Here is a 72,089-nt window from a genome sequence, read left to right as displayed (position 1 = left end):
TTCAACATCCTTGTCCATTTCATTAAGGGTATTTTGGGTATTTTCAATGCCCCAATCTTCTTAAATAAGGATTTAATCCCAAAATACATTCACTTCTATCAAATTCTCTCAAGAACTCTCCCTAGGGTTTCAAACAACATTCCCAAATAAATCAAGATTCAATCATGGGTTTTAAAACAAATTGGAGATTTGGAATCCCCAAGCCGTGGGCATCAAGAATCATCCATTATTTTCCGAAATAGAGGTACGTGGGGTTTATTCTAAAAACTACATGGGCTTAAAACCATTAGAGCATGATTTTAAGGTTTTGATGCATGTATTTTATGGGGGTTTTGAAAACTATATTATTGATTATGTATTTTGAAAGTTTCAATGTTACTATTGTTTTGACCTTGCGGTCCTATCCCCTAAATCGATTTACATGTATACGTGTATGTATGGAATTTGAGATTTAAGATTGTTTGAGAGCATAAATTATGAACTCCCTCTCGTATATCGAATTAAATATTATGGTTTTGGGAGATGTTTTTCGTAATATTGTGGCATTTGATCATGATTTGAAATTGTTGAGAGGGTTGTTCTTGATATAAGTGTGTTCTTGTGTTTAAAAGAAAGAATTTCATGTGAATTGAGAACTTTGACATGGTCACCTTGTACTGCACTATTGAAATGCTTGACAACGCAAGTTTGCAGACACCCAGGGACCATGAACTATGCTCTGACACCAAGTTTTTCACGACCCAAACTGAGGCCCTGGACGCAATGAGCATCCAGAACTATGAAGGCCCGGGCGTTCTTTTCTATCTGGCAATCATGTACACCATCTAATTCAAAATATGTAATTCTTCTCTTTAAATGCAAAGAGTATAGTTATGGTAAGAAAATTCCCTCTTATCACATCATAAACTATGCCAAACACCATGATGTTAAGGAACTTACTTTCAAACCTTAGTTCATGTATTCAAAATCACTCACAGTACAAATAGACACTATGTTTCATAACAAGAGAGGGAATTTGTTGTTCATGCTCTTAATTAAACTTCTCAAAATTGCAAACATATAAACATAAGGGACTATGATTCAATTTCCATGAAAAAAAGTTCAATACAATATATATATATATATATATAAATATATACTTTCATCAAAATGATTTCATGACATTCTTTTTGAATCAATATTCAAACCCTTAGTTTGCAACATGATTATAAACCCTTACACTTGATAAAACGATAAAATTCATGCCCATGGAGTTTAAGGATAGTCCCACATACCTTATGTTGTTTAGTTTGTAGATCAGAACCCTAATCTTAACTCTTTTCTTAAAATCTTGAGCTTAGAGATTGAATTCTTGATCTTTGGGGAATAGTTAGGGTTTAGTTCTTGAGAGAAATTAAGTAATTTTGGGCATATCGAGTTAATCTACTGTTATCACGATTTGGGGCTATGAAAAAAAGACGAGACTGCCCTTCGAAATTTAAATTCACAACTGAAACTCATTTTGGAACCTCACCACGATGGGCCAAGTGGCTCATCGCTATTGGCACCACGACGCGGTGAAATCGTGGTGACCCACTATTTTTGAAATCCAAACACGTCCCAAACTTCATCCAAAAAATTTGAAACTTTTTTTAGACATCCTTTTTACACCTATGAACATGAATCAACTCAAAAATATACGTCTTGGGTTGGGAAGATCAATTTAAAAATCATTGAATTTAAGGGTTCAAAATATGACTAAGTCTTTTATCACTTAGAAAATTTCAGGTTGTAAGTTCTCTATGAATACTACTAAGAGTGGTATTAAGTCTAGAATGCTACGGGCTGTTACTAAATGCTGAGAAGGATGTTGAACTAGTAACAGCTTGGGCTGCTCATGAGGCTGAGAGAGCAATCTTTTTTGCCAAAATCGATTCTTTTCAGGATAATCTTGCTTGCGAATGCGCTAAAGATGTTAAAACTGTTCCCAGGTTGACCCAGTTGCTTCCTTCTGTTCCTTCCACCTCCACCAAATTTTAGAACCCTAGGATTATTTCTTTATAGCTATTTCATCTTGGTGTTTTTGAAAAGATTACATGTTATCATGTGTTGTAGTTTTATGAAATGGCTTCTTTTGCTCGTTAACCTTAATATTTGTACACTTTTATGCATTATTTGTCTTTTTTCATGTTCTACTTGTCTTAGTGATAGACCCAGTTGCCATGGATTATTAGACGTTTATTTATAGCCTTAGATTATCTTGAACTAACTTTACAATGATGTTAAGAGGGGGGAAGGTGAGTTGTGCAAATGTTTATAACCTAATGACTAATTTGTTTCTTTCTAGTGCCTTCGCTTGACTAAGTGTTTCAGGGTGGTTGCATCAAGACAGTGGTTTGTCATCATAAAAAAAGAGAATTTATTAGATCAATGATGTTTTAATGATTGACATATGAATGAAATATGTTACTCAAGATGGTCCAATAACATGAAGACAGGGTTCAGATCTCACTAGTAGGTACACACATGATCGCTTGAAGTAAGAAATGGATTAGCTTTTCTGATATACTCACAATATTAATCACGGGTGACAAAGAGTTTAAGGACAAGTAAAACTCTACACTTGACTTTGATTTGTTGAAGGAGTTCTACCTAGTCAAACAAATTGACTTGAAGAAGGACTTTGAATAAACAACAAACACTGATGAGTGGAAGAGTCAAATGGAATATAGAAGACTGACGATATGAAGGACTATTTAGAGAGTGGTTGTTAACAGTCACTCACATACTTACAAAGACAACAACACATTAGCAAATTTTGTGCTGTTCACCATCTTGAAGAAGTCACAGTTAGAAATGTTCCTATTATTTAGAGTTCAGGTGTCTTAGACTTTATGTATTATGATTAGTTTTGAGTTATATTGTTATTTTAATTCTAGTCTCAGTGGAGTATAAATTGAGGTAGGATTATTGTCTTTATGTTGGGAAACTCGAAGACTTGGGAACACTTACCTTGGGAAGGTTGATATGTTTTGTATAAATAGGAGTTAAAGTTTAATTCTTAGTTTACAAGAGCCTTGTAGTTTGTTGATTGTTGAAGCTCAAGTGTTCTAGTGAAGTTGGGGTTAAATCCTATAGAGGTACACGTCATGGTTTTTTTCACCTCTTTGAGCCGGGTGTTTACCATGTGAAAATCACTGTGTTATTTACTTACTGTCTTAGTTGGATTGAAACACGTTAGACTACCTGTTTTATTGATAAGCAACTATTAGTATAAAAGAAGTAAACCAGTAAGGCGTACTCTAACACTCTCCTTGTGGATAGATTGAATAGTAGTGCATTTCAGCCCAAAATCTGAAAATAATGATTCTATTCGACTAGTAACTTCATGGAAGAATCTCAATATAGCAAGTGTCCTAAATGATGCAATGACAAATATCTTAACGCTATACAAATCTGCACCAGCTTGCAATGTTACATGATCACCCCATTCGCCATACTTGATCATTTTCTTTACGTATTCATCATACACCACTGGAACATAACCTTCATACAACTTGAGTTGTTTAACTACTTATTCCCTCATAAATTCATGATGCTCACTACTGCCATATAGTTGGTTTGATAGTACTCGAAAGTGACAGTTTCCATCTCCAGAACCATTACGTTCGACTACATCATATAGATGATGTAAATATTTTGTATCATCCTCAGTTTTATCAAGAGAAAAATTGCAATTCCTTCATGACGCTTTGGATTTTGATCCTATCGATTCCTCGAGTGGAAGTCTTGATAGTTCCTATTGAAGAGCATGGACAATTACCTCATCATTCTTGATGTTAACATGTGTAGGATGATCAAAATATATTTTCTCACGTACCCAACCTGAGAAAAATCCTTGTAATACTGAGTAACACTTCTGAGAGAGTCACCATTAATTATACCACAAAACAGTCCTTATTATGATCAATATAAATTCCTTTGAATTAAAGAAAGTAGAATTAAAAAACTTCAAACTTGGGAGAGAAATCTTAATGAAAATATTTTTTTCATAAACTCGAACAGTTCTCCCCAACTTTTCACCTTTTATCACAATATGAAAATAGTTATAGCATACTTATTTATAATCATGCAAAACTAATTAGGACCAAAAAAGCCTATTCTTATATTATTCCTAATCCTATTTAGTTAGTGAAGAGTTGCAGTGGGTTGCTCCACAACTTAGGGGTCTGTTCCCAGATGAACTCACACAGCGAGTACTAGAAAGATGGAACAATGAAAGTGCACAAAAAGATAAATAGCAGACAAAAGATTTTTTATGTGGAAATTCCTTGTTCAAGGGAGAAAAAATCACGACCTGCCTTTAGGATTTCAAAGTTCCACTATATCCAAGAAAATTCTTGAATAAAGACTCCAAGGATTAACCCTCTAATCCTTTGTTTCTAGCAATAATTCTATTACAAGGAAACACAAGCAGTAACTTTACTTCTTCAACCTCTTGTTAACTCTAACTGGACATACCAAGCTAACTCTAGCCTGAATAATCACCTACCTCTAGATGATTACAACAGAAAGGTTTTCACCTCAACACCTACGACAAATCATAAGAAAATATAGGCAAACATTTAAGAACAATAAACAAAGACTCAACTACAATAAGAAAGTAAAAATATAACTCGATGAACAATCAGTTCTCTATTGCAAAGTGTAGTCTTTGATTCACAGCTTCAGAAAGATATTTTATTGTGAGAATATGAAAGCATTGATTTTCTTATTGAGAAGGATGAGAAATATGTAGTATGACACAAGAAAATCTAGGAGAGATCCCATTGATTGAGGCAAAAAGGCGTTAGGTTAGAACTTGAAAGGGCGTCATGTGGAAGCTTATAGTTTGCAAACCAAGATGGTAATAATTCAGATGACAAGTAAAAATATACAAAAAAGACATATTATTAATATAATTTGGTCAAACGACCTACATATGAAAAACTAATAATGAAAAACATAAAAACTTTTGGAAGAAAATCTCCCCTAAACAAAACTCTTTAAACGACTATATTGTGGATGGTATTGTGTTATGATATGAGAAAAGGGGTCTTCTATTTGTAGAGTTTCAAAACCTTTAGCCAAGTATGAAAAAATTTTATATTTTCCTTTCAAGAAAAGTAAAAGTAATTATGGTTACTTTTATTTTCTTTACAAGAAAAAGTAAACTTAATTTTGGTAAGAAAATCAGGGCAAAAACCCTAACAAATCTCTCTTTTTTGGCTTGATTTTCTACCAAAAGATTCTTGATCCTCCTTCTTCACATGATCTTCCTATATCACTGCTACTTACCATGATTAAAAATTGATATGGGTTAAAATTGGAGTCTTATGCATTAAAAATAAAATTACGGGTTGATATTATTGGAGCCCTGTGCTATAAGTAAACAAGGTTGAAAGTGGAAGTGAGCACAGGTTAAAAGTAGAGCTCATGCGTTAAAAGTAAATACATGAGTTGAAAGGAGCCCAAGCGTTAAAGCAAGTATGGGTTGAAAATTGGAGCCCATAAACATGGGTTGAAAATTGATATTGATTTTAAAGATGGATTAGCAGCAGGATCATTGAAATTTTGTTTGAAATTTTTTTCTCCACTTATCGCTTTTTTGGACATATATCTTTATTATCATCAAATTGGTTGCAATTGTTTTTGAGCTGCCTTGAATTTGTCTTCAACCTCGTTTTACCAAACCACTAGATCTTTGAACCATAGGCTCTGATACCACTTGTTGGGTTCGAATTTGAGAGGACATCATGCAGAAGCTTATAATTTGCAAACCAAGACGGTAATAATTCAGATGACAAGTAAAAATATACTAAAAAGACATATTATTAATATAATTCGGTCAAATGACCTACATATGAAAAACTAATAATGGAAAATATAAAAACTATTGGGAGAAAATCTCCTCCTAAACAAAACTCTTTACACGACTACATTGTGGATGTTGTTGTGTTATGATATGAGAAGAAGGGTCTTCTATTTATAGAGTTTCAAAACCTTTCCTCCAAGAAAGAGGTTAGCCAAATATGAAAAAGTTTTACATTTTCATTTCAAGAAAAGTAAAAGTAACTATGCTTACTTTTATTATTTTTACAAGAAAAAGTAAAACTTATTGTGTCAGTTATGACAGTTGACCGTGATAGTAACAGGTGAGCCCAACCTGTTTCCTAAGTGGTAGCAGTTTTGTCATCATAAAATCTTCAGGAAACAGGTCCCAACATCGAATTTACATACGATTTGTCAATCATCAAAATTAAGGACTTAACATTCTGGACTAGAAAACTTATTCCTAATTTAGTTTGTATACGCGGTGGTGGAATAGTTGAATATGAAAGATTATATCACAAACATTATTTGAATAGCAAAAGGGCCTAATTCCTGCGTGACCGCCTGAAGAGGAAATTATGCATAGTGTCCCAAAGTGTTAGTTCTTGAATTATTTTTCCCACTTAACAAAAATTTTTAAAATTGACATTAACTTAAAAAAATGCTTGGAAATTAAAATAACAATTTATGAATCATGGGAAATAATTTACAAAGTAACTATGATACACTTTATGACTCTTTGCTTTAGATGCAAAATTTAGCTGAAAGATTTTACAAAACCTAACTTATGCCCTGTGGGTAATAATTTACAGTCCGAATATTTTAGAGTTAGTTTTTGTGTTATTCCAAAACTTCTCCAAATATTTTAGAGTTAATGATTAAAAACACACTTACACTATGATTTTTTTGCGAATTTCATACGTTAACTATGCGTGATAATTTGGATGTTTCACTAGAGTTTTCGAATTTAAGTTTGAAAGTGTCTAATCTTTCTAATGACTTCAGTTGTTGCGAATTTAAATTAATCGGATCGTATAATTTTTGAAAAGCCATATACATAGAGGCACAACCACCGTTTTAGTTTTGATTCAGACTTCAAACCTTTTATTTGTGTTAAAATTCTTATTTAATGTGCATAAATAATTCATCTTATACTCGGTAAGTAAAAATGATTATTAGTCCAAATCAATAAACTTAAGGACTCGTTTGGATATACAAATTTTCTGCTTTTTTGGTTGTATTCAATTTCTTTCACTTAAACTTGAAATCCAGTTTTTCAAGTAAATCTCACAAATTTCCAAAAAAAAAAATAAGAAAATTCAAATAAAATGTATATCTATACACAATTTCAATCTCAGTATCTTTTCTCAACTTAACTTGAAGCTAGAGTTTGGCCATGAAACTTTAAAAATATTTTTAAGTTTCCAAAGATGGGCACAGGCCAGTTTTTGTGCTTCTGGAAATTCCACTCACCAAATTTTAAATTTTTTTCAAGTAAAAGACATGTTCAAACACACAACTTCAAATTCTAGAAATGACTACTTCAAAAACTTAATATTTCAAATTTCAACTTCAAAATCTATAACCAAACAGGAGAGAAATATTATTTTTGGATAATCAAATTCAAAGTCCAAACGCCTTGTATAAATCCTGGATCTTACGATGCATATACAGTGGAAAAGATTAGTTAGTAGATAAGTAGAATTATTATTACATGAACAAATTAAATAGGCCTAGGGTGTAGAAGAATATCAATATAGCAATCCACCACCATTTTGTACTCTTTCTTGTTTCTCCAACAAGATGATCTGCTTGTGAATAGATTGAATTGTAGTGCACTTAGCCTGAAAACTCAACAAAATGGTTTTGTTCGACTTGTAACTTCCTGGAAGAATCTCAATGTATCATGTGTCCTTCAACGATGTAATGACAAATATCTTAACACCATATAAATCTGCAGCAGCTTGCAATGTTACATGATCACTCCATTCGCCACACTTGATCATCTTCTTCACGTATTTATCGTAGTCCATTGGAACAAAACCTTCATACAACTCTTTATGTGACTCAAGTTGTTTGACAACTTGTTCCTCATAAGTTCGTGATGCTCACTACTGCCATATATTTGGTCTGAAAATGCCCTGAATTGACAGTTGCCATATCCAGAGACTTTTCGCTAGATTACATCATATACTTTCAACCTCTCCATCAGCCTTCTATGCTCCGATTGAACGATGATGTAACTGTATTTGTATCATCCTCATTGTCATCAAGAGCAAAACTGCAATTCTTCCATGACGCTTTGGATTTTGATCCTATCGATTCCTGGAGTGAAAGCCGTGATAGTTTCTCCTGAAGAGCGCAGGCTATTACCTCATCATTCTCTATGTTAACACATGTATGCTGATCCGAATAACAATCTCTCACGTACGCAACCTGAGAAAAATCCTTGTAATACTGAGTAACACTTCTGAGAGAACCACTATTGTTTATACCACAAATAGACTTCATTATGATCAGCACAAGTTGAGAGAAAAATCTTAACGAAATTATTTTATTCATAAACTCGAATTGTTGTCCATAAGACCACAACTTGTCACACGTTCTCACAACATGGAAATTGCTCGAATCCCTATTTATAATCGGGCAAAACCTAATGTAGTTAGGACTGGCAAACCTAGAAAAAGATTGTATCAAACATTTGTTAGGGCTTTTGTGTATAAAGAAAATAAAAGTAATAGCATAATTGCTTTTATGTTTCACGAAAATATTAAATTTTTCATATTTGGCAAACCTCTTTTCAATACGAAAGATTTTGGATTGGAAAGATCTTGGAACTCTGTAAATAGAAGACCCCTCCTTCTCATATAATAACACAGTAGTATCCACAATGTAGTCATTTACGAGTCTAGTTTAGGGGGAAGATTTTCTCTCAATAGTTTTATGTATTTTATTTTTTAGTTATGTAGGCCAATTGGTCAAATTATATAATAATATTAAGTTTTAGCCATCATGAGTAAGTTGTTGTTAGCAGAAATATGAAAGAAAGAACAAGATATAAAGAACTTGATGACGTTATTTCATTTCATTGAGTTACTTATAGTTATTTATATTTGGAAATGAAAAATAGATTTGAAAAAAAATATTTTTCTTAAAAAAAATCATCAATTTTAAATACTCAATTATGAAAAAGAGAGGCTTTCTACTTTAATATTTCAAACCGAAATAAAAATTCGAAATAACCGAACAGAATTTGAAGAAATCGAACCAAACTGATTTTCTTTCGGTTTGGTTAGGGTTGTCATTTTTATCAATTCGAAAACCGATAAATCGAACCGATATTAAACAATCAGACCGAACGCCCACCCCTAGCTAAAACTAATTAGCTCAGACTTTCCAAAAACTAACTTATGCTCTATAAACTACAGGCAATGATTTACACTCAGAATATGTTGGAGTTATTTTTATGTATTCTAAAACATCTTCAAATATTTTAAATTTAATGATCAAAAATATATTTAACTTATTATTTTATTGCGAATTTCATGCCACAACTGTACGTAATGATTTGGATTTCTCACTAGAGTATAACCATTTGATTAAAAAGGTGTCTAAGCTTTTTAATGAGTGCAAATTCAAATTAATTGGATCAAACAATTTTGTGATAAAAATTTGAGATGCCATATAAATAGAGACACAACCACTGTTTAAGTTTTAGGTTCAATAAAACACATAATTCTTATTCACACTTCAAATTTTGTATTTGTTTTAAAATTCTCACTTAATATAAATAAATAATTTATTTGGAACTTAGCAAATAAAAATGATTTTGACACAAAATCCAGAACCTAAAGACTCATTTGGACGTACAATTTGCCTGCTTTTTTCAAGAAAAGGTTGTTTTCTTATATTCGATTTTTTCACTTCAACTTGAAATTGAGCTTTTCAAGTAAATCTCATAAATTTCAGTATTTTTTAAATGCATATTTAAACACAATTTCAATTTCAATATCTTGTTTTAAATTGAGCTGGTGTTTGGCCATCATTATCTCCTGTTTTAAATTGAGCTGGGGTTTGGCCATCATTATCTCCATTTGTTATGGTTATTTACTTCAATATTAAAAAGAAATAAGATCACTTCAGGATCATGAGATATCAATTTCTATCCGATAAAAAGGATTATAGCACAAAATTTACTTATATTAGATTTTGGAGTATATTTGAAAAATAAAAAGGATTATAGCACAAAATTTACTTATATTAGATTTTGGAGTATATTTGAAAATTTAATTTTTCAGATCTCTTTGACCATGAAATATTAAGTATTCTCAAGTTTCCAATGATGAACTTAGGCTAGTTTTTGTATTTTTGGACTTCCACTTATAAAATTTTAATTTTTTTCAAGTAAAATGCAAGTTTAAACACAATTTCGTTTCAGAAGTTACTACATCATAAACTTAATTTTTCAAATTTGAGCTTCAAAATTTATAGTTAAACACGAGGAAAATATTATCTTTTGAAAAAGAAATCAGCAAATTCATATCCAAACACCTACCATAAATTCTGAATCTTACATTGCGTATGTAGTGGAAAAGATTGGTTATTAGATAGTCTAGTATAATTAATATTAAGGAAACAATGTCAAGGCGGTCTTTTCACAAAGACTATTATTATCTTAAATTAGCGTACTTGACCGTGCTTCATACGGTTATATTAATAATAAAAAAAATTTAATATTAAAATATTAAAAATAATGCTATTGCTATAGTAACATTATTCCAAAAATATACTTTTAATCTTTTTTTTTTTTTTACTTTAAAAATTCTACGCATTTCTAACTAAAAGGGTTTAAATTCTATGCATTTCTACTTAAAAAGAAATAGTTGTAAACTCCAAACTTTAATCTTCCTTTTATAATTATTTTCTTAAGATTTTTATAGTAAATATTTTTAAGAACTTTAGTTTCAAAATATTAATAATATAACAAAAAAGTATTTTCTGACCATCATATTTTCATTACTTTTTTTCCTTAAAAAATCCCCTTATATTCTAAAGAAGGAATCCCTCTTTTCTCTTCTTCCTTTTTTTTTCTTTTTCTTGCTTATCTACCATTTTATAACTTTTTTCATGTCTATTTATCATGGCTTATACTTTTAGTTTTTTTTCGTACTCATACTCTTCTATTCCTCCAGAAATTAGAAACCATCATTACTTCATTGAGTTACCTAAGTTAATTACTCCTTTCTCCTATCATTGCAATACACATCATCACTTTTTCTTTACTTTTCAAGAAAAAAGTTAAAAACAAAGTATGAAATCCACATATTCAAAGCCAAAAGGAGAATCATATACAATTTGAAGATATTGTAGTGATTGGCTTTTTAAAATAAGACATTTTTAACTCATGAAAAAGTAAATTGTTGCATTCTAATTCACACTATAACTACGTACACACTTTGAAACTAACTAAAGTAGTGTGTGTGTGTATATATATATAAAATTATTTCTCTAATAATAGCGTACTCATCAAGGTTAAATTCAATGAATACTCCTCACAAATAAAGTCATATACCATGGTCTTCCACAATTTGGAAAAATCATAGAGAATGCCTCTTAAAAGTAAGGCATTTTTAACTTGCGTTGTTACATTTCTAATTCACACTATAAGCTTTAGCTACATACAAATTTTCAACAAACTAAAATAATAAAAACTAATAATTATGTATCTAATTATATCACACTCATCAAGCTTAAATTCGATGAATACTTCTACTGAAAATAAGGGCATATGCGATGGTCTTTCACTTACAAACCTATAAAAATTATACACCAAAATTGCATACTAAATTTGTAATTAGATAAAAAAAAAAATATCATAGGAAGAAACAAGCAACAAAAAGGAAGGCGAATTAAAAGAAAGAGTTTCAAACGAAATTAAAAAGAGAGAAATGATAACAAAACAACTAAGAATATAAGTGAAGAAAATCATGTCATAAAAAGGGAGAAAGTTATGCAATGAAAAAGATGTGTCTTAGTATTTATTATAGTAATCAAAATAATAAATAACATAACATGTATGATAAAAAAATCAATGTACATTGGAATAATTATAATTGAATGAGCATTAAATGTGTTAATTGTAGTAGAAGTTATTTAGACGAACAATTCAAGAAAAAAGTACAATTTTTTAAAAAATGAAGATTAATAGTATCACCAATTTTATAATCATGAAAAAAAAAGATAAATTAGAAGGGGAAAGGAGTAATTTAAAGAAACTTATTAAAACCTAACAGAAGGAAAAGAAAAAAAGAAGGGATTAAGAAAAATTAATTAATAGTATTATCAAAATGTCATTAAAAAGATGAAAAATTATTGAGAAAATACATAAAGACCCCTCTGATGTTGGCCGATTTTTTCAAAAAGACATCTAAACTTTACTTTCGACTTATTACCCCACGAATTTTATTTAAATAATTGCAAATACACTATTTTGATCCGCTGCGTGTATACACGCGCAAGTTGTGCGTGAAAGTCTCAAAATTGACTTTTATTGACCAATTAAAAGCTGTCACGTATAAATAATTTGGTATATAATTATTTTCTTTTAAAAAAAATAATATTTATTTACTTTTTAAAATTATCTCATACCCCCACTCCCTTGTCTTCTTCCCCATTGACACCTTCTTCTCCATCAACAACAATAACATCATTATCACCGTAGCTCTCTTTCTCCTCAATCCTCTCAATCATCACTATAACTCAACTCACCATAACTCTACCATCACCATGTTTACTCTCTTCAATTTCAAATTCTTATTTTAATTTTTTTTATATATATTTTGAACAATTTTATAAAACCCAATATATATCCTCTTAGAAGAACTATAAAGCTCCATTTTAATGGAGTTTTGAACTATCATTACACAATCACAAAAAAAAAAAAAATCAATACAAAATTAGAAAGCAATACAAAATTAACATAAACATGAAATTAGAACCAAAGAAAAATGGAGCAATCACCAACAGGATAGGGGTGGGGGTGGAGGAAAGTTGTTGGACGGGAATGGGGAAGGAGATGTTGGACGGGGTGGGGGTAGGGGAAGGAGGTGGGTTGGGGTGATAATTAAAATAAAAAGAAAAACTTTATTAAAAAATATAAATAAAATACAAAATTAAATTATTTAACACGTGGCAGCATTTGATTGGTTCGTGCATTCACTTTCTTTTTCGTGATTGAAATTCAGCGAAAAATGGTGCATTTACAATAAATTAAGAAAGAATTATTGGAAAAAGAATTGTTACATTATGTGTAATCATGATAGAAGAATACGTTTGAAAAATATGGAAAAATAAAAAATTCTTGAATGATAATAAATTATGGTAATTAGGAGGAGGGATGAATATCTTTTAAAAAAAAAAAAAAACCGTAGAGATGAAAGGTAGAAAGGGGGTTTAAGGAAAAGTAATAAATGGTAGTAACGGAAATTTAATACATAATTAATAGTAGTACATAGCTAATAGTATTACCAAAAAGAAAACTGTGATTGCTATGTAATTTAATGAAATTTAGTATATGATTAATTCTTTAATTAAAAAATAGGAGGAAAATAGAAGAAAACTTCAAAAACCCACAAAAAAGATAAATTATCTTTTTTGATCCATGAAGCATGCCACATCAGTAAGCCCATTAAAGAAAATCGGACCGATTTGACCTGGCCCAGTAAACCCAAGGGCTTTAAGGGCCTGGGTTCCGGTCCGATTTGATTTTGAATTTGGGCTCGATTAACTCGGAACGGACCCAACCCGGTTAGGGCCCGTCAGTTAACCGGCCCGGCCCGACCCAAATAAGCTTATTTAAATTATTTTTTTATTTAAGATTTTGGTAAATTGGGCCAAACTAGCCGTTGACCCAACGGCTATAACGGCTAATTTTGGCCCAAATATTAAAAAAAAAAGTTTTTTTCATTTAAAATTATTTTTTAACCTCAAAAAAAATTCTACAAATACCTTACACTTTCAAATTATTTTTCATACAATTTTTCATTCTCTCAAGTCTCAAACCTTATTCTCTCTCAAATCTCATTTCTCAATTCTCAAATATTCTATATATTTAATTTCTAAAGTACTCACTTTGATTTTTTTTAATTTTGCGATTACTAAGAACTAGTGAAAGTTTCTAAAGTCGCAACCTTCGGATACTTTCAAAATTTGGTATTGTCGTTCCATCTCTTACTTTTAATTTTTAATTAGTGTATTAATTGTTGAATATTTATTTTTATTACTTTTTGTGTATTTTGAATATTTTTTAGTTTGATTTATACTATGGATAAATTAAGAAACTTCGGTAAAAGTGTCAAAAAAATTTGTTCCAGAAGTGGTAGTGGTAGCAAAAAGTGAATTACTAGCGGTATAGGTACTTTAAGTACTAGATATACCCGTGTGCCTTCGCCTCCGGTACCACTTAGTCAACCTTTTGAAGAAGAAATAGGTATAGGTGCTCACGATATGGATTATTTAGGAGTTTAGGAAAATTACGGTATAGAAGAAAAAAATGAAGTAGATGCGGTTGATTTAGATGAAGATGATGAAAATATTGGTGAGACACCCGAAGTAGGAAATACTAACGTTAGATCCGAATCGGTTAATCTCCCTCCCCGTTCTCCCCATGCCCTAAGAGCTCGTAAACAAACTAGTGTTGCATGGAAATTTTTTGAACGTATATCAGATACTAAGGTGCAATGCAATATTTGTCAAAAAATATATAAGCATAAAAAAGGAGGCAAGCAAGAGGGTACTGGTACGTTAATGAGACATTTAGCTGAAAACCACGAAAGAGAATTGAAAATTGCACAAGGTGGTGAGGCTGTTGGTGGGCCCACACAAAATAGAATTGAGCCAACAGCCGGTCACGTAACGAAGAAGTATAATAAATTAAGGGACCGGAAAGAAATAGCAAAAATGGTAGTTGTAGGTTGTTTGCCTTTTAGTTTTCCTCCTTCTGATGCTTTTATTCATTATATTCAAGCAATTTATAATCCTATGTTTAATGGTATTCCTAGAAGTACTTGTTGGTCTGATATTTTTAGACTTCATTCAGAATATTATTTTTATTTATCTACATTATTAAAAAATATTCAATGTAGAATATCCCTAACTTCTGATCTTGGTCGTGCTGTAAATAAAAATGATTATTTAACCGTTACTTGTCACTGGATGGATAGTAATTTTGTGATGCAAAAATGTATTCTTGCTTTTTTATATGATGAAGATCGTAAACATACTGGACAATTTATTGCTGACTCGATACATAAAGTTGCAGCATTTTATGGTATCGAAAATAAAATCTTATGTATCGCTTTTGATAACGCTTCTAACAACAAGACTGCTATAACAAAGTCGAAATCTAAGCTATCACCGCCGTTACCTGAAATTTTTCATATTAAGTATGCATGTCACATATATAATTTAATTGTAAAAGATGGTCTTGAGTTTTTTGAGATTTATATTGAAAAAATCTGTCTTGCTGTTGGTTTTATACAAGGAAATAATCGTAGATCGAGAATTAAAGAATTTAAAGTTAAATGTCAAGAAAATGAACTTGCACCGATATTGATGCCTGAGGAAATAGATATTAGATGGAATTCTACGTATGATTTTTTAAAAACTTGTTATAAATATAGAGTTCTTATTACATTAGCTTTTAACCAATATTGTGGTTCATTTGCTGATTCTGCCAATTCCATGCTACTTGATTCTGATTGGGTTGTAATTAATGATCTTGTTAAGTTTTTTAAAAAAAATTATGTAGCTACGGTTGAATTTTTCGGTGCTTATTATCCTACTGTTTGTAATATTTTGGGATATATAATCGATATTTCTGGTTTGCTCAAAGAATATAAAAATAAAGAAGGTTATGAAAATGTTGTTGGTGCCATGTTTACTAAATTTAAAAAATATTTTTTTTCGATTTCCCCTATTTTCTTGGTTGGTGCTATGCTAAATCCGTGCATTAAATACCATACTATGTGCCACTTTAGTACTCTTATTTATTGTAACTTAGAAATAAATACTAACAATGATTCTGAACAAGTACAACCTGATTTGTGAATGTCTACGTCTGATGCGAATGCTAACATAGATAAATTATATAACCACTTTACTGATTTAGTTGATTTAGATGTACCGACACATATCAGTCCAACTGTCGCTCCTCATCTTCCCGAGGTGCCATCATTTTCTAGAAGGTCAGCACATTATGGTTTTCCTGATTCCTTTTATGATTTACCCTGTTGGAACAGTGTTGATGAGAGAGCTTACATATCAACTTATCAGGAAGAGCTTAAGTATTATCTTTGGTCTCCGCCAGAGGATCGCAGACGACGGATCAACACGTTGGATTGGTGGAGGAATAATGAATCATAATATCCTGTGCTTTCAAGATTAGCTAGAGATATCTTGAACATTCCAATGTCAACCGTTATATCAGAGAGCGCCTTTAGTCAGGGACAACAACAACTTGGAGACAACCGACACTCATTGGGAAGCAATGCAATGAATGTTCTAGTTTGCCTCAGAGATTGGATTAGAGCAGAAAGAAGAAATCAAGGAATGGAACCGGAGCTGAATGACGAGCAGAAACTTGAAGAAATTATGACTTCGCGGGAGAACTCAGCAGAATCAAGTCCAATGCATGGGTTGGCCCTCGTTGACTTTGACTATCCTATGCAAGTTCCTGTTAATATTAACATGGATGAATTGGAAAAAATGATGCATAATTTGTAGATTTTTTATTTATGCAAATTATAAATTTTGGATCATTTTGCAATCAATAAAATTCAACATTCATTAATTAACTATCAAGTATTATTAATTTATTATATTAAGTAGTATATGTTTTGTATATTATTGTATATATCTTCTATACACATGTATATTTAACGTATATATTTAATATATCCAAGTGTATATGTTTTACAAATTAGTATATAACTATATATATATATATATATACATATTGTAGTATATATAAATGTATATTGTAGAATAGTATATATTTTATTTAAAGTAGTACATATATATTGAATGGTGTGTATATATCTTCTATAGACGTATATATTTAACGTATACATGTGTATATGTTTTATAAATTAGTATAATATAACTATCTATATATTGCAATACATATATATTGTAGTAAATAGTTAATTTAATTTTAAAGTAGTACATATATATTGAATGGTATGTATATATCTTCTATAGACGTGTATATTTAACGTATACATGTGTATATGTTTTATAAATTAGTATGCAAGTATATATATATATCTTGTAGTATATATATATATATATATTTTATTTAAAGTAGTACATATATATTGAATGGTGAGTATATATGTGTATATATTATATCTTCTATAGACTTATATCTTTAACGTATACAAGTGTATATATTTTATAAATTAGTAGATAAGTGTATATATATATATAGTAGTAAATATATATATAGTAGTAAATATATATATATATATATATATATATATATATATATATATTGTAGTATATACTTTATTTAAAGTAGTAGTACGTATATATTGAATGGTGCGTATATATGTGTATATATCTTTTATAGACGTAAATCTTTAACGTATGCAAGTGTATATGTTCTATAAATTGGTATGTAACTATATATATATACATATTGATGTATATATATATATATATGTATATTGTAGTATATATTTTATTTAAAGCAGTACATATATATTGAATGGTGCGTATATATGTGTATATATCTTCTAAAGTAGTATATATTTAACGTATACAATACATGTGTATATGTTTTATAAATTAGTATATAACTATATATATATATATATATATATATATATATATATATATATATATATATATATTGTAGTATATGCTTTATTTAAAGTAGACAAGTAGTACATAAATATTGAATGATGCGTATATATGTGTATATATCTTCTATAAGCGTATATATTTAACGTATAAATGCGTATATGTTTTATAAATTAGTATATAACTATATATATAACTATATAACTATATATATATATATATATATATATTGTACTATTGTAGTATATGTTTTATTTAAAGTAGTACGTATAGTCATATATAATTATATATTGAATGGTACGTATATATGTGTAATTGTTTATATATTTTTAAAAAAATATATATTGTATAATTGTAGTGTATATAGTGTATATTGAAGTGTATATAGTGTATATAATTGCAGTGCATATAGTGTATATTGGATTTTTTATTTTTTTTAAACGGATTTAACCGATTTTTAACCGGATTTAGGTGGGTTTAACCAGGTTGGGTTAAGTGGGCCGGTTCAGAGTTGTTTTCAATATTTTTACTGTTAAACCTGGAACCGGTCCGGCCCACCTAACCCCAATCCGGACCGAACCAACCCACAACCCAATTAAATTAAATGGGCCGATTTTGGGTTGGCCCGACCCATCCCACTTGACACCCTTAGTTTGAAATATACCCTCATAGGCTATAGTTAATAAAGTGGATTAAGCATACCTCTTCACCGTCAAGGTTATCCAAGTGGGTGCGTAACTTCACGTGATGCTAGCATTTTGATGGCATGGCACACGTAGCATGTCGCCTCACCACCTTCCTTCTCAGTAGTACCTCCAATCCTTTCACCTTCCATTGTATATACATGCAAGGCATGACTAAGAGGTAGAAGGACATTTTGCGAAAAAAATTAATTGTATATATAATGTTTTTTTTTTTTTATGTAATTGATTAACAAAGAAAATTGCTTGTACATTTATTTTTGGTAATTCTACATATGTAAGTTGTTATAGTATGATGTAATTGAGATATTTTTTGAAAAGTCAAAGTCATAATTTTCTAGAGTTTAACTAATATGCATTGACGGTGTAAATATTTTTTATACCGTCTAGTATTTTTAAAACCTATTACAGGTAAGTTCTTAAATATTTTTATTTTTTAATATCTAAATTATATAAATGAAAAATAGTAATAAAAGAAAACTTGAACTTTACATTTATTCTACCCAAACAATAATCTTGTGTACCAAAAATATAGAGGAGGGTCATCTTCGTGTTTAATTTTTTCTTCATCACTAATTGATTTAGCTATTCTATTTTTTCAATATCATTTAAACTCTCAACTTCATACAAAATCATAGTAATTACTAGCACTCTCTATATATGTTTATATCAAAAGTCTTCACTTTATTTTTTTCCAAATTTTATAGTGAGAAATTTTTGGTTTATCCCCATTGTTGATAATCTTAAATAGCAAAATCTTAAAATCTGTTGGCAGCACCTTCTATGAAATTAGCAAAATAAACCTAAACTTATTTTATGCACTATTCTATGTCTCAATTTATATGATACTTTTTACTTTATGAGATTCAAATTTTTTAATTTTAACCGTATAATTAGACGACTTGCATTTTTTAGCTTTTTGAAATAAAATTTACATATTTGAAAATTATGAAAAATATTATCATATAAGTTTTAATAATTAATACTTTAAATACTTAACAAACATATAAAAAAATTATAATTAAAAAATTTACTCAATTAACTTTCATAATTCAAACATCATCAAATATATATGGACAAAAAAACAACAGCCTTTAATTTGTCAAATATGATACTAATTCGTTGTAGAATACTATTGTTAGTAAAATTTTTAAAGATAAATATCAGTATAATAATTATCTTTTCAGGACAGAGATGAAAAGCTTAAATAACAATTACTAACATTAAGGAGTGAAGAGAGGAAAAAAGAGTAAGAAATCAAGGAAGTTATTTTAAGAAAATAATATGATAATTAGCTATTACCTTTTAAAATTATTGCTAGTGTAAAATAAAATTTCCACCAATGGATATAAGTTTAAATGAATTTTCTATTATATAAGTATACATTAGTCAAAGTCAAATGAATTATGGTCACCGGTTTAGCGTATCATAACATATCAAAATGAATTTTACTAATATATATAAATGGTGAACAGGTCTTCAAAGCAGGCACGTGGAAGATGACACGATAACCTTCACCGGTCAGCTTCAAAGGGTTATTTTCGTCATTTCAGGTGGCTTCTCAAGGGCCATTTCCGTTATTACAAATATTAGCTGTTAATAAGTGATTTTCTATTGCTGTTGCTACACGTGTGTTCTGAGGATGACAAAGACAAGAGCAAATAAGTCATTTGGTATTGTTGTTGCTACACGTGTATTTCAACGATGGCAAATACAACAGTTGCCCTCTGTTATTGTTCATTTTCATGGAAGCTTTGACAAAGTTCATTCTGAGAATCCTCTTCTTCTCCTCTGATAATCTTGTTGTTGTTCCCAGATCTTCAATTTACATAGTGTAAGTTTTCTTTGTTGTTGATTTTTGTTCTTCTTTGCGAGTCTACATAGATTGTGTGGGAATTTTTGAGAGGAAAAAAGGAAAAGTTATCTTGCCTGTGTGAAAATGGGATTGTTGCAAATAAAATGTTACCCGTCTAAACAAAAGATAGTTGTTGCTGATCTACTGTTACCCTGAAAAATTCATGATTTATAATTTCACCCAATTGCATGAATACATTCAACTGTAGCTTGCTGTGAGCTTCTCTTTGAATTTATCAGTGAACCATGAAAAAATCTTTTGAATTTTTGCTTTTGGCTTGACAAATTAGTGAACTAGAAAGTTAACATTTTTCCCCGTTTCGAGCTAAGTTAATTGGGGGTAATACTTGAGCCAAAGTATATTTTAAGAAATTACTGCAAGTTGGCAGATTGTCGTTATAGCTATGATGCAAACCTTTTCTGCTAATTGGAGTTATGGAGTAAAAATTGCATGTTAATACTTTATCCATCAAATAGAGATCTTCTCTGAGTTGCTGAGATTTTCTCTAAAAATGTTGTAGCATATGTCGAGATCCTTCAAAGATGCGCTACTTTTGAGGAATCCGACACGGCCCCATGACATTTTTTTAGAGTTCGACCAACATAGGTTTCCGTTGATCCTCAGATGCCAGATTGCATGATCGGTTGTTTTGTGAAGATTTAAAATGTCGAAGTGTATAGCTTGTTCTTTCCTGTTGAGCAGGCAATATTTGCCTTTCTTATCTCATATGTCTACGTTTCATGTACACATTCCCGGTAATAATGAAACAGAGACCAACATAATGGATCAAAGGCTCCCCGTGGACGCAATCACAATAGAAACTACAGACTGGACCTGTAAAGTACAGGTAGTAGACAAGTTCCGGCCTCGCAAAAGCAGCGACTCATCCGAGCATTTTCAGACAATACTTGTACAGGATGAAAGTGTAAGTTTGCCTCTCTGCATCTGCTTTCCTTGAAAACCAAAGTTCATATCCTGAAATTTATTGCCTCCAACAATTTTATAATGTACACGACACTTGTTACCGTCGCAAGCGTAATAACTTCAGCGACCTAACAAATTACAAAAGATCGAATTGTAGCCTCATCAAGAGAACAATTGAAATTCTAAGAACTTCTTACATAAATTGTTCTCACACATGTAAAATTTATTCCCTTTTACTTGACTACAGGAACAACAGGTTTCTATAATACTCTACGGCGATGACATTCCCAAGTACGAGAATTTGTTTGGCTTTTTCGAGACATATTTGGTGTCGTGTGTGAAAGTTAGAGAGCCCCGCAGTTACTCAATACGAGCTGGTACATAAGAATGGGTGGCTGACAGATACACAATCGTCGAGGCGGTTACCAATAACAACGAATTGGAGGCATACACAATCGTCGAGGCGGTTACCAATAACAACGAATTGGAGGCACCCCTTCCTGCTCCAAAAAAATTGGATACACTGTCTTTCTCAGCTATCGAACAACAATGTCTAGGTGTCGAATTTGGTAAACATCCATCTTACGATCTGACCCCTTTTCCCATCATCTAACTAGCCCCTACTAATCAAATTAACTGTTAACATGTTAATCTTAATTACTGCAGACTTATTGGTAGTAGTAGTTAATTGTAGCGCCATTCAATAGACAACTGACCAAAGCAAGCATTTTTGGGAAGCAATTGTCATAGACCAGAGGTGAGTTACTCGCGTACCAACAACAACTTCACCAACCATTCTATTTCCTTGTTAAAACATGGTTGCACTATAATAATTTTTGCATCTATTATTTCCACCAGCAAGAAACCTATCCTATTTACTATATGGGGTGATCTAGCCGACAACGAAGGAGCTGAATTACTATACGATCTGCATGAGTACCCTATCATTCTTGCGAGACGTATTGGCGTTACTGAATTTCGCGGTGGTATATTCATTAGCTCATCTTCTGCAACTCTTCTTTTTACTTTTCCTTTCTCTATATTGAATTAAAAAAACTTTCCTCTCCTTCACATACACAGCTCTAAGACTAGAAACAAGATATCAGTCGACAATCTCAACAAATCCTCAGTATGTGCAGGCTACTACACTGAAACTGGTATATACTAACATGCTCCCTCTTCGTACGACTATGCAAAAACATATTTTTACTGTTTCACCTAACCTTCTCCAGGGTGAAGCACAACGAGCGAATGTTGTTGTCTTCCACTTTAAGAAGCTCATCATCATCCTCACTAAATCTGGCGCCAATTGAAGATCAAGTGCTAGCTATATCCACCATTCCAGAGCTGTTACTACGGTTGGTTTATCCCATAACGTATGCATGTAGTAATTATTTTCTTACCCAACTAAAGCCGTATCGTAGAGTACAACTTGTGAGGTCGAAGAAGTTACTAACATTATTCTACATTAACACTGCAGGTACAAAGTTTCCCCGTGGAAGCGAGATTATTGCTCCCTGACCGTCCTCAACCATTTTACCTGCTTGCGTGCTCGAATTGCAGTCAGTTTGTGCGCCCCAAAACTAAAAAGATGGTTCGATGCTTCAACTGTAAGCTAGAACGACGATTGGTTCCCAGGTAACTATTACAACTACCATATGCTAAACCTTGAACACGTGCGTCTACCGTCCTGTTTTGGGGATTTTTGAATTTTCTTTCTGCTGATCTCAAAGAAAGGCATCTTAGCACTTTTCCGAGGGAAAAGGATAACATTGTAATTTTTACGAGTTACTAATCTTTCAGACCATCGCCAATGTCTCATTCGTAACACCTGCCTCAGCTTTTGTTTATCTGGTAGTTTCAGCTCAGTATTTGTTTTCTTCTTGTATTCCATATTGTTCAGGTGCTTTGGTTGACCCCAATTACCTACCTGAGCTTTCTGTCTCAGCCTCGCTTCTCTACATTTAAGAAAATGACCAACTATTTTATGAGAGACAATCTATCGCGAAGATAACTTTATGGTTGTCTTAAAGCCCCACACTGATAAACTTTACATCGTATTAGAGAACATTACATTTGAGGGAGTTACGTAATATCTAATGTTGGTGGGGAGCTGCAAAGTGTCCCTTGAATTTAGTCGAGCTGCACAGAAGATGGTCTAGACACCGCCTTTATTAAAAAAAGCTAAAGAATGAATAGGGAAATTCATAAAGCCAACCTTTACTGCCTCTATTTTGGTAATAGAAGAATTCGTTGTTGAGGGAACTTTTTCCTGCTTACGACAATTGGTTCCCAGGTAACTATTACAACTCCGATATCATATAGACACTCTATTATGCACTTTCTTTTCGCTGCCATCTATGTTAAACCTTAAAAAAGTCTTGTGTGTTGTCCTATTTTTGGCATTTCTGAATTTTCTTTCTGCTCATCTCAAAGAAGGGCAGCTTAGCACTTTTTCGACAATGACCTCTTTATCTCAACAAGATAAGAGGTAAGATCTACGTACATGCTATAGTTCTGCAAAAAAGATTGACGTGATTATGTTCTGGAATAGTGGCAGCAGAACAGTTTCCAAACACAACCTGTTTATGTCTACGAAATGAAAAGGCAAAATGACATTTCAATCTAATCTTTCTGTTCGTCACCAAGTTGCTTCTTCTCCTATGTATGTATCTCACACTATATTTAGTCCATTAGGATCTGCAGGTTTGTTCAGATTTCTTAAGAGTGTCCATTACTAATAGTAATAGACGAAAACATAGCAATTAAATAGAGAAAAGACATAATAAAAGGGATAAAGAAATTACAAGAGAAACTAAGTTAAACGGAATAAGAATAGCGATGAAACAGAGGAAAAACAATACGGCCTAACCCAATCTAGAAATTGTAGAAGATTAGTATAAGCAATACATGTCCTCAGGGTTATGGAATTTTGGATATGAAGAATGCAACCAACTGAGCTCTATTATAGGTTTTGATCCATGTCTTAAAAGTACAGTCAATTCTAGAAACTTTCATGATTTTGTCTAGGATGCCAGAGCGTCATTTAGAGCGAAGACACACTAGATCGTTTGATGCAGATGTGCTATAAGAGCCTTGAGCTAGACTTGAAATGTTAGTTATCAGTGGAAGGAATTACATACGCCCTTATAGACAAGGCAAATACATTAAAGACTTCACCTAGATTATGTATTTTGCTCAAATGCCACTGCAAGTATTAAAAATGCCTGGTAGTTAGTATCGTAATACACTGCTAAGGTTTCCAGTCAAATGATATTTTATGTTGAAACACTAACAACTGAGTTCCCATAAACTCAGTGTATTGAGTATGGTAAATTTTAAATATAGACAATTTAAAGTTTCTTTTCACCAAGTCAAAAGCAACTTTAACAAGTTCAGGCAAGTAAGTCTTTGGGTTGAACTAGGGTGTAATACCATTGTTTAGGACTTACATGATTTAAGGTTAACTTAGGATAGAATCCAAGATACAATGTGAGCTGAGATTGTTCACACAGGATATTGATAATACTACTCAAATGAAGGCATATAATTCACTGAGATCAATGTTGTACTTGCCATGATGTAGGACAAGAAAATAGGTCTATAAAAAAAATGTCCTGTGTTTATTTCTGGATATCCTCATTTTGAAAGGCATTTTTAGAAGCTGATATCATGTACATGAATGCTTTTCCTTTTTAGGCTACACTGAACAATATCCACCTTCCCTTATAAATTACCGGCATTACACCAACATTGTTACTGATTGACCAGAAACCCTATTTGGTCTGAGGATCATCAGGTGTACAGTTATCTATCTCGTGCATGTATGATATCACCATTCTAATCTTATATTCAAAATTCCCCGGAACTTCCCCTTCCATCATTCTTAACTTTTATCCATCAAGCTTCAAGGGATATCTATACGACTCCACCCGCCTTCACACTTATCTGATGTTTACTTATTGCTTGTCTAATTCCTTAAGTACAATAGCAAGCACAACATAAAATATGTTCTTACATTTCTAATCGTGCCTTTCATGTACCATACAAACATCGCAATCTCAGCCCTCCCTTATACTTTTAGGTGGCATAAAGTGGTCATCTAGCTAAGTGTTTACTGGAATTTCCATAGGAAACTCCAGAAAAACTTGACAAATAATTAATGCACTTTAAATATTACTCCAGCAATGGGGTCACTTGCTTATAACAAGTGCATAGCCATGCTTTGTATATAGAACATATTTTATCACTGTAGTTCCCCCTTCCGCTGTTACTAATTTCCCTATTCATGAGCTTAAGTTATTCTGGACTTTATCAATTAGGTCCTTGTAATATACATGCCTCTTCCTTTCATCAAACACTGGAACTCCAAAATAAGTGATAGGAAAATACTTTCTTGAGATAGTTGTCACTGTCCATACCAGATCAACGATGACCTGTGTTGTCTGGTCATGTAAGTATGTGGCATTCTTGTTTTTGTTGATCTTTCGTGTACTTTCTTTATACTCAATTAATTTGTTTATTACCAACTTCAATAGTATAGTGTAACATTTGAATAGGCCAAGTGATATGTGTATGAATATATATACCGGAAGTTGTTTCTCCGACTTGAACTTGTCACCTCCTACTGAATATTACACCATAATAAATTCCTAATAATTGCTCTACCTATACCAGAAAGCTCATGTACTGTAGTGTTCAAACAAGAAAAAGGTGAAATACTTCTTTCGAAATTCTCTTCACAATCCTGAGACAGTCCAAAACATCCAACCATACCATCTTCAGCAAATTATGAGTTCCCTTTAGTCAAGGCTTTAAATGCTTCAGCCAAACTTACTGTCAAAATTACCTTAAATGACAAAACACACTCCTTTAAAGGAACTCTCAATGCTTTCGGAGGACTCAAACTATAGAACATCGAGATGACTACTGGTGCTTGATTCTCCTTCACTTTGATGGCATCCACCATGATCAGCGCCAGTGTTGTTATGTCACCGCTGGTGCTGCGCTTGTCGGAGAGCAAAATTTTTCCACAAAGGTTGTAGTTTGGTGTCATTCCTAACACCTTCCTCGGCTTTTGTCTATCTGGTAGTTTCTGCTCAGTATTTGTTTTCATGTTGTATTGCATATTGTTCAGGTACTTTGGTTGACAGCAACTACCTACCTGAGTTTTCTCTGTCAGCCTCGCTTCTCTGCATCTTAGAAAATGGCTAACTATTTTATGTAAGACTATCTACCAGGAAGATAACTTTACCATTGCCTTAAAGCCCCCTTCAGTTTTTGACTCTTACACTGATAAAGTTGACATCGTATTAGAGAACACTACGTTTGAGGAAGTTACCTAATATCTAATGTTGGTGGGGAGCTGAAAATTGTCCCTTGAATTTAGTCGAGCTGCATAAAACAGGGTCTGCACATCGCTTCTTTTAAAAACAGATAAAGATCGGAGATAAAGGCAAATACACCTACGTGCCTCCTCGAGATTCTAGCAAGCGGGTGTGACTCCGGGGGCAATGTACTAACCTTTGCTGAGCCTTATAATTCAGAATCAGCAACATGGGAGGCTCAGGCAAGCATGAACTGAATTTGATGTGACCTTTGTTTTGTTCTCTTACAATATGTGTTTACGTTTACCTGAGTCAAGTACATGCAAACTGAAAATAGACAGACAACTTCTGCACTTTATTTCCAGGAGTACTAAATATTCTATTCTCTGTTTAAACTTCTACTGAATATTTTTGCACTGATTCACTTCATTTACGCTTCTCTGTTAATCACAGGTGCCACTTCGAAGTTAACATCATGGATGCTAGTGATACAATTACAGTAATGATCTCAGAAACGCTCGGTGAAAGAATGTTGTCCTTAACCGCCGAACAAATATATGAACGGGTTGCTGTCCAGGTACACATACACATACAATTAACAACAGGAAAAACTCATTTCCTTAAAATTTGGTTCTCTCAGTAAATAAACCCCTAACATTAGACAAATTTTTATTTATCGTACTTTTTTACTTAGCAACAACTGCTGTGTATTGCCCGCATAAATCAGCTGCTCGCTCATATATTATTTAAGCTCCAACTACAAAAGCCATTATTCGGATTTCTTGATCAAAAAACTGGTATGCTGGCTAGCACCTCTTTCACTGAAACCCACTTTCTCCTGAGGAGCCAGATAAGAGGCAGAAAATCGACCCACCCACCCCAGTGAAAAAAAATTAAAGGTGTCGATACTTGAAAATTGAATTTACTACTGTGGGCTAGCTATTATGTGACTTAATTATGCCTACCTTGTGCTGTATATCTAAATTTCTTCATTTATGAATTTGTACTTTGAAGATTTGGGTTGATCGCATTGATATTAGTAGGGCTAATTATGACGGGGTTGATACTAATTGGATTAATTATGTTCATGGCAAGAACACCACTCTTTTCTTCCCGCTTTTTTTTTTTTAAATAATCACTATCTTCAAATTAGTTTTCATATCTTTATTAAGTTGACGAGGTACTTATTAGCTTCTACAAATAACATATACTTACATACTTGCTAACACAAAACAGAAAAAAATCTTATTTTATTAGTATATGTAACTGTCATAGTTTCAATCTTTTATTGAAGCATATTTATAACATATTCCTTAGTTATCAACTTTCTTTAGGCTTTGTTTGCTAGCTATAGTTATATAACCCCTTCTCATTTTTATTTGGGGTTATTGTGAAGAAATTTGAACTTGAATTTGGTCAGCGGGGGCATGCAAATTGTTGAATAACTATGGAATATTCTCGCTTTGCAATTAGAATGCTAAACTTTCAATCTTCAGCTATATATCTGCGAACCCTTTTAGTTTCAGAAAGGTTTTGAACCTGCAATAGCGTCAGTTACTGCATGCAAATTCTTGACTATTGTGTAAAAGTTTCAATCCTTATATATTTTTTGGTCAACCCTTACGATATCTTGAGGTTCTTAACCTGAAATATAATTATCCACTATGGGGTTACTGTTATATTGCTTAATTATATGTATCTGTAATTTTCCTGGGCTTGTCAATTGTATTCGGATCAGTTAAATGTTGTAAATAATATGTACATTACAGAAAATTTGAACAGCTACTTTCAACTATTCTACCCAAGTGAATTTTTTTAAAAATATGTATAGTTTGCAGAAAAATGACATTTTGTATCCAGCATTTGCAGCATGTCAATCTCAGCAGGTAAGTACAACATTCATCCTCTCCTTTTATTAAATTATCTATATATATGGGTGTTTCTAGGGGCCGGGCCGGACATCATCGGGGGGATTGGTGGTGGAATGAAGAGGTGGGGAAGAAAGTGGAGACCAAGAAAGAGTCGTATGCTAAGTTGGTGGAAAGTAAGGACGAAGAAGAGAAGCGGGTAAACAGGAAAGAGTACAAGCTAGCGAGGAAGGAGGCGAAGTCAGCGGTCACGGCAGCTAAGACGGCCGCTTTTGAGAGCTTGTATGCAGGGTTACAGGGGAAAGGAGGGGAGAAAAAGTTGTTCCGACTCGCTAAGGCTAGGGAGAGGAAGGGTCGTGACCTCGATCAGGTGAGGTGCATTAAGGGGGAGGACGGTAGAGTGTTGGTGGAGGACGGCCACATAAAGAAGAGATGGCAGTCGTACTTTCATAGGCTCTTGAATGACGAGGGGGACAGAGCTATTGTGTTAGGGGAACTGGAGCACTCAGGGGAGTGTCGGGATTTTAGCTATTGTAGACGTTTTAAGGTAGACGAGGTTAGACAGGCAGTCCGCAGGATGCGAAGGGGTAGGGCGACGGGGCCGGATGAGATACCGGTGGAGTTTTGGAAGTTCGTTGGAGAGGCTGGTGTAAGGTTGTTGACTGCATTGTTCAATGAAATTTTCAGGACGGCAAAGATGCCCGAGGCGTGGAGGTGGAGTACCATGATCCCCCTCTATAAGAATAAGGGGGACATTCAGTGTTGCAATAACTATAGGGGGATTAAGTTACTGAGTCACTCTATGAAGATATGGGAGAGAGTGGTCGAGGTGAGGCTGAGACGGATAGTGTCTATTTCGGAAAACCAGTTCGGATTTATGCCCGGCCGCTCGACGACGGACGCAATCCACCTGGTACGGAGATTGGTGGAGCAGTATAGGGAGAGGAAGAAGGATCTGCACATGGTGTTCATCGACCTGGAAAAGGCGTACGACAAAGTCCCCAGGGAAGTGCTTGGAGGTGAGTGGAGTACCGCAGGCATATATCAGAGTAATTAAGGATATGTATGAGGGAGCGAAAACCCAGGTGAGGACGGCGGGAGGAGACTCAGAGCATTTCACTGTCCTGACAGGATTGCATCAGGGATCTACTCTTAGTTCCTTTTTGTTTGCGTTAGTAATGGATGTGTTGACGCGGCGTATCCAAGGGGAGGTGTCGTGGTGTATGCTTTTTGCAGACGATGTAGTCCTGATAGATGAGACTCGAGGGGGTGTGAATGACAAATTAGAGTTGTGGAGGCAAACTCTGGAGTCTAAAGGGTTCAGGGTGAGCAGAACCAAGACAGAGTATGTGGAATGTAAGTTTAATGACGTGAGGCGGGAGAATGAGGTAGTAGTGAGGCTAGAAGCGCAGGAGGTAGGGAAGAGGGATAAGTTCAAGTATCTCGGGTCCGTGATCCAGAGTAACGGTGAGATTGACGAGGATGTCTCGCACCGTATTGGGGCGGGATGGATGAAGTGGAAACTCGCATCGGGGGTGCTGTGTGATAAGAAGGTGCCGCCCAAGCTTAAAGGCAAATTCTATAGGGTGGTAGTCCGTCCGGCCTTGCTGTATGGAGCGGAGTGTTGGCCAGTTAAGAACTCCCACATCCAAAAAATGAAGGTGGCAGAAATGCGGATGTTGCGCTGGATGTGTGGACTGACCCGAGGGGATAGAGTTCGGAATGAGACTATCCGGGAGAAGGTTGGTGTGACTTCAGTGGAGTGTAAGATGCGGGAAGCACGATTGAGATGGTTCGGACACGTGAAGAGGAGGGGCATGGATGCCCCGGTCCGTAGGTGTGAGAGGCTAGCGTTGGATGGTTTTAGACGGGGTAGGAGTAGACCGAAGAAGTACTGGGGTGAGGTGATTAGGCGGGACATGGAACAGTTACAGCTCACCGAGGACATGACCCTAGATAGGAAGGTCTGGAAGATGCGAATTACGGCAGAGGATTAGGGCCAGTTCGGGTCGCTAGTGTAGGGAATTAATTGGTGGGGGTGTATTCCTGTTATGATTCCGTATTCAGTGTTCCGTGTTCCGTGTTCCATGTTTATTACGAATCTGTGTGCTTTCCTCTGCTTTATATTCTTGCATTCCTGCTTTACTCTGTTTTATATTCCTTATGGGTGCCGTATCTATGTTATGTCATCTGCTTCTGTGCTGTACTATGTGTTGTGTGATATCTCGTGACTTGAGCCGGGGGTCTTTCGGAAACAGCCTTTCTACTTCATCAGAGGTAGAGGTATGGACTGCGTACATCTTACCCCCCCAGACCCCACTAAGTGGGAATACACTGGGTTTGTTGTTGTTGTTGTTGTTGTATGCTCGATACATTCAACTAACTACAGTGATCTTCCTCCTCTTATTCTTTGAACTTTCTATCACAGCTTACTACAACTATATTTTGGTGGCCTTTACCAGCTTCATTACATGGTATGGCATGGCATGTACAAAGGAATTTTGGTTGGCTATACCAGCATCACAGAGTCGGGCTGCATAAACAAAGTTTTTGTGTGTTTTATGTAATAATCAGACTTTAATATATAAAACCTACATGTATAAAACCTACGCAATGTCTCCCTTGCACGGGCTTCCGCATCTAGTAAAATAGAATAAATGACAATTTTAATCCTTGAATTAGTGTTATTACAGTTTCAATCCTTCTATTATTTGATTGAGCCCATTAAACCTTCAAATAATTGAAACGTATGGTATTAATCCTTCAAAGTAGCAACGGAAGTTAAAAATTTAAAGTGATTATTATTTAAGTAGTCCAAGATGAAAAGCGAACCTTCCAGCCATGGAAAAATATTTTTAGTAGCAAGAAATAGGGGCTCTTTGCTAAAAATTCACTTGTAGAACTATTTTTGACATTTAGACACCAGTTTTCAAAAATTGAGAAAATAGACATCTTAATGGGTCCACAAAAATAAATGACAACCGTAGCACTCAAGTTAAAAATTGTACACTTTAATTCCTCTCTTATTTCAGTTCCTATTTTTTAAAAACTACACTTCAGTTCATGTTCAAAAATATAAATATTGGATATTTAATTAAAAAAAAAATAAAATATCAAGCTTCTCCACTATCAACCACCAATTTGTCGATTTTTTCTCAATTTTTTGGTCATATTTCATCGAATTTTTCGACATCCATCGAAAAGTGACATTATCTTCATTGTTTTAAGTCATTTTCTCATATTTTTAGCCCCACATTTTCATAGAAAAAGTTTGAAAATTAGTTCCACATTTTGAAATCGATTCTTGGCTCAATAGCAACATTCCTATACTTCTTAGGTTGTTTCTAAGCTGTAATCCGTTGGATTATTTCGGTGGTCGTCGAAAAAGGCGAGATCAAGTACTGTACGGAAAACAACTAAGAAGACGACGACTACAGTCTATTAAGTCTAGGCTCATAAATTACTGTTTAGATCTATTAAATACTATCATCGAGGTATATCATGTCTATTATAGAATACGTGGTCATTGGTGATATATTTTCTGGTGAATGAGAAGAGACTCCTAAATGTTGGGTTTGAAAAACCTCATCTAAAGAGACAGTTTTCATTGCCCTTCGTCGCAACGGTTCATACGCCGATTTGGTTAAAAGCGTAATAGAGAGCGGTGAATTAAGTTGTGATCAAAGCAATGTGGTAATTAGTTACTTGATGAACGGGAGGGGAAAAATTTATCCAACATTCATAAGGAATGATAGACATGTGGAATTATTCATGCTTTGCGTTGATTCTAATTTCAGGCCTATATTGCGGGTTAAAGTTGTCGGAAGGTCCCGAAAAGAAGCTTCCACATCAGCCCCACACCCATCCTCACCCCTGATAATGGATGATACGTTAATGGAATATGATTGCATGGGTGGTCATGAATGGGATAATTCTGAAGATTTTGAAGAACAGGAGTATAGAGGAGGTGAGGACAGGCAGTTCGGACCACAAGCAAACCACTCTTTCTCAAACAGCACCAATCTTTGTGTAGGACAAACATTCAAGGATAAGAATGTTTATGTAATTTTAAGTAAAAAAAATATTGAAGAAATACTAGACTATGCAAATTATATATTATATACTAACCCCATTGTCGATTTCTACACATGATAGAATGATTATTAATTTCTTGAGAAGTCGATTATTCACCAACTCGTAGGTTTATGATCAACTATTTGAATATATGGACAAGTTAGAATAATGACCAAAAAATAGAAATAAAATTAAAGTATAAAAATTAACACCTTTCAAACATTGTAAAATAATTTAGATACATTAATTGTGCTATCAAATCACTTTTGAACATGATCAAGCGATATTTAAGGCATGCTATAGTCGTAAATCAGTGAGATAGAACTAAAAGGGAGAAATAATATATATATATATATATATATAAGCACCATTCAAACAATGTTAAACAACTAGATATCATCAAATGAAATTAGACACGACTAATGAGCATAAGGAAGAGTGATGATTGTGACTTTTGGGTGTTCATGAGATAAGTAGTGTTTGAGAAAAAGTAGTCCTTCTCAATGCAGACATTTGTTCTGAGTAATTGGTTGTTACTACCATTACTCTTCCTTATACTCATTTGATCATTTTCAGTTATTTTGTACTCTCATAATGATCTTTAGTCATTTTTCATTGCTTGAATGATATTTATTTATTTATTTTAATTTAGTTTATTTTATTTCTCTCCTTTTTAGTCTCGTTTTACTTGTCAATAGAATTAGATGGTTAATGCTAGACCTGTAAATATATCGTGCATATATTATATATAAATGTATGCATTATTAAACTAAATTAATAGTCATGTATCGACCAATTGAGTCTAGTGAAAAGTAAGACGAGACTAAAAAATGGAGAAATAAAATAAAATAAATTAACATCATTCAAACAATGAAAAGTGACTAAATATCATCATATGAGAGTACAAAGTAATTGAACACTAGATCACATCAGTAAAAGAAAGAGCAATGATAGTAACAACCAATTACTTATAACAAACATCTGCATTGAGAAAGACTAATTATTCTCAAACATTACTTGTCTTATGGACATCCACAAGTCACAACCATTACTCTTCTTTATACTCATTAGACACGCCTAATCTCATTTGATGATATCTAGTTGTTTTGCATTGCTTGAATGATACTTATTTATTTTATTTTATTTTTTTACTTTTTAGTTTCATCTCACCGATTTACGACTATAGCATGCCTTAAATATCATTTGATCATGTTCAAAAGTGATTTGATGTCACAATTAATATATCTAAATTGTTCTACAATGTTTGAAAAATGTTAATTTTCATACTTTAATTTAATTTAATATTTTCTCTCTTTTTGTCATTATTTTAACTTACAAAAAATTGATAATCTATCTATCATGTGTAGAAATCAACAATTGTGTCAGTATATAATAAATAATCTGCATAGTCTAGTATTTCTTCAATCTTCTTTTACTTCATCAATTTTAAGAAGCTCCAACTGCGCCTTGTTTAAAATTACAATTCTTTCAGGCATACAATGATAGGGTCTATAGTAAACCTTAATAATCGATTATAGAAGACATAAATATTCTTTAGACCTTTTCCAATGGTTACTTTTTTGGTAGCCCTACTATATAAATGGCATGGACCTTTTTGAGCTCCTCCACGTTCATTTATTCATCCATTTCTCATTTTGATTCAACAATAACAATGTCTCTTTTTCTCATTTGGAACACTCCCCAACTTGTTTCAAAGCTACATAATTTCAGTGGTCGTCGGAAAAGTAATATCAAGTACTGTACAAAAATTAGGTAAGAAGAAGATGACTACAGTCTATTAAGTCTAAGATCATAAATGAACTTGTTCTCATATTCCAAATTTCTGGCACACTAATCTATGAAATTCGAAAAAAAAACTTTACCATACAATCGACAAGGATAGTTATACTCCATCAACAATCAAGCAAATATCAACTTAAAAACTTAGATTTAATTTTCAGTAAAATCAAGTTCCATTTTATAAAAAGATTTTACTTTTTTCCATCCAAATCAAAAAAGTACCTAATCAACCGAACGATCTATTAACAGAACAACATCCAAATTTCTTGACACATTAGCCGATTAAATTCGCAAAAAAATTTCACCATACAATCGACAAGGACAATCATAATCCATCAACAATCAAACAAATATCAACTTAAAAACACAAATTTTCAATAAAATCAAGTTTCATTTTTTAAAAAGATTTCAGTTTTTCCCATCCAAACCAAACAAATACCTAACCAATCGAGCTGTCTATTAACATAAAAATATCCAAATTTCTTGGCACATTAGCTGATTAAATTCGCGAAAAAATTTCACCATGTAATCGACAAGGACAATCATAATTCATCAACAATCAAACAATTATCAACCTAAAAACATAAATTTTCAGTAAAATCAAGTTTCATTTTTAAAAAAGATTTTAGTTTTTTCCATCCAAACCAAACAAATACCTAATCAACCGAACAGTCTATTAATAGAGCAACATCCAAATTTTTTGGCACATTAGCCAATTAAATTTGCGAAAAAATTTCACCATGCAATCAACAAGGATAATCATAATCCATCAATAGTCAAACAAATACCAATTTAAAACCAAAAAAAAATTAGTAAAATCAACCTCTATTTTTTAAAAAAAGAAAAATTTCCTCCAAAATCAACTCAATTACTACAAATCAAAATTAAAAAAAATAAATCATCAATATGAAACATAAATTACTCGGGAGATAAGTGAAATTATTTAAAGTGGAAGATGAAAGATCTTAGAGAAGATAAAAATCAAAAATGAAAGTTGGGGGAAGATGAGGGGGAAATGGCCATGGTTTGAAAAAGTGGGTTGTGAAAAATATTTAAAAAAATCTTAAGGGGTGCCAAAAATTTATTTATTTTTACACTTTAATTCATATCCCACCCTTTTATCTCAAACCCTAAAAATTTAAATGAAAAAGAAAAGAATGTTTATTAAAGTAAGTTTTAGAAGTGACCTTTATCCAACTCTTCTCAAGAACACCTCCCAATCACACATTTGCAACTTGTGCCTAGAAGGAAGCGGCAACATATTACAACTAATTATGTGTGACCTAAGCAAGATACGAAACGAATAATTATAGAGACTATTGTGTGACCTTTCAAAACAATTGTGTAGAGGTGGATTTAGGATTCGGAGTTTTCGGGTGTCAAGTAGACTCATTGATTAAATTAATTGGAGACTTCAAATCGTAAAGTCGAGCCAATTTATGGACAAGAGGTTCATTGAATCTCCTATGCTATTTATACATGATTAAAAAAAAAAATTATGTTTATATAGTAAATATTGAACTCGAGAAAATAAGAAATTTTTTAGAGTTACACTGTAGTGATTGATTAAACTTACTAAAAAGACAGGTTGTCAGCAAATTTTGAACCTGGGTTAACAGCCTTATGCCACCTGAAAAACAAGCCACCCTTAATAGATCCGCCCCTGTCCTTGTGGATAGATTGAATTATAGTGCACTTCAGCCTGAAAGCTCAAAAGAATGATTTTGTTCGACTTATAACGACATTGTGGGAGAATCTCAATGTAGCAAGTATCTTTAAATGATGTAATGACAAATATCTGAACACCATATAAATCTGCAACAGCCTGCAAAGTTACATGATCACACCATTCGCCACACTTGGTCATCTTCTTCACGTATTCATCGTAGTCCATTGGAACATAACCTTCATACAACTCTTTATGTGACCCGAGTTGTTTAGCAACTTGTTCCCTCATGAACTTGTGATGCTCACTATTCCCATATATTTGGTCTGATAGTGCCCGGAATTGACAGTTTCCATCTCCAGAAACTTTATGTTCAACTACATCATATAATTTCAACCTCTCCATTAGCCTTTGAAGATGTGATGATGTAACTGTATCTCTGTCTTCCTCTTTGCGATTATGAGCAAAATTGCGTGCAACAATCTAATCCTCAACAGGAACTGACACATTAGATTTTGATCCTATCGATTCCTTGAGTGGAAATCACGATACTTTCTCCTGAAAGTGCGGGCACTTATTTTATCATTCTCTATGTTAACACGCATATGCTGATCAGAATAACAATCTCTTACGTACCCAACCTGAGAAAAATCCTTGTAATAGAAGTACTTCATGACTGAAGGGAAAATATTTTCCATAAACTCAAATAGTACTTTTTCCACAATGAAAATTACTAGCACCACCCGTATTAATATTAGTGCAAAACCTAATTTAGTTATGACTGTCGACTAGATACTTGTTCCTATATCCTATTTTGATATGATTTAATTTAATATCCTAAACAAGTTTGATTTACTACTCTAACTTGAAAATTATTATTCAAACAAAATTTTATAACAAGATCTCCAATGTCCTAGAAACAATTGAAGCGTGAAGTTGAAGAAAGACTGTATTATAAACCTTCTTTGAATGGGAAAAAGAAAAAGTAACTTACCGCGTGACCGCCTGAAGAGGAAATAAATAAAGCATTAGTGTCCAAGGTGTATGATAATTAATTTTTTGTCCCCATTTAGTAATTCTTTTAAAAATTACTTTAACTTGAAAAATTCGCTTGGAAATTAAAATAACAACTTCCGCGTCATGGTCAATAGTTTACACTTTGTTGCTAAGTTTTACTTATGAGATACTTCGAGTCTAATTCATGGGTACTCTATAATTTATGTTTGTAGAGGCAAAACATAGCTCAAAATGCAGATCAGGAACTTAAAACAAACACAGTGTGGTGAGAAGCGTGCCTAGTTCGGAGAATATTGTTGTAGCAGGGGATTTCAACGGGCATATCGGGGCGCTACCGGGAGGCTTTGGTGACGTGCATGGGGGTTTTGGTTTTGGGGAGAAAAATGACGAGGGGGCGACCCTACTGGAGTTTGCGAGGGCCTTTGGGCTGGTGGTGGTGAACTCGGGCTTCTCGAAGAAGGACGAGCACCTGATCACCTTTCGAAGCACGGTAGCCAGGACTCAGATTGACTTTTTGTTGCTTAGGAAAGGGGATAGGGCGTTGTGTAAAGACTGTAAAGTCATCCCGAGTGAGAATCTTTCGACCCAACATAGGCTCTTGGTTATGGATTTGGGCATAAAGAAGGATAGAAAGAGGAGGACTAAGGAGTGTAGACCGAGAATTAAGTGGGGCGGCCTGACGCCAGTGAATGCGTGGGAGATAGGAGAGAGGTTGGCGGGAATGGGGGTGTGGGAGTGTAGGGGGGACGTGGATAGTATGTGGGACAGGACGGCAAGGTGCATCAGGGAGAATGCAAGTGAGGTGTTGGGTGTTTCTAGGCGCCGGGCCGGGCACCGTCGGGGGGATTGGTGGTGGAATGAAGAGGTGAAGAAGAAAGTGGGGACCAAGAAAGGGGCGTATGCTAAGTTGGTGGATAGTAAGGACGAAGAGGAGAAACGGGTAAACAGGAAAGAGTATAAGCTAGCGAGGAAGGAGGCGAAGTCAGCAGTCACGGCAGCTAAGACGGCCGCTTTTGAGAGCTTGTATGCAGGGTTACAGGAGAAAGGAGGGGAGAAAAAGTTATTTCGACTTGCTAAGGCTAGGGAGAGGAAGGGTCGTGACCTCGATCAGGTGAGGTACATTAAGGGGGAGGACGGTAGAGTGTTGGTGGAGGACGGCCACATTAAGAAGAGATGACAGTCGTATTTTCATAGGCTCTTGAATGACGAAGGGGATAGAGCTATTGTGTTAGGGGAACTGGAGCACTCAGAGGAGTGTCGGGATTTTAGCTATTGTAGACGTTTTAAGGTAGAAGAGGTTAGACAAGCTGTCCGCAGGATGTGAAGGGGTAGGGCGACGGGGCTGGATGAGATACCGGTGGAGTTTTGGAAGTTCGTTGGAGAGGCTGGTGTAAGGTGGTTGACTGGATTGTTTAATAAAATCTTCAGGACGGCAAAGATGCCCGAGGCGTGGAGGTGGAGTACCATGGTCCCTCTCTATAAGAATAAGGGGGACATTCAGAGTTGCAATAACTATAGGGGGATTAAGTTATTGAGTCACTCTATGAAGATCTGGGAGAGAGTGGTCGAGGTGAGGCTGAGACGGATAGTGTCTATTTCGGAAAACCAGTTTGGATTTATGCCCAGCCGCTCGACGACGGAGGTAATCCACCTGGTGCGGAGGTTGGTGGAGCAGTATAGGGAGCGGAAGAAGGATCTGCACATGGTGTTTATCGATCTGGAGAAGGCATACGACAAAGTCTCCAGAGAGGTGCTTTGGAGATGCTTGGAGGTGAGTGGAGTACCGCAGGCATATATCAGAGTAATTAAGGATATGTATGATGGAGCGAAAACCCAGGTGAGGACGGCGGGAGGAGACTCAGAGCATTTCACTGTCCTGACAGGATTGCACCAGGGATTTACTCTTAGTCCCTTTTTGTTTGCGTTGGTGATGGATGTGTTGACGCGGCGCATTCAAGGGGAGGTGCCGTGGTGTATGCTTTTTACAGACGATGTAGTTCTGATAGATGAGACTCGAGGGGGCGTGAATGACAAATTAGAGGTGTGGAGGCAAACTCTTGAGTCTAAAGGGTTCAGGGTGAGCAGAAGCAAGACAGAGTATGTGGAATGCAAGTTTAATGACGTGAGGCGGGAGAATGAGGTAGTAGTGAAGCTGGAAGCACAGGAGGTATGTAAGAGGGATAAGTTCAAGTATCTTGGGTCCGTGATCCAGAGTAACAGTGAGAGTGGCGAGGATGTCTCGCATCGTATTGGGGCGGGATGGATGAAGTAGAAACTCGCGTCGGGGGTGCTGTGTGATAAGAAGGTGCCGCCCAAGCTTAAAGGCAAATTCTACAGGGTGGTAGTCCGTCCGGCCTTGTTGTATGGAGCGGAGTGTTGGCCAGTTAAGAACTCCCACATCCAAAAAATGAAGGTGGCAGAAATGCGGATGTTGCGCTGGATGTGTGGACTGGCTAGAGGGGATAGAGTTCAGAATGAGACTATCCGGGAGAAGGTTGATGTGACTTCAGTGGAGTGCAAGATGCGGGAAGCACGATTGAGATGGTTCGGACACGTGAAGAGGAGGGGCATGGATGCCCCGGTCCGTAGGTGTGAGAGGCTAGCGTTGGATGGTTTTAGGCGGGGTAGGGGTAGGCCGAAGAAGTACTGGGGCGAGGTGATTAGGCGGGACATGGAACAGTTGCAGCTCACCGAGGACATGACCCTAGATAGGAAGGTCTGGAGGGCGCGAATTTCGGCAGAGGATTAGGGCCAGTTTGGGTCGCTAGTGTAGGGAATTACTTGGTGGGGGTTTTATTCCTGTTATGATTCCGTCTTTCGTGTTCCATGTTTTATTACGAATCTGTGTGCTTTTCGTTGCTTTCCTCTGTTTTATATTACTTATGGGTGCCGTATTTATGTTATGTAATCTGCTTCTGTGTTTTACTATGTGTTTGTGTGGTATCTCGTGTCTTGAGCCGGGGGTCTATCGGAAATAGCCTTTCTACTTCATCAGAGGTAGAGGTATGGACTGCGTACATCTTACCCCCCCAGACCCCACTAGGTGGGAATACACTGGGTTTGTTGTTGTTGTTGTTGTTGTTGTTGTAGTTTTAGTGGATGTGATAAGCCTTTGGATTTCTGCACCAACCAAATAATGAAGCTAATCCTATTAGAAAGTAAAAAATCAAAAACTTGATTTTTTGTGGGAAAGAAAAAGTTTATTTGTAGATTGTTGAGAACAAAGAAAAGTTCTTATGCAAAACAACACTTGAAGAGTTTATATAGTTAGACTTTCAACTAACACACCCTTTCATAAGAGACACATCCTTTCAAAAGACATATCCTTTCACAAGAGACACACCCTCTGCAGAAAAGATATATTCTTTCAATAAAAGTTACACCCTTTTATGTAATAGGCCCCTTTTTATTAAAATACTTATACTGTTCAATTTAATTTAAATAAAATATTCAACAATCCCCCACTTATTTAAATATAAATTAGGTCACAAAGATTAAGTTATGTTCACTCATAGAGTAATGTATCTTTCGATTTAAACAATACTTTAGTGCAATACCACAAGACAAAATCAAAATTCCACGTGGCCTAATAGTTTTGAACGTGTTATTCCTTATGATAACATCGGTGACACTACACACATAAATATTTCATTCCCACTTTTCTCTCAACATGCTTAGCACTTTTATGGCCATGTGCTATCCGAAATTCATGAACATTTATGAGAGCAACTCCAACTCTCAATCGAAGCGGCACCACTTCTATGTTCATATATGTCAAGTTCTTCCAATGTCTTTGTTATATTTGAGACACTTATTTCTTGAACTGAACCTCATTAAGAGTATTAGAACTCAATCTTCCAAACTATGACAACTAGTACTAGCATATCTCTTACTTAAGTATTGAAACATCCACGAATCAATAACTTGTTATTACCCTTTGGACTCATAACTATTCATTTCATGGAGCTAGGTAGGGTTGTCATTATCGATGGACCTAATTAATGAATTTTATTTTTTATATATAAGCATACTTGAAGATGTATTCAATAACTTCCTTTTAATAGGTTTAGTAAATAAATTAGCCAAATTCATTTGACTCCGCCAATGTGATACAAGTCGTTCCATCTTGAATTAACTTTCTCACATAATCATATCAAGAAATTATACATTTTGACTTCTCATTGTATAATCTCTATATGCTCGAATTAGAGTGGCTTGACTATCACAAATTTAGCTCATATTTTGCAAAATCAATGGATCTCTTAATAATCTCTCAACCACTCAACTCCTTTAATTTTCTTGCTTCTATTAATGCAAGATTTTCTAGGTTTCAAGAAATCGTACCTCCTCACAAGGTAAGTATCCATCATATGGTAAATTTATTATTCTCACATCTTCGATGCCAACTTGCATCGATACATCTCAATTTTTTTCTCTAGAGAAAATCAAAACTCAACTACTGACTCTTCCAATAGCGCTTGTTTACAGAAGTTAATTAGACACGGTGGCTTGTTTATACAAGTTAATTAGTCACGATTCTTTCATCATCACAGACTGACTCGATCTAGGATCAAATAGGGTATTGACCACTTTTATGTTTAAGTGACTAGATTTATTTAGCACTTTTTCATTCAACGAGATTAACTCAATACATACCCCCTCTATTTTGTATGGTGTTGATACACGACGTAGTACCAATTTCTCCAAGGTCCTCCATTTAAAATGTATAAATAAAATCTCTTATGATTTCTTTCGATCAACGTATCGAAAATTATCACACAATATGACAATATTCATTAAGAATTCTAAAGTGAAGGTATATTGACTATCTCAAATAGTTTATGTTGTTCAAATATATATTAACTAATTTTAAGTCTAATGTTGAATTTTAATCACATGTCAAATGCCTTCACACATTAAACATATCAAGAGCCTTTTTATATCACATATAGAGAAAATTGAATTATCTAACTCATGTTCTCTAGACTCGTACTCATTTATATTAATTTTCAAGCATACGCACATACTTATAAACAATGTAATCTTTAATTCTTTATATCTTTCTACAACTTAATGATAAATTTTACATATGATCTTTATGCAAGAATAACGATCCACAACGATCATAAAAAAAGAATATTATTCCAAATTATCATGTATTTATTGGAATATTGATGTATATGTTCATTGAACCGAGTTGATTCACCTGTTTCATCTCATTGTATATTCATCTGCTGCAGTATCTAGCATAGGCCAGCCTTGATTTCAGTCGTCTCAACATATTGATTTCAAATTAAATTTAGAATTCTTATAGATTATTTTTTTCCTTTTGTATATCTAGGTAAATTTTAGTATATATCTCTAATATGCTGTACCTTATTCAGAAGTGTATCTTACCATATTTAGGAGTGTATCACTTTATTATTTTATACCTTATTTAGAATTCTACCTTATTTAAATGATTAGTTACTTGTATAAATATTGCATTGTACCTTTATTTTATTTTTAAATAAATATGTTGAGGTGGCTGAAACTAAGGATGACACATGCTATGTACTGCAACAGACAAATATACAGTGAAATGAAACAAATAAATCAACCCAGTCCAATAAACATATACATCAATATTTCAATATTGAAGACCTGACACAAATATATCATCTACCCTGACTTTTATAAAAATAAATTCACAAAATCACAGAAGAACTATCAACTCTTAAATAAATAATACGTAGAGTTGAAAAGTATAACACAATTACCTTTTTTCTTAATTGAAAATTACAAGCCTCTAATGCTTCTTTTACACATGCATGTTATGCGTACTAAAAAATTTTATACCAGCTAATTAATGGTTTGTTAAGAGATTATATTTTGAGATCCTCACATAATGAATATCTACCCTATTATTTATCAAACTAGCATAAATCAGAAAGGGTAAGAATTCATTAACAAATCATAAATTATGAGAAAAATAGAACTCGTTTTGATGCCACCGTTTCAATATTCTCGAATAGCGACCAAAATATATTGGTTGAGACAACTATTCACCCTTGAATTGTAGGATTATTCGTGTGTGCACACTAAGGGTTCGTTTGGTAGAGTGTATTGAAAAAATAAATGCATGGTAGAGTGTATTGAAAAAATAAATGCATGCATTAGTTAATGTGTATTATAAGTACCGTGTTTGGTACATTTTGAGTCTATGTATAACTAATGCAAACATTAGTTATACACTCTATTGTATATTGAGGTATGTATTAATAATACACACTATTTTCCATGTATTAGTAATACAAAGACTCTAAACACATGCATTAACTTTTTAAATGACAATTTTACCCCTCATTTTCAACCTTTTTTCTACTAAGATTTGTAGCTAGCTGCTGCTACCTCAATTTCAATGTTTCAACTGCTACTAGTCACGAAAATGGTAGTATCTCAGACGAAATGGTAATATCATTGTGATTGGAACTAGTCAAATTTTATGAACCTCATTCTCATCCTCAAGAACAAAAATGTCAAACTATCATCTAAAAAAGAACGAATGGTGTTGGATGCCTCCTGGAATCTCTGCAATTTATTAACCAGATGAGTTAATATAGTGTCTTTGTCCCTTGCTTTGTATTCCTAAGTTGTTAGACTAAAAGGGAATTGCATAGTTTCGATGCTTTTGTGGAAAACATTTCATTCGCCATCTTGCTGCATATGTTATATGGGAATTCATCTGCTTGTGCGTCCTTGGATTTTTCAACGGTCACTGCTGCTATTTTTAAGCTTGAAAGAAAGGGTACAAAGAAGGGTATTTTGATAAAGAAATATTTGTATATAAAAATTATGTAAATGTATGTTATTTTTAATACATTAAATCAAATACCCTGCAGAAAATGATGTTTGTGTACCTAATACAAGCATTACTAATACTTACATTAATAATACAAGCATTACTAATACATCTTATTCAACATTATTCTTATATACTCTATCAAACGACTCCTAAGACATCTCTCCAATGCTTTCTATACATTAGCAATTAATTAACATTACTCCACCAGTGATACGAGATGAAACTACAACAATGATAATGACACAAAAACAAAGGAAACATACTAAATACGAAATCACAAAAACAAGGAAACAAGAAAATGAAATGATAAAGTAAAAGATAGATAGATTGACATAAATCGATAACGAGAGGACAACCAGAGGGTATATTAAATCCTAAGACCTCCTTATCAATTATCAACAACACCAACCTCTTACAAGGACACAACGAAAATAGATCTCGAGCACCCACATTTCTAGACAATCAAAGAAACTCCCAACAAGGTTCAATAAAGAAACTCGCAAGTGTATCTCAATTCATCAACTAAGCCTAAAATGAAAAGGGTCCTAGCTATTTGTAGGCCAAAAGGCCTTTATTACAACTTGGGCCCAAAAGTGATCCTAAATGTAACTTGGGCTCAAAAGTGATCCAAGAGCCCCAAAACAATGCAATTGGTGTATATGCGCTCTCGAAGCCCAAGCAATCATCCAAACAGGTCGTGGCTCAATGATTTCATGGATGATATCATCAGATGTAGCTATTCCCGTGCTCTAAGCTATCCTCCAATCCCGTATGCGCTTTTCTAGGATTATCAAGTCGTAGATTCTAAGGTTTGGCCCTTGAAGCATAGATCCCAAAATAGTAGAATTCATTTGGATTGTATCATCTTTCCTTTCTTGAAGAGGATTCGTCCTAGAATCCAACTCTTTTATAGACTTGCCATCATACTTTCCAAGCTTAGAATCCTTTGGCAAGAATTTCGGTAGGCCTTTAAGCTCGTTTTCGTAAGGCATTTTACTTGCATCCTCCTTTGAGATTGTTTGTTCATGAACCTGCACAAATGAAAGAGTGATGCTAGGTAAAATGTTAGCATCATGGTTAGCAAGTAACTATGGATCCATGTTGGAATTTCCTTTTTCAATTTGGGAAGACTCATTTCTTAATTGGACATGTTCTTGAGGTCTTGGGGTATAATTTTGATGGTTGAACCCTGGTGTTTGGTTAATGAATCGTTTCTCCATGTTTTTCAATGTATCTTCAATTCATGCCATGGATCCATTTGTTTTATCCACCATTCGTTGCACCCCCATGAGAGCTTCCATAAGGGTATCAATGGTTACTTCACCCATAGCTTCTTAGTACAATTGAGAAAAGAGAGGAAACAAATATCGATGACTCGTTTTAATGATAAAGGTAAGAACTTTGAATTCAAGAATCAAAATAAGAAAGAAAAAAATCAAAATGACAAAACAGAAAAAGAAATATAACACGAGAGACTTGAATTCAAGAGTTTAACTAAGAAACCAAAGATAAATAAAGAAAACACACAAGAAATTAAGACAAAAAATAAGAACAAACAAGAATGATGTTTAAGAATGAAGAAAATGAAATTAGAATTCAAACCTTGAGCAATGGAGTTTTTAGAGTGATGAGCTGTGTTTAGGACTTGGATTTGATGTTGAGAAGAGGTTGATCTTGGATTTGATGTTGAGAAGAGGTTGATCTTGGATTTGATGTTGAGAAGAGGTTGATAAGTTTGGATCGGTGTTGTTAGGGGGCTGCTTTGGATGAAAATTCAAGAGTTTTTGGACTCTTCAATTTGAATTTTCAAACTCAAGAAGCTTGAATTTCTTGTGGTCCCCCCTTTGTACTCTCTTTTGTCTTCTTCTTTTGAAATATTCCTTTCTATGTCTTTTGATTCTTTTTTCTTTTTGGAAGATTGGAATATTCCCAAGAAGAAACAAGTACAATTCCTTTTTCTTGGCTCTTTTTGGATCTAATACCTCTTTTTGTAAGAACTATGACAATCTCCTCAAGAATACACCAAGAACACCAAGAACATCAATCTTTCTAACTTTTGAATCAATGATCAAAATGCGATGAAATTTTGAACTAAGGGTATTTTCAACCTTCTAAACATATTACAAACATTAATTTGTTAAATTTATCAACCCAAAATTCCAGATCTCGAACCCACCTTACTTTCTTCAAGTTCAAGCCCATAACAGTGATAGAATACTCAAATCAACTCCGATTTAGCACAAATTCGAACCCTAGACTCCTATAGTATTAGAGAACACAAATCTAGCACTATAAATACAAGAAAAACACAAAATTAAAAACTCTAATTTTGACCTAGGGTCAAAAATGAAAATATTACTTTTTTTGAAATTTTTGATTTTGACACTTCTTTTTTTTGTGATTTTCAAGATAACAAACCCAAGATTGACTTCGTAGAAATGAAATCAAGCTCAGCTCTAATACCAAATGATACAAGACAAAAATATGAAAATGTTATCGACACAAAAATAAAGGAAACACACTAAATACAAAATCAAAAAAGTAACAAAATGAAACGATAAAGTAAAAGATAGATAGATTTACATAAATCGACAATGAGACGACAACCAAAGGGTATATTAAACCCTAAGACCTTCCTATCAATTACCAAAAACACCAACTTCTTATGAGGACACAACAGAAATGAATCCCGAGCATCCACATTTCTAGACAATCAAAGAAACTCCCACCAAGTTTCAATAAAAACACTCGCAAGTGTATCTCAATTAATCATTCATCAACTAAGCCTAAAATGAAAAGAGTCCTAGCTATTTATGGGCCATAAGGCCTTTATTACAACTTGGGTCCAAAAGTGATCCTAAATGCAACTTGGGCCCAAAAGTCACTCAAGATCCCAAAACAATGCAATTGGTGCATATGCGCTCTCGAAGCCCAAACAATCAGTCAAACATGTCATGGATTAATGCTGTCATGGATGACATCATCAAATGTAGCTATTACCGTGCTCTAAGTTATCCTCCAATCCCGTATGTGCTTCCCTAGGATGATCAAGTCGTAGATTCTAAGGTTTGGCCCTTGAAGCCTAGATCCCAAAAGAGTGGAGCTCATTTGGCTCGTATCAACCAGTCCCCTTCCATTTCTATCGTTGTTGTCTGAATGGGAAGAAGGACAGTTCAAATCAGAAAGTGTTTGAATTTCTGGTGGTACCCAGTCACTGCTTCTTGCTTTTATCGAGCACACAACCTTTGTATTTTTATGGATTTACCTTAACCTATACCATTCCAGTCATTCTTTGTGATTTCCCCATTCTCTTTCCTATGCCACCCCGTTACAGGAAGGAGTAGTTTGCAACATTTAAGGTTCATATCTTGTTTATTGTTTCTCCTTTATTAAAACACAAATCTACTCCTTAATTTTCACAAAAGGGTAATCATGTTATTAAAGTGTGTGCCCTACTTATTTACTTATTTTAGCCTACCAGTTGCCTATTGATGACAAAGATTGCCTAACGTATTTTAACCTAGCTAAAACACTATGTCGCGTCCTATTCTAAAACAGTCGAAACAACACACAACATGTGGCGGCTTGTCATAACTCTCGAGTTTTAAAAAAAAATATTTTTTAGAGTCGCCACCTAACTTGGGCCTTTATGCCAAAAAGACTCTTTATCCAAACTATTTTGTCAAATACCCACAAGTTTTAAATTCTTTGCCAAATACCCACTTAATGCCACCTCACCACCAACTTTTCCAACTTAACAATTTTAGCCCCAACCTTTATAATAATTCACTTTAACCCAATACTTTCAACTTAATAAATTCACCCACAAGTTTCTAATAATACACTTCAACCCACTCCATCATCCACCACTATATATATAAAAATAATATCTAGGTTTCTAAAAATATTAAAAAAATAATTCCAAAAGCTAAAAATAGAAAGTGATTATTTTTTTCACCAAAAAGCTCCGATTCCGGCCACTTTTCCGGCGTTATTTTTTGGCGATCAACTGTAAATTATTCCACAAACATCATAAGCTTGTCCATTGCATTCATTGTTACCCCATTTGTTTTCTATATTCTCAAACACACTTTTCATCATTATTAAAAAGCTTTAAATCACTCACATTACTCAAAACCACTTTAGAAAGTGCATTATAGCAGCTCAGGCGACTCCAAGTTCATTTCTTTATTCCATAAACCCGACAATCATTGATTACAAGCAATATTTGCAATTTTAAGTATTTGTGCAGAAATCTGCGTAGTCATCGACCTGTCCTCGCCAGTCATCGACCGCGCATACAACACGACATAGACCATAAGCATAATCTACCATCGATTGAAGCTTAATTCTAGGATGTCTATTGCAGAATTTGTTCTGGTTTCTAATGATTTCATAGGAGAATGAGTGAAGACTTGGAAATGTTGGAAATGGAGATCATTTACCAAGGTGATAATCCCCATTCCTATTCGTCGCAACAGTTCGTACGATGAATTTATTGCAAGCGTAATGCAGAGCGGGGATCTAAATTGCGCGCCGAGCGATGTGGTGATTAGTTATGTAATACATTCGAGGGAAAATGTGAATCCTATGATCATAAATAGGGATGTACGTGTGCCGACATACATAATGGATACTGATGCAGATGGCTTTAGGCCAATTTTGAGGATAAATATGGTTGAGAGGTCCTTTGAAGGACCGTTGAATTCATCAGTACCCCCACCGCGGCGCCCAACAGTCAATGATGATTTGATCGATGATGATAATGATTACGAGAACGATATCGATGATACAATTAATATGAAAGATTATTCTATACATATGAAAGAATTTTCATCGAACCCGTAAGATGATGAAGAAGATCGTGAAATGGAATCACAAGTAGGACACTCCTTTCCCGATGGAACCAATTTCTGTTGTGGTAAAAAATTCTTCGATAACAAAAAGCTGCAAATACAACTAGACGTAGCAGCAAGGCAGTCTTTTGATTTTTATATGGAGAAGAGCTGTACAAAATTGATGAAGGCGGAATGCTTATCTTGTGGTTGTGGCTGGCTGTTGCGGGCAAAAAAGTACGACACCTCAGACAGATTTTGCATCTATAAGTATGTCGGGATGCACACATGCGGCGTTGAAAATGCCACCCGCAGGCACAAAAAGTCTCATCTGAATTGATTGCTTCAGTATGCGTAAATCATTTTCGGGATGGTAAGGGTCCAAGAATAAGAGAAATTCAAAGAATTGTATTTAAGGAGTTGCGTTGCAACGCAAGCTATTGGATGTGTTAGAAAGGAAGTGTAATTGCGAAGAACATCATTCGTGGGACACCAGAACACGGATATGCTTATTTGCCGACTTTTTTCCACATGGTGGAGTTATTGAATCCCGGGTCTTCTTACTCTATCATGGTAAACCGGATGGATGGATCATTCGTTTACTAATTCTTAGTATTCGGAGCTTGCATACGAGGATATACCCACATGAGAAAGGTAATTGTCGACGATAGCACACATTTGTATGGAAAGTACGGGGGTGTTCTGCTGAGCTCCGTTGCACAGGACACCAAAAATCATATATTTTCGATTGCCTTTTGTATCGTCGATAAAGAGAATGAAGCTTCTTGGACCTTCTTCTTTCAGAAGTTGAAGTCTATCATAGAAGATGAACCAGATCTATGCGTCATCTCCGACAGGCACATTAGCATCGCCAATGATTTCTCCCATGTATATAGTCATGCACATAACGGACTTTGCATGAGACACCTCGCTGAAAATCTTTGCGTAAATCAACACTGCGAAGAAAATCTTTATCTATTCTACGTCGCGGAAAAGGCTTATTCCTTTAATGAGTTTAGCGATAATTTTATGAAATTGAAGAGTAAATTCCCCGAGGCAGTTCATGTCCTTAAAAATATGCTTGGTTTTGAAAAATGGAGTAGAGCACACTTTCCGGGCAATAAGTACGACGTGATGACCACAAACATCGCCGAGTCGCTCAACTCAATTTTGATGGATGAATGGGAGTACCTCGTGTCATACATATTCAATTCAATTGCTAAAAAAATTGGTGAAAATTTTAGGAAGCGGCATGCATTTGTTGGTGATAAAGAGAACATATTTGTGCCTTCAGTGGAAAGGATCCTAAGGGATAATAAGAGTGCGAGCGATTCCTTATATGTGGGTAATCCAAACGGGGTTCTCGATGAGTATATGGTGTTCGCCAACGGCGTTACTGCCAAGGTAAATCTCTTGGAGAGGAGCTGTTCTTGTCGAAAATTTGACTTGGTGAAAATACCGTGAGAACACGCGATGTCAGCTTTGAGAGCAAAGTACGACAATGGCGAAGATTATGGTAACTCCATCTACGACTACTCTTCGCCAATTTATAAAGCTGAAAGTTACCTCCTCTCATACTCGAAAGCAATTAACGTTGTCCCTCCGGAGGCTGAATGTACTGTGCCACAGGAATTGGTAGACACCAAAATTTCTCCTCCCCCGTACGATCCCAAAATCGGTAGGAATAAAGTCAAAAGCACTAAGGGCGTTGGTGAGACATTCAAGTCCAAAAGGAGGAATAGGTATTCAATATGCAAGAAATTCGGACACAAAAAAACCACGTGTAGAATGGGCATCAAATCATAAATAGGCTTTTTTTAGCTTCAGTTGTAAAGCTACTGTTTTGGGGGATGAATGTGTACTTCTGTAGATTTTAACGTTCAGTTATTATCGACCTAAAACTTTGTCTACGATAGACTATCTATAGTCTACGGTATATATAATATATGATCTATAAAATATTATATATTAATTATATTATTGCTTATCTAACACGTTATGTTGGTTATTTTTCTGGCTTATCTCTCCAATCGATGCAATGAATCATTATTTACCCTTTTTCTCGTTCCCATTTATTAAAAAGCTGCATAAAACATCTCTTCACGAGGAAAAATAGCTGGTATACGCATACAAAATATTTTCTCTTGTCAGACACGTCGACCTACCATTGGGTGGATATATGAATGGACGCAATCTACAGGTATATAAGTACAGGCCCTCTTTCTACGCAACCCTTCAGTTTTTCCTAAATCGAAAATATCAGAAATCGTCTCTTCTTCTTCTTCTTCTTCTTCTTCTTATTCACCCAAATAAAAAAAATGCCTCCAAGAAGGATACCCTTGCACCCCATCAGATGTGTTCCTTTGAGGCACTACGACCTTCTCTTCCTAAGGAATGATTTAGACCGGCTTTTCTACGGGCTGGGTCAAGACTGCATCTACCTGGAGCGGTAGCTCCGTCGAATTGCTCGTTTCTTGAGGGTAATTCTGGAAAGGCTCGGAATGGAAGACCCTAACTACATCACTCCCCACCATCCCCATAATTTAGTTTAAATATTTTATTTTAGTATATGTTTTAAAGTTTTTTTGATTTATTCATTGCTGAAGAAGCTTTCTTCGTAGGATCTTGTTAGAAGAAAGCTTCTTCCATTTTTCCCTTTTTGATGTAAATTTTATTATGTAATGCAATGAACAATTCTAATACAACTATGTTTCAGTTTCTTTTAACATTGTGTGTTTGCCATCTTTGTTCTGATCCCTTGTTTGAAAACTAGAATCAAGTATTCCTGCCTTTTCAAGTTACAGTATTGTGGCTTGACTAATTTCCTGAAGAATAAAATCTATTGTTTAGATTTTATACAAAGTATTTCGTCGACTGTACATATTAGTCGATCGTAGACTACATGAATCAATGGATCATCGGGTAAATTAAAATAAATAATAACAGATTTTCAAAAAATAATTTAGTTTTAAAAGATTTAAACAGATTATCACATGTTATGTGGCTGTGGAAGAAAATAATTAAATTAAAAATAATTTAAATAGATAATCACACGTTTTGGAAATTATGAAAGACAATTATTAAATTAAAAAAAATTTAAATAAATAATAGTAACATGTATTTTGGGCTGGTGGAAGAAAATAATTAAATATAATATGATTTAAATAGATAATCACATGTTTTGTAGCTAGTGGAAGAAAATAATTTAATTAAAAAGGATTTAAATAGATGATGTTGGACTAGTGGTGACGCTTAATAGACCGTCGTATATCATGCACTATGTCCTCCATCAATCAGTCTGGTATATCGTAGACTTTCACGTTTATTATCGCATCGACTGATATCATTATTATGCGTAGACCATGGTGATCTATGTACACAGTTATAGACCATCACTTGGATGTAGTTAAAAAATAATTAAATAAATTATAAATAAATACGGTGTGGATTTCTACACATGTTAAGGAGTGTAAACAAGTCACATAATCATATTAGAGCTTACACAAATTAGGGAGGGTGAATTAAGAAGTGTGTGGATGGGTAGTGGTTGAATGCTCAATATCGTAAGAGTAATGTTTCTCAAAGTACAAGTATGTATTGAGGATGATAAATGTTTTACCACTATCAATTGCACACACTCTTTTGATTTAGGGGTGGTGATGAAAGAAATATGTGGAATGTGTAGGCATCAAATACAATACATATCCTATATACATACTTATGCTTTGTTTAAACATTACTCTTACGATATTGAGCATTCAACCACTACCCATCCACACATTTCTTAATTCACCATTCCTAATTTGTCTAAGCTCTAATATGATTATGTGACTTGTTTACACTCCTTCAAATATGTAGAAATCCACACCACATTTATTTATAATTTATTTAATCATTTTTTAACTACATCCAAGTGATGGTCTATAACCTTGTACATAGATCATCGTGGTCTACGCCTAATCATGATATCAGTCGGTGCGATAATAAACGTGTAAGTCTACGATAGACTATACTGATCGATGGATGCCATAGTTCATGATCTACGACGGTCTATTAAGTGTCATCACCAGTCCAAGATCATCTATTTAAATCATTTTTAATGTAATTATTTTCTTCCACCATCCCCAAAACATGTGATTATCCATTTAAATCATATTATATTTAATTATTTTCTTCCACCAGCTCCAAAACATGTTACTATTATCTATTTAATTTTTTTTAATTTAATTATTCATTTTTTAACTACCTCCACGTGATGGTCTATAGATGTGTACATAGATCACGGTAGTCTACGCATAATCAGGATATCAGTTGATGCACTAATAAAGGTGTAAGTCTATGATAAACCATACAAATCGATGGCTGACATAGGTCATGATCTATGATAGTCTATTTAGTGTCATCACCAGTTCAAAAGAGAAAAATTAGTTTTCCAACGGTAAAAAACAACTACTTTTGTAAGCCATCAGTGTGAACACTTTGTTTTTACTTCATATATAAGATGTACATCCCTCCTTATTTTATTTCGTCAACTTTATTTTGTTTTTAAAAATTCTACAATGTCGCAAGCATCTCAATCATCCAATTCTAAAAATACTCTAATTTGTCATTGTGGGAATGCAGCTGTCTTGAGGACGTCACGCACGGATTCAAATCCAGATCGCAAATTTTATAATTGTACGATTGCAAAGGTGAGGCGTACGTGTTTTTTTTTGAAAAGTTAAGTTAATGGTTATGTAATTATTTTTTTTTTCTAGGATAATGGCGCATCCTTATTTTTCAAATGGCTTGATGAGCTATCACCTCCATCCAGTCCATCAATGTTTATTCCGGGACTCGAGACATCAAATTTTCAAGGCTTGACAAAATTTAATCTACTACAAAGGTTCCAACAATGCGAAAAAAATAAAGATTTTCTCATGACTTTGTTCACAGAAGCCGAAGAACAGAGGGATCACTTTAAAGTATTACTACATGACACCCAAATAGAGAGGGATCAACTAAAACAAAAATTGATTTTGGCCAAAGAAAGAGAGAATGTCCTAAAAATGATGTTATGTGCTCTCGGGTTTTAAAAAAATTATTTTTTAGAGTCGCCACCTAACTTTTTAGGAAGATTACGTAAAACGATTTTTTATTTAAAACTCTATTTTGGTCTATCAAAATATTTTGAGATTCTGAGTAAGAGTTTTGGTTACTCGAGGGGAAGGTGTTAGGCATCTCTCAGAGTTTATCCGAAGATAGTCCTTAAACTTAGTTTAGGAAAATGTTTGAAAAATCTTTATTTTGTTATGTGCTAAAATTTGTGGTAAGAAAATATTTATTATTATTTTTGTAAAAACTCAAGGTATATAAAGACGTAACATCACCATATACAAGGAAATAATATAGCTATTGCAATGTATATATGTATTTTCAAATATATAAAAAGAGAAAGTAATACGATTATTGCAATAACACAAGTGTTAGAAAGTAGAGTCTTATAATTTTAAATTTTTTTTAAAAGTATACGAAGTTAATATATAACTAAAATCTTTATGGAGTAGATAAAAAATATTTCTTCAATGCGTGTGGAAATTTATTTATAAAAATATGTATATTCAAGAAGATGTAAAATTTTACATATTTTATTTGTGAGATAGAAATACGATACCATACATATATATCATAGAATTGAAATAAAGTGTATGTAATAATAAATAATATAATAATACTATTTTAATAGGAATAATAATAACAACAATAATAATCATAAAGTATACCTTGTATTCGGTAGTGTATTACATATATATACCTTGTATTTTAATCTTTTGAAATCTTAAAAAAAGGAAAACTCAAGCAAATGTTGAAAATTAAAATGTTAGAATTATTCAACTTGTCAAAGTAAATTGATGAATAAGTTTTTTCGAAAAATCTCAGTTTAGCAATTTGCTTTCCTTTTAGATTAGTCTTGAAATTTTATTTTATTTTTTTAAGAAAACGTTGAGGTTGCGACGTTCAATTAAAAAAAAAAAAGGAAATTCTTGAACAAATAATTTGTTTGAAAGAAATGGTCGGACATTAAATTTCGCTAAAGCTTTTTGAAAGGCAAGGGAACATTTTAATTAGTTAATTGTGTGTAATTGCAAAAGTTGGGACGTTAAAATTACTTCTAAAAGGATCAACAAATAATAAGACTACATAAAATAATAATCAAATAAAATTATCTTAAATACGTTCAATAACAAAAATTATGTGATCATTCAAAAATAAACTCAACATAATAAGTATAAATTAGACCGAAAGAGGATAAGGAATACTAGGCTCCATTTAGGAGTTTAAGCTTCTAGTCTAAGAGACCCCGAGGCGCCGCGATCTTAGCAGCGATTGACATGATATTTGGGTCGAAATGGAGTTTCAATTGAAACTCCAAATCCTGAGTTCACATGAGACACAAAAGAAAAATAAAGATTAGAAATCTGAACATCAAATAATAAGCCAAAAAAGATGGAATGAAAAAAAAAAAAAACATTTAAGCTTCAAAATGCCCAGGATGTGATCAAACCAATATGGAACTTGAGTAGATATGTACTTTACCCTAAAAGATTAATACTAAAGAAAAGCTACTGCCAATGGATTTTATTAACAGAGGTGCATGCTTAGAGAAATACTAAGACATTGATACGTAGCAAACTCACTAGTTTGAACACAGGAACACCGTAAGTTGCCCTCTTTTCGTTCTTATCTTCGACAAAAGAGAGATAGTTAACAATCAAAAAGAAAAAAAAGAAGGGGAGGGGTTTCTAGTTATTGTCAAACTAATCATTTTCTTTTCCCATTGTTACCCATTCCAGTGTGATAAACATATAGTACGTCAAACACTTTTAAGATCACACAACAAGTAGGAATAAGGTTTACATATTTATGCATTGGATTTTCCCACATCTGATGGTCCTGGTTTGCATTATTTCTCATCAATGGACACACGCTCATACGAACACTCAAGACCCAAATAATAAAGGTTTAACTCCACCATCAACTTTATTAGTTTTATGTTCGAGTTCGCAATATCGTAATAATAAAAAGGAACCAAATCAAAGAATGAGTTTTCGAGTTTCACGCAGCTCGAACTCCAAAAAACAACCATACCTTGAAACAAAATTAAGATGGGATCATTTTACTTGATTTAATGGAGAACAAATAACAGCAACACAACAAAGATTGAAAATTGAAGGGATTACGTATTCACATAGCCCAAACAGAAGAGAAGAAGAGGAGACGAGGGTGAAACAAGATGACATATCATACATAATTTGAGCAAAAAACAACCATATTTTGAGAATTAAGACAGAATCATGTTTTTAGACTTAATTTGTCAAAAGCGGGCAACAATATTGAACGAGATAGTCACACATATATACAAATTCACAAGCCCATTTTCATACACAAAGCAACTTTGAAATCATATTATTTCTGTACAATAATAGGGAGATAGGATCGAAGGCAAGAAACGGATGTTTATGGACACATAATGAACAAGGATAGAGAGAAGAAGCTTTTGCGTTTAATATCCAGATGCACACGACCAGCCTAAAAATTGAAACTCATACGACTCTCATATTTGATTAAAAAACATAATGCCCATTGAGAACAAAGGAAATGCTATAGGAATAAAAAAAAATTTGCACTTAATCCACAGGGCCAAAAGAAAGCAACAACATCATGATCTTGGAACTATAGCAAAGTCAAATATCCATAGAACAACAGTTGATGAAGAAGAGGTAGACGTAAGTCTAACAACTATGCAACACTTCAACTTATAGTACTTATTGGTTTTTACCAAAAACAGTGGCAATATACCTCAAGGAGAAAATTTGAGTGAACAACTAAGTTGCTTAAGTAAATATATACAAGATGGACAATAACTCTTTCTCGACTCGACGCCCAAAACTAATCAAAAACCAATTATTTAAGGAATCATAGATGCCCCTCCTTTCAATCTGTTGCTATCATGCAAGCCTTACGACAAAATGTAAGGATCTCAAGCCAAACCATTAGTCCCACCTTAAAATTTAAAGTTTATAAAACCTTTCCCGGCCTATCTTAGAAGCTGAAAATTTCTATCAAGTGCGAAATAAATTCGAGACACAACAAAGCTGTAGATGCATATTCAAGTACTTAAGCAAGGTTACAAGGATTCTATGATGGATGGCCAATCATACATAAAGTTTCAGCCTTTTTGGAGCTTTTTCGTGCTAAACTGAAGGCTGCTAATGCCTTGCAAATGTACAACTGGATATGAGGATAATAAAGTAGCTATTTCCAAGTTTGGAGCGTCCAGACCAACATAGCAATGATCTTACGGTAAGCCACTGACCAGACACAACATTGGGTACCACAGGGAACGTATTCAAAGCAACTCCTCAAGTTGTAAACATTTTGCAAGCACTCAATCAAGAATACGCAGAAACTGAATGACCAAAACTTTTTTATTCCGTGTTTTCATGTTCATAATAAATCAACTGGAACAGCTAACTCCCAAATAAAACATAACCAATGAATTACACGGCTTAACTGAGAATCATGTAATTACGTCTGGATAGAATTTACTCTTAAAGGTGTTCACAAGACCACCTCCAGCTCGCATCAGAAGGTAAGAACCTCAAAAATAACAATGACAAAACACCTATACGCACATATCCACAAAATCGCACATTCACACACAATAATTTCTAAAAAATCAAAATTACATCTTATCCGCAAGACTAAAAACAACAACAACACCGACTCGAAATAAAGGTGAATCCCATGTTCATAGAATCAAAATATATATGAAGGAAAGAAAACAAAAATGAAATGAAGGGAGGATGGTTCACATTTTTTTGGCTGGAGCCAAACTGAAGCTAAGATGGTAAGGGTTTTCCAGCGGCAAATTCTACTCCGAGGATTCTGAACGTTTGCGCTCTAATTTTGTTCTTATTTTCACTCAATTCTTGATACTACTCTCACTCTTTCTTTAATTTTCCAGCCTTATACTCACTCTGATTTCTTCCTTGTCTCCTTTTCTAACTTCTTTTGATCCCGTTTTTGAGGTCCTATTTATAGTGTAAAATCAAAGCTCCACTAATTTTTATGTTGGCTCTCAGATTCAAAAATAAAAGTAAAATAACAGGTTTGTTGTGACAGTTTTGGTGAATGACATGACAAATGACGCATGCTAGTTGAAGTGGTCCACAGAACTAGTGTGCAGAGTCAAGGTAACACGAGTTCATAACTAAAAGATGAAGACAAGACAAGAATGTAAGAGATCAAGACCTGATAAAATCAAAATGATAGATCACATATAAAAAGGAAGAAGTTGTGGTTAAGCACAACACGTGAAGATAAGTAAAAGAAAGACCTTTATTCTGATAAGGAGTTTGACTTAAAGAAGACTTTGACTGAACAACAAATTCTGATGAGTTGAAGAGTCCAACTGGAGATGGAAGTCTTGCGACATGAAAGACTCTTTGAAGAGTTGCTGTTAAATAGAGAAAATGATTGACATAACCATGCATGCACTGAAAACAAGAGCAACAATTGACAAATTAAGTTGAACCTGTTTCTATTACTTAGAGTTAAGGAGTCTTAGATTTTATGTATTAGTTTGGTTCTTAGATTGTATTGGTTCTAGTCTTAGTGAAGTATAAACTGAGTTAGGGGCATTGTCTTCAAGTTGGGGAATGCAAAGACTTGGGAACACTTCCTTGGGAAGGTTGGTGTTTTGTAGAAATAGGAATTAGAAGTTCATAATTCCTAGGTTGCAAGAGTCTTGTAATTTGTTGATTGTTGAGGCTCAAGTGATTTATTGGAGTTGGTTTTAAATCTTGTAGAGGTACAGGTAGTGGTTTTTTACACCTCCTTGAGCCAGGTGTTTTCCATGTAAAAATTCACTGTGTCACTCACTTACTATTTTAGCTAGGTTGAAATACGTTAGTCAACCTATTTCATTGATAGGTAACAGTTAAACTAAAATAAGATAATCAGTAGGGCACATACTTTAACAAGTGGTATGAGAGAGAGGTCTCCTAAATAAGGTTAAAACCTAAGAGAAGATCGCTATGATGAATTCTACACCATTTACTGGTCACAATGAAGGTCAATCCACCACTAGACCACCACTCTTTGACGGATCTCATTTTATTTGGTGGGAAGCTAGGATGAAAATGTTCATTCAAGGAGAATACTACGAGTTATGGGACAGAATTATTGATGGTCCAACTATCCTAATAAAGTTGTAAGATGGAGAACAAGTCAAGAAAGTAAGAAGTGAATTTACTGCTAATGATTTGGTTCACTAAGAAAAAATACGAAGGCAAAGAACATCTTAGTGTGTGTATTAGGTCCAGCTGAGTACAACATAGTGTCTACTTACACCACCACCAAGAAAATTTAGGATGCCTTGGTTAATGTACATGAGGGAACCACGTAAGTGAGAAAATTTAGAATTGATCTCCTCTTTACTGTATATGAGGCTTTTAAGATGAAGGATAATAAATCTCTTCATCAGATGATGTCAACACTCACCGCTTTAACCAATGAATTGACTTCCCTATGAAAAGTCATTACTACTAAGGAACAAGTTAAGAAAGTCTTGAGGGTCTTGCCTAAGTCTAAATGAGATATCAAGGTTACTGTAATTAGGGAGGCAAAGAATTTAGCTAGTATGACTTTGGATGAATTAGTGGGTAATCTGAAGAATTACGAGATGCAGATTGATGAAGCCAAGAAGAAAATGGAAGCTCTTAAGAAAACCTTGGCCTTAAAGGTTTCAAATAGTGATGAAGAAGTTAAACTGACTGAAGAATATATGGCATTTATAAGTAAAAATTTTAGCAAAGTCTTCAAGAAAAAAATGGAACAAGTAGCAAAAAATATTCCAGTGACAATCCCTCTGGGTGTTATAGGTGTGATAAAATTGATCATTAAACCAGATATTTTCTAGTTTGGAAAATTGGATGGAGAAAAGAAAGAGCTGAGAAAGAATTGAAAGAAAAGGCTAAAAAAAGGGAGAAGGAAGAGTATGCTATGGTGGCTGCTTAGGGATCTGACTCAGAAGAATTAGATGAGGAAGAGGTAGATGAAACTTCTCTTATGGCAATTGGATAATCAGACATGGATGATGAAGAGAACACAACTAAGGTAAGTGTTCCTAAACTTAAAAAGAATTTATAGTTATTTTCTAAAGAAAAGCTTATTTCTCTGATGAATGCTATCTTTAATAGATGATTTCCAAGAATTAACTTCCGATAGAGATGAATTATTCAATAGTTTTAAAAGTCTCAAGTTTGACCTTATTGATTTGGAAACTAGCAAAAACACCGTTGAAAAGGAAAATAGCATTCTCAATGAACAAGTTAGTCAACTTGATTCTTCAAATTTAAATCTACAATTTGAGATCTTAAGACTGACTCTATTTGACAATGGTAAAAAGGTGGAAAGTAATGAACATTAAAAATTTGAGCTTGAGTTGATCAAGGTCAAACAAGAATGTAATAATGAAAAGGAAAAGGTAGATAGGTTAAGCCAAGAAATCTCTAAGCTGAAACTTGATATTAAAACAGCTAATAGATGGACAAATTCCTCAAGAATTGTTCATCAATTGGGTGAAAGGACTCACAATGGAAAGGCTGGATTAGGATTTTACAAGAGTCACACTATCAGTAATGATTTGTGCTATATTTGTGGCAATCTTGGACATCCAACTACTAAATGTCCAATTGATAATAAAAGCAGGTCCAGAAGTGCAAGTCTAGCAAAGAAATTTGGTTTCATGAAAGCCCAGACAAATAAAATAAATAACAAAACCAATAAGAGGAACAAGTCCCATAACCTGTCGCCTCATTGGGCCCAAAGAAACCTGATTCATCCTTTTTATTATAAGAAAGTACCCATTCTTGTCTGATTGCTTAAAGTTAACCCCTAATTTGTTTTACAGGTGAGAGTGAAAGGAGGAAAACAAAATTATTGCATTGTTAGAGCTTGTTCAAGGCATAAGACTGGAAGCAAAAAAAGTTTCTTTCACTCACCATATTTTAAAGGGGGGTGGATTTTTTTGGCAAAAAGAGTACCAAGATTGAGAGAACTAAAACAAAAAGCCTTTTGAAAAGATGGTCAGATTTGTAGTGCTTGTGTAAGGGGGAAGTAAGGGAGATCCTTTTTCAAAACAAAATAATCAGATAAGTGCTATCTAGTACTTGTATCTAGTTTTTATGAATCTTTGTGAAACTAATATAAGAAGTAGAGAAGGAAAAAGAACGACAGTAAAACTGATGAGCATGCATAGGAACAGGTTGTACCACCCGATCCAACTATTGTTCAGGCTGAGGGCATATTGACGGGGGAAAAAACAAATCAAAAAATTGATTCATCAATAATGCCAAAGAAAGCAGTTGATAATTTTGTTGGTAGAATTGGTGTTATTAAAAGAATATTGAAATACTTCATGGGAATCAATGGCTTGAGACTAGTGGTAGTAGTTTCAACTTGGTAGGTTACTCTAATGCTGATTATGCAGGCTATTTAGTGGATAGGAAAAGCATTACAGGTATGGTAAAACCTACTTGGAACATGTCTAATAACTTGGTCCACTAATAAGCAAAACTCAGTAGCTCTACCTACTGCTAAGGCTGAGTATGTTGTTGCCGGGTCATGTTGTGCTTCATTATTACAAATTAAGAAGCAGCTCATGGATGTGGGATGTGTTCCTATTTTTGTGAAAATACAAGTGCCATTAATATTGAAAAGAATCCTGTGCAACATAAAAGAACTAAACATATTACTATTAGACACCACTTTCTTAGAGATAATATTGAAAAGGGTCTTGTATCAATCATGTTCTGTTCTACTAAAGATCAAATTGCTGATATTCTTACAAAGACATTGAGTAGAGAACACCTTGAGAAAATTAGATTAGAACTGGGGATGATTAAGATTGCATAATCCACCATAAATGATTAGCTAGAAAAGAATTATCTTATAGATTAGCTTCTCACTTTAGTCTTGCACATTAAGTTATGTGTCCCATTTCCAGTTAATGATAATTTAATTAAGTCTTGTGCATTAGTTGTGCAAAATCTGAGAAGACTAGAGCATGGGAACTCATGGAACATGTCATGTATGTTTTTCTTTAAGTTATTAATAGAGTATCTATTTTGGAACATCTGGTTTCTTGTGTTTCATAAGTTTAAAAAGGATTTGTAACTGCCAAAATCCCAAGAGTCTTACTCTTCTACAAAAAGTTGTTGCTGTCTTCCATTAGGTGTCACTTCTCCTTTTCATACTTAATGACACCTGACACACCCATCTACCTACACATGCTTCATCTTCTATTTCCCCATTCAATTCATCTATTCTTCTACAAAAACACCCATTCACCCACTCTTCTTCATTCGAACTCTTAAATTAATATAACCTGTTTCATGTTAAAATCTTCTGTTCTATGGCTTCTCTAACCCCACCTTCTTCTACTTCTGATAACCTTAACTCATCCTTTAACTCCACCTCACTTGAACTTATAGTTCATCCTGATTTTGCCATAATTCCTTAGATATCTTCATTAATCCAGATTAAGCTATCTGATTTTAGGCATGTAATGCATTTAAATTCATAATGGAGGAAGTTTAGGATATTGCTCTACTTTAAATTATTCCTTTTGAGACCTTCTCTCCTACTGCTTTAAAATTTATCCCTCAAGCTATTCCCAAATAAGTATGCTCTCGATTGGTAAAATCATCTGCAGATCACATTATTATGTAATGATCAATCCTATAGTGTGTGAATACCTTTGAATATGAATTGAGGTCGCAAAAATCCCCTAACTCTAGGACGATTTGAAAAACTATTTCATCGATTAAGTTTTAGAGAACACTCCAATTTGGATCAACTTTCATCAACTATAACTTCTTGTATACAACAAATTAGAAGGCCTACTATATATAGAATGAAAGGTCTTAGAAGCATCTTTCCAATGGTACCAATATCGCCTAAATCCAATAGCTAAGCTAAAAGTTACGACTTCACAAAGTGGAGTATTTTCCATCCTATCTGGTTTAATCTACTTTGCATCTTCTCAAATAGATTGGGAGCATATTGGGAGCAGTTCAGGGGCAGAACACACTAGTTTAATCAGCCTTGCATCTGCTTCAACAGATAGGGAGCAGACTGGGCGCAGTTTGGCCATAGATCAAGGACAACTTCCATTTAGCATATATTTCTGTATATAAAGAACTGAGAGACCTGCTTTATATAAAATGAAAGGTCTTTGAGTCCTCTTTCCAACACAACTGATTTCGTCAAAATCTGAGATTGGAGTAAAAAGTTATGCCCAATTTACTTCAGCATATCAGTCTGTCAATGGAGGGACTGCTACGACTTTTTTTGTTTACTTGGGGGTATTTTAGTCTTTTCCATCATATCACCTCAGCCATAACACGAAATTAAATCATGATTTGAGCAAACTACATCCAAAACCACCCAAATCCTCTCAATTTCAAACCCTAATAATTTCCACAAAGATCAAGAAATCAAACTTTAAGTCCAAGATTTCCAAGGAACAAATCAAGATCCGAGTTCTACTCTTTAAACTAAGTAATCTAAGATATGTGGGGTTTTCCTAAACTACATGGGATTGTTGAAAATACTTCAAATAAGATTCAAAGTTATAGAAATCATGAAATTTCAAATTGATTTTGGAATTATATTTACAATCTTGCATTATGAATCCTTTAATGGTATTATTATTTTAGTATTGAGGCCTTTTCCCTAAATTTATTTTATAACCATGTATAAGTATATATATAAATGTGTTTGAAGAGTTTGAATGATGAATTAAGAGCATGAACTATTAGAAATCCCTCTCTTGTGTACAAGTATCTTGTTTTCGTAAGATTTGATTTATTCAAAATGTATTGTTGGGATCATAATATAAATGCCTTGATTTTTCTTATGACTTGATTATGGATTTGAATGGAAGAGATGGTGTTTTACTTGATGTTAAAGGTTAAAGATGTTTACTAAGAAGATTACATGTTTTGTCACAAATTTCATGACCACCACATGTTTGTTGAAATGCTGAAAAGAACAATCTTTGCGTAACTTGATAAATGTTTTGATGTTTGAATCTTTATGAATTATTTGAAGTATGGTGGTCCAAACTTTATATTTTGAAAGAAAAGACCATAACATGATATTTGATGGCTCAGAAATATGACTTGCAAGTCTTGGTATGACGATATCAATTTAGATAATGCCATAGTAGCACAGAACAGAATGTGGATTTTCTTTCAGATTTTCAAATTTTGAACTTAGAATGACACGTCAAGAAAAGGCTAAAAATAGACATAAAGAGATATTAGGTGGTTACCCAAAGAAGGCACGAGTCCAGAAAACTCATTTCCTAAAATTGTGTTTTGCCGAGACGGGATTATTATGTCCCCTAGAGAGATTATACACTGGTCTAGTACCCTGTGGCGTATCAGAATTAGAAACTCCAACTCTTGCAGCAAACTTGGGTTGGAGGCTTGGCCATTGAATTAAGGGCAGACTCCATATAGCCCGTGGGGTTGTAGAATTGTAGGGTGGACCTCCTATCTCAGAAGTAATACAAAGATCAGAACTACATTGATAAAAATATTTTCTGAACATCAAAGAATTATCCACGAGCTTTAAACTATATCATGCATGATGTTTTCATGACTTTCTCTCATCTATTTTATATAAATGCATTATTTTGGATTTCTTTTCGTACCAGTATAACTGTATTAACCCCTATCTTTCAGGGTCTGAGGCTCAGTCTAGAGGTCATGCTAAATCATAGAGTTACAGTCAGAAGTGTGCAGTTGGTGAGCCTCCTTCACTTCGAAAGGCCATTCTTAAAGTATTGTTATTTTATTATGGTATTGGTCCAGTAGGGGACCTTGTCCCTGATTCATACAGTTTATTAATGTCATATGTAGTAGATATTTTACAGACTAAAATAGACGTTGTTTAGATGTTGATGGATTTCTTTCCAGTATTGTTAAATTGAATTCAGAGTATGACCATGATTTTGTTTATTTCATCTCCATATTATTTTCTTTATTATTGAGTATTATGCATGATTACAAAAAAGAGAAGGGCGCTCGAGCCTCCATGGTTCGGGATGCATATCACGGCTAGGACCTCGGCTCAGGTCATGAAAAACTTGGTATCAGAGCATGGTTCATGGTCCCAGGGTGTCTACAAAATTACATCGGGTAGAGTCCTATTTATGGGTGTTTAGTGCGCCACACTTATAAGTAAGAGGCTACAAGGCATTTAGGAATGTTTCTCTTTCTTCATGTCCTAGTTCGTTCTATGGAGTTAGAATATTCTTTTTTATACTCTAGTTCGTGCTATGGTGTCGTCCATACGAAAGTAATGTTATCCCAATTCTTTTCTTACTCTGATGTTCTTAGATATGTCTCATTTTTGAGGTGATTAAACTTAGAATTCAAATGATGTGGTCCTTTTCTTATTTAGTTATAAGAGATTATAAAATTGTGCACGAACTTGAGAAGAGTCCATTAGTGCTTCAAGGTGTATTGATTCTGGTGTGAACTTTGATTCTGATGAAATCATGCTTTTCAGCTTGAGGTATTAAGTGTATTTAGTCCTTTTCAAAATTTACATTGCAGATGTCATGCATAAGGGGAATGATGTGTAGGAGAATATTGGAACTGTATTTCTACCCGAGTAGTACTATAAGTTAAAGTGTCAGTGTCATGACCCATTGGTAATGAGATTGGACCAGGATGTTGGTGATATGAAGTCACAAGGTTAGAAGTCAGAGTGAGGGTGACTTTTATGCATATAAATATTTTTAGTTGTATGACCATTGATTGAGGAATGATTTTCCATTTTATAGTGATAGACTAATATGGTAGGAATATTTGTAGATTGTAAGGTATTCTATAAGGAAAGTGTTTGGCTTTGGTTATTATTTACTTAAAAAAAATAGGAAAAGAGCCTAGTGTGGATAGTTATGGTGGTAATAGAAATCCCTTGTAGGTTGTGAACGGAAATGTTTAGATTTGCCAATAAGTATAGACTCGTTGTTGTTAGTGGAATTTGAAGGTAGTCTAAATGTATGATTGGGTAAGTAAGTATGATGTGAAAAAGTAGAATATGTAGATAAGATCGTATTGGACTATACTATAAGATTAAGGTTGACCATGTCTATTATTTGACTTTACTCCATTTACCTTCTTTTCTTTAGTAGTTGTAAACTAGTACTACTTGTGAGAAGGTATGTAGTAGATTTTAAGGTGTAGTAGTAATGCCATGGAGGTGATTTGGTTGTACGTAGTATCTAGGTGGAATGAGATATTTGGGTAGAATTTCTCAATTTGATGGACTAGTATATTATGTTGCACTCTTCATTGGTGGTAGATGTTTGATGCTAGACTATAGGCTTGAATTTTAGATGTAGAATGTGGTGGTAAGAGTAGTAGCTTAAGATTAATGATGCATGTTTTTTGGAATTAATTAGCAGTCTTGATGGGATGTGTGAAACAACCTAGGCTGATAATTTATAAAAGATTTAAGTGGTAATTGTGAGGTATATGTGTATATGAGGACTAATGATAATATAATGAATTGTGGGTGAGTCATTAAGGGGATAAGGGCGTAAGTATATAAGAATAAGTTGCCCCCCTTGTAGAATGACATTAGGTAAGATTTTATGATATAAGTTATGCGATTAACAGTCTAGTGTTAGAAGGTTAAGTAGTGGAGAGTGGACTTTTATGTGATAAGGAGTGAGGATGTGTATGCTTATGAGACTACGAGTTGTAAGTTGATGATGATAGAGGATAGCAAAAATTAAGAGTAGCATTCTTGGAAAGCAATGCCTTTAGAGTATACTTAAAAAGGGAAAGTTTAGCATTTATGTGTATAAGTGTTTTACGTACCTAGTTTGTGTTTTTGAAATTGTGGTATGGAGAAGTTTGGGGAGTTGTTGTAAAGAGTTATTTAGAGGTGAATTGAGAAAAAAATAAGTGGGCAATATGCGCCTTTGGTATAGTTTTACAAATTTTGTTAAGATGCAAGTTATGTGATTAGAAGTGTAATGCTAAGTATTCTAAGGAGTTTAAGATGAAGTGTTGTGTGCCTAGAAGTGTGGTTATCTATGCCCATGATAACGTTAGCCATAAATAGATGACTTTAGGGTTTGGAGGATGTTAGGATTAGTGTACCTGAAGGGGATGTTCTAGAATGAATTTAGTGTTCTTGTAAAAATAAAAAAAGAAAAATCTATGGAGGGGAGTTTGTGTTCATGTGTATGTTGGTACCCCTTAGTGATTAGTTAAGTGGATAATGGGAGGATTAGTACTTCAACTAGTCTCTATGTTCCTCGAATGGTTGGTGCATCTCGTTTATGTGAGTATAGGTTGTAGGATGATGGCTGTAGAGGCTAGCAAAAGTAAGAGTAGTATTTTCGGAAAACAAGACCTACAGAGTATAGTTTATCCTAGAGGGATTAACGGTAATGTGTATGGTGGTATATCTCTTGTGTTGAGAGTTGTGGATATATATTTAATAAGAGATTATGTCTGCAAGTTTAGGATTATGACTTTGATCTAAGGGGGAGATGATGGGTTAAAGTTCTCAAATTTTCTTATGGTGTCAAGTTTCATGTAAGATTCATGATAAATCTATTACAATTCAAGAAAACTGCTCCTACTCAGTCTACGAGGTCACTCTGCTAATGCCTTACGTTATGTATCTAAGTCCTACCTTTGTCTAAGGTTTGAGCACTATATGTAACTCATGACATGTCCCGACTTCCAAACTAGAAGAAATAATGTCTCTCGATGATCCAGTATTCTAAGTATCCAAGCTCTATGTTATTTTTCTCATGAAAAAAAAATCTGTGTCCCAAAATCATGATTTGGTTATAAAGAACTATGTTCTCATATGTTAACGATTTATTTTATGTCGGGATTAGCCAAAATGATAAAGTTGTGTGAACTCATGACTATTTCAGTTCTGAAAATGAGAAGCGGTAGCTTTGAGTAGAAATCCTTGGCTAAATCGTCCACTTCATGAATTCCACATTCATGTTATAAGTCTCATGATGTAAGCTTTCATGTTTCTCACTGTGGTTGTCCTAAGAACTCATTTTATGTTGAGTTTATGCCAGAACGACTCTCCACTTGTGATCCAAATACTTGATATATGAAACACTCTGTGATTGTATTGTATCTTCAACTCATGTCCCACCTTGAGTATGGCAATACGTATATGTTATAACTGAATAGCGTTACTCCCTTTCATGATGCTCTTGATTAGGTCCTTTAATGAACCTCTGTATGCTAGTGTGATGGTAGTTGTGGAAGTATAGAAATCTGTTAGGTGGGGGAGTAGATGTCGTTGTAGGTGAAAATTTTGATGTGATTTCTTGAGCTAAGGTTAGAAGAGCAGGGAAGGAAGGAGATGAATATTCTTTACATAAAATAGTTAGGAAAGAAGTATATGGCGAAAATCTTAGTGAAAATGATTGAATTTGCAAGATTTAGTAGAGATGTCCATAAAGTAGGGTGTGGTAGTGGTAGGCTGCAATTTTGTGATTGATGGAAACACAAACTAATGTGCCATGCGGTTAGTATTCTTTGAACTAAGACTTGAGGTTGTTGGATTGTAGTGATGAGGTGAGATGATTTCTTAATGTGATATAGAGTATAGGGTCCCGTAGTTTAAATTAGCACCTCTTTCCTTCGAGTTAGGCTTCAACATAGAAGTATTATACGATGGGACACAAATTCTTGTGGTTAGATGTGTTACAAAATAATTGTAAGTTGGAAATGATGAAGTATGTTGATTAATATTGGGTTATAGACAAGTAGTGTTGCTAAGTTTAAGTTTTTTTGTTGTAGCTTGTAAGATAGAGAATTCTAATATTCATATGTTCCACGAGAAGCGTATCTCATCTCTTGTACCAATCTTAATTAGGATGAGGACTCTTAGGAAAAGCTATGTCTTACAATGTTTTGATCATGTGCCATAAAACACATGCCAAGATCATGTCAATGTCAAGTTTCGTTATCTCATATTTCGTGCTTACCCATTTCCCTAAGGGTTATCATGAAGATCGTATGGTGCCTTTGCATATTTTTGTTGAGGAATAATGTTTAAATGAATATTACGTTCTTTATTCTACACTTTTAGAGCTTCAAGAAATCCCTACCCATCATTCGAGGACGAACGATCCCAAAGGGGAGATAATGTAACACCCCGTATTCTCAGGCTAAAGTTTTAACCATCGTTTCTTTGTGTATACGCCCGAACCCAATGATTCTTTGTTAATACATGTGTGATGATCAATCCTATAGTGTGTGAATACCTTTGAATATGAATTGAGGTCACAAGAATCTCCTAACTCTAGGACGAGTTGAAAAACTATTTCATCGATTAAGTTGTAGTGGACACTCCAATTTGGGTCAACTTTCGTCAACTATAACATCTTGTATATAATGAATTAGAAGGACTACTATATATAGATTGAAAGATCTTTGAAGCATCTTTCCAACGGTACCAATCTTGTTTTAATCCAATAGACGGGATAAAAGTTATAACTTCGCAAAGTGGAGTATTTTCCATCCAATCTGGTTTAGTCGGCTTTGCATCGGCTCCAATATATTGGGATCGGATTGCGAGTAGTTCAGGGGTAGAACACACTGGTTTAATCTTCCTTGCATCTGCTTCAACAGATGGGGAGCAGACTGGGTGTATTTTGGCCATAGATCAGGGTCAAAATTTATCGAGCATAAATTTCTGTATATAACTAACTGGGAGGCCTTCTATATATCAAATAAAGGTCTTTGAGTACTCTTTTCAACGCAACTGATTTCGTCCAAATCCGACATCGGACTAAAAAGTTATGCCCAATTTACTTCAACATATCAGTCTGCCAACTGAGGGACCGCTGCGACATTTTTGTTTCCTAAGGGGTATTTTAGTCTTTTTCCTTGTCTCAACTCAGCCATAACATGAAATTAAATCGTGATTTGAGCAAAATACATCCAAAAACACTGAAATCCTCTCAATTTCAAATTGCAATACTTTCCTCAAAGATCAAGAAATCAAGCCTTAAGTCCAAGATTTCCAAGGAACAAATCAAGATTCGAGTTCTACTCTTTAAACTAAGTTATCTAAGGTATGTGAGGTTTTCCTAAACTACATGGGCTTGTTGAAAACACTTCAAATAAGTTTTAAAGTTATAGAAATCATGAAATTTCAAAGGAATTTTGGAATTATATTTACAATCTGTCATTATGAATCCTTTAATAGTATTATTGTTTTGGTCTTGAGGCCTTTTCCCCAAATTTGTTTTATAAACATGTATAAGTATATATATAAATGTGTTTGAAGAGTTTGAATGATGAATTGAGAGCATGAACTATTATAAATCCTTCTCTTGTTTACAAGCATCTTGTTTTCGTAAGATTTGATTTATTCGAAATGTATTGTTGGGATCATAATATAATTGCCTTGATTTTGCTTATAACTTGATTATGAATTTGAATCGAAGAGAGGGTGTTTTACGTTATTTTAATGGTTAAAGATGTTTACTAAGAAGATTGCATGTTTTGTCACAAATTTCATGACTACCGCATGTTTGTTGAAATACTGAAAAGAACAATCTTTGCATAACTTGATAAATGTTTTGGTGGCTGAATCTTCTTGAATTATTTGAAGTATGGTGGTCCAAACTTTATATTTTGAAATAAGATCTCATAAAATAATAGTTGATGGCTTATAAATATGACTTTCAAGTATTGGTATGACGATACCAATTCAAATAATGCTAGGGTAGCACAAAATAGAACAAAATGTGAATTTTCTTTCAGATTTTCAAATTTTGAACTTAGAATGACACATGTCTAGAAAAGGCTAAAAATGGGCATAAAGATATGTGAGGTGGTTACCCGAAGAAGGCACGAGTCCAGAAAGCTCATTGTTCGAAACCATGTTTTGCCGAGACGGGATTATTATGTCCCCTAGATAGATTATACACTGGCTTAGTACCCTGTGGGGTATTAGAATCAGAAACTCCAACTCTTACGAAAAGCTTGTGTTGGGGGCTTGGCCACCGAATTAAGGGCGGCCTCCATATAGCCGGTGGGGTTGTAGAATTGTAGGGTGGACCACCTAACTCAGAAGTAATGCAAAGATTAGAACAACATTGATAAAAATGTTTTATGAACATCAAAGAATTTCCCATGAGCTTTAAACTATATCATGCATGAAGTTTTCATGAATTTGTCTCATCTATTTTATTTAAATGCATTATTTTGGATTTCTCTTCATACCAGTATAATTGTATTGGCCCCTATCTTTCAGGGTCTGAGGCTCAGTCTAGAGGTTCTGCTAAACTCTAGAGTTGACAGTCAGAAGTGTGCAGGTCTGAGCCTCTCTTACTTCAGAAGACCATTCTTAGAGTATTGTTATTTAATTATGGTATTGGTACAGTAGGGGGCCTTATCCTAGATTTAGACAGTTTATTGATGTCATATGTAGTAGAGATTTCGTAGACTGAAATAGATGTTGTTTAGATGTTGATGAATTTCTTTCCAGTATTGTTAAATTGAATTCAGAGTATTACCATGATTCCATTCATTTCATCTTCGCATTCTTTTTTTTATTACTAAGTATTGTGCATTATTACCAGAAATAAAAGGGCACCTGGGCCTTCATGGTTCGGGATTCTCATCACAGCTAGGGCCCCGGCTCGGGTCGTGACAAAGCCACTATTGAGGCTGATCTCAAGGCTAATAAAAAGAAGAAACTCTCTTTGTCAAAACCCTTTACTTCTCCTTCTGATTCATATATACTGCTTTCCTCAGTTTGTTGTGGGAAGACCTATAAGTGCTCAATCCTAAAACCTTCTGCTTTAAAAATTTTTAAACCTTCTCTCTCTCCTACCACCACAAAGAAATCCTCTTCAAAAAAGTGTTCCACCTTCTCTAAAAAATCCAAGACCTCTTACAAAATTAAGCCAAAGAAACATGACTCTGTACTCGTTCAATCCTTTGATTCTGAAGAAAATGAGGATGATGCTTCTTTCTCACTTGATCTCCCCATATTTAGGTCAGCTGATGCTCATCTAGAGCATGTGTTGCACTTCCAAAAGACACAATTCATCCATGGCCGTGTTATAACTGGATATGGGGGCCTTGAGATGTCAATCATTCTGGATAGAATTAAATTTCAAGGCTGGTCTACTTTATTTCTTCAAGGTGATACTCAGCACAGGTTTGGACGTCCTGAGCTGTATGAAATTTACACTAATGGTTCTATAAAGAGAACTTTCTTCACTATTTCTATGTGTAGTGTTTTTATTCACTTGTCTGCAAAATATATTACCCGTATCCTTGCTATCCCTCTTGGAGGATGGGATCACTATCTCAAATTTGATTGGCCTCCACT

At 34.2% G+C, this 72,089-nt stretch overlaps 1 protein-coding gene and 1 long non-coding RNA gene across 7 annotated transcripts; one reads left to right on the top strand and one right to left on the bottom strand.

Moving 5' to 3' along the window:
- The first annotated feature begins 20,029 nt into the window (after positions 1–20,029).
- LOC107843518 lies at positions 20,030–32,425 on the top strand. 6 transcript variants are annotated; one of them, XR_007045391.1, is made up of 11 exons: positions 20,053–20,247; positions 21,039–21,193; positions 21,440–21,761; positions 21,859–21,949; positions 22,051–22,178; positions 22,273–22,349; positions 22,425–22,550; positions 22,673–22,830; positions 26,973–27,096; positions 28,351–28,405; positions 30,816–31,086. It is a non-coding gene; the product is annotated as an uncharacterized LOC107843518 (long non-coding RNA). The 6 variants fall into 6 exon arrangements; XR_007045390.1 differs by having other exon boundaries at positions 20,030–20,247; positions 26,973–28,405; XR_007045392.1 differs by lacking the exons at positions 28,351–28,405; positions 30,816–31,086 and adding an exon at positions 32,185–32,425.
- Positions 32,426–35,909: 3,484 nt separating this feature from the next.
- Positions 35,910–36,601, bottom strand: LOC107844541 (OVARIAN TUMOR DOMAIN-containing deubiquitinating enzyme 9-like). Its single transcript, XM_047397787.1, has 2 exons — positions 36,569–36,601; positions 35,910–36,410 (listed from the first exon to the last, which is right to left on the bottom strand). Exons 1-2 carry the CDS (start codon positions 36,599–36,601, stop codon positions 35,910–35,912), a joined length of 534 nt encoding a protein of 177 aa, XP_047253743.1.
- Between the last annotated feature and the right edge of the window lie 35,488 nt (positions 36,602–72,089).

The sequence above is a fragment of the Capsicum annuum genome, chromosome 10, assembly GCF_002878395.1.
Source record: "Capsicum annuum cultivar UCD-10X-F1 chromosome 10, UCD10Xv1.1, whole genome shotgun sequence".
Classification (NCBI taxonomy): Eukaryota; Viridiplantae; Streptophyta; class Magnoliopsida; order Solanales; family Solanaceae; genus Capsicum; species Capsicum annuum.
This window is presented reverse-complemented; position numbering and strand designations above follow the sequence as displayed.

Coding starts and splice junctions, on each gene's coding strand:
- LOC107844541 (XM_047397787.1), bottom strand. CDS start 36,601: ATGAAGTACTTCTATTACAAGGATTTTTCTCAG. Junction 36,411..36,568: donor ATTACAAGGATTTTTCTCAG/GTTGGGTACGTA, acceptor GTTGAGGATTAG/ATTGTTGCACGCAATTTTGC.